General features: G+C 43.1%; 1 long non-coding RNA gene across 1 annotated transcript; it reads right to left on the bottom strand.

The window, feature by feature from the left end:
- Positions 1-23,178: 23,178 nt before the first annotated feature.
- LOC132534862 (uncharacterized) lies at positions 23,179-60,411 on the bottom strand. Its single transcript, XR_009546604.1, has 3 exons — positions 59,626-60,411; positions 48,744-48,822; positions 23,179-23,224 (listed from the first exon to the last, which is right to left on the bottom strand). It is a non-coding gene; the product is annotated as an uncharacterized LOC132534862 (long non-coding RNA).
- Between the last annotated feature and the right edge of the window lie 11,678 nt (positions 60,412-72,089).

The following is a 72,089-nucleotide window of genomic DNA, read 5'->3' as shown; positions in this document are numbered from 1 at the left end:
TTTTACTATTAGAATATGTCCCATAGTTTGTAAAAGTTCTGCCTCATATAAGTTCTGGCTGAAGAATGGAAATTAGAACGTGTTCACTGGTTGAGAGTCCAGTGGGCAAAAGAGTGATCCAGTCCCAGCTCTTCTACTGCCATGCTAACAAGAAGGGGATAAACCACTTATCCTTGCTGTGACTGGCTTTCCAGCTGAAGCCAGAGTTCTGCTGCCCAAACTCATGCATGGATCCACTAGAGTGGCTATTGGGGGGGGGGGGCGTGGGGGTGGAATAAGTACTATTTAGCTGTAAGGAGTGTTGGCAGTCATGGAGAAGTGAGTAGAGACAGAATAATCTGTTGGTTTCCACTTGTAATTTCTCTATAGCTCAGCTCAGTTGTTTGTAGATCAGGCATAGGCATATGAAAACTAGAGTAGTGATCAGCTTCTGAGTCCAAGAACTAGTGATTGAAACCCAGAAAAGGGAGAGAATGAGGAACAGTGACAGAAAGACAGGTTATAGTATGTTCTGAAATAAATATCCCATTCTTGGCCAGCCACCTACAGTGATGACTCAGCATGTCACAATCCAAGATGTCACAGAATTCATTCAATATCATACCTACACATTTATACAATACTACATACCATATGGCATCTAGTATATATTATATGTATATATAATATATGTGTGTGTGGTGTCAATATAGCATGTCACACATCACTTAAAGACAGGGATATACTAGGTGAATTCCTCCTTGTGTGAACATCCTAGCGTATCATATACAACTCTAGGTGCTACAACCTGCTATCTACCAGATTACATACGGAAACTATCATATATGGAGTCCATCACTGACTGACATATTTTTTTCTTTATTGGGGGGATTACTAGTTTACAGTCAACAGTAAAATGCAATAGTTTATACATGTGTAATATTTCTCAGTTTACAATTCAACCCCCTCTATCTAGGTCCTCTGCTATCATGTTCCAGGAACTGAACCCTCCCCCTGATGCACCCCAGTGTCTTTTACTTTGGTGCAATACACCAAACCCAGTATAAGTTTTGCTTTGTGTTTTCTTATTTTTCAGCTTCTCTTTTTTATTATTATTAGTGATTTAATAATGATAGATAAGATTGTGTGATAAGAGGGACACAATTCACACAACTCCCACCATCAGTGTGCCATATCCCATCCCCTTCACTGGAAGCTTCCCTATTGTTTATCCCTCTGCGAGTATGGACCAAAGATCTCTATGGGGCACAGAAGGTCGGAAGTCTGGCTTCTGTAATTGCTTCTCCACTGGACATGGGCATTGACAGGTCAATCTACACCCCCAGCCTGTCACTGTCTTTCCCTAGTGGGGTATGGCTCCAGGGTAGTGGGGTTCCTGGACACATTGGTGATGTCATCTGCCCAGGGAAGGCAGGCTGGCAACTAACATATCTTTATGTGGCACAAAATTGCGTGCTCTCATTCTCAGTGGCCACATTTCCTCTAGCACTGCGGATCCCAAACTGACAGCTCCTTCTCAGTTGCAAATCGGGGAGCTCAAGTAGAAGCATCTTGCTAGGGAGTGTTCCCAGAATATGCAGGAGGGATCTTGGTACGATTTCATATTATTTGGTGTGACTCCACCATCAAAGAGCACTGCTAGTGGGTTGGATGATGAGGCAGCCCATAAGCCATTTGCCACACTTTATGTAAACCTTCTGAGAAGCAATTTCTGTCCCCACAAGATTGCAAGCTGAATTTCTCTGTGCTCTGGAGATTTTTAACTTGAATGCTGATGTCTTAAGCATAGTCCACAACTGAAGACAGAGGGGCCATGTACAGGAGCACATTTGTCACCGTTGTACTGAGACCACATCCAGCTGGCATGTACACCTTGCTCCATTTAAACAAGGAAGCCCATGCCTATCACTGGCCTAGATCTTCCAGTCTTCTAAAAGGAGTGGAAAAAAACCTAGATTTTCAAATGTATTTACCTGATTCTAAATGGTCACTTAGTAGTGTTTTAGTAGTGTTTGTTTCTTTGTGTGTTTTGCTTTTATGACACATAGATTGAGGCTGGCAAGATAACTCGCCTAGGTAGTGCACCTGCCTTGTTATCCACACAACTTATCCGAGACTGTCCACACTTTACTAAAAGAAGTTTCAGTGTTGCGGTATTTTCCTCATTTAATTATTTCATATATGTGTGTGTATATATATGTATATCAGAACATCAGAAGAGAAAACACTAAGCAGAACTTAGAATGAAGTTGGTGTATTGCACCAAAGTAAAAGACTCTGGGGTGGGTCAGGGGGAGGGGTTCAGGTCCTGGAACATGATGGCAGAGGACCTAGCAGGGGTTGTACTGTTATGAGGAAAACTGGGAAATGTTAAACTATTGTATTTACTGTCGACTGTAAAACATTACCCCCCCAATAAATAATTTTAAAAAATAGAACTAAGTGATTTTTATTCCTATTACAAAAATTCATTAATAGGTGAAAATTCAAGTTAAAAGAGTCTGTGATTAGATCTTCTTATATTTTATTCCATATCCTCCAAGAAAGAGAGAACTTCGTTGAGGCTCACAAACAAAGAAAGGTGTGAAACTATACTCCTAAAAATGCTACCATGTTGGGGGGTCAGGCAATAGCGCAGCAGGTTAAGCACACATGGCGTGAAGTGTAAGGACTGGCATAAGAATTCTGGTTCAAGCCCCCAGCTCCTCACCTGCAGGGGGGTCGCTTCATAGGCAGTGAAGCAGGTCTGCAGGTGTCTGTCTTCCTCTCCCCATCTCTGTCTTCCCCTCCTCTCTCGATTTCTCTCTGTCCTATCCAACAACAACAATATCAATAATAACAACAATAATAACTACAACAATAAAACAAGGACAACGAAAGGAATATATAAATAAATATTTTTAAAAATTGTAAAAAGAAAGAAAGAAAGAAAGAAAGAAAGAAAGAAAGAAAGAAAGAAAACGAAAACCCAGAGAAGACAACAAACTAGTTCATCTATCTGGAAGGGCATCAAATTTACATACCTGAGGATCCATGTTCAATCCCTGGCACCATATGTACCACAGTAGTCCTCTAGTTTGCCTCATTCTTTCTCTCATATGTAATAAAATAGACCTTTTTAAAAGGAATAAAAATTGGAGAATGGAAGCCAGCTCACTAGTACCATACATGCACAAGGCCCTGTGTTCATTCCCTAACACTGCATTAGAAAAAAGAAAGTAAAAGAAAATACAAATTGAGATGCAAGAAATGAAAAGACATCACTACAGAGCCTATAGCAGACAGTTAAGGGATAAGTCAACACTCAAACACTGTTAAACTAACAAATACAACTTGAATGAAAAAAACAAATTCCTTGAAAAAAATTATTAATTTGGCATGGCCAAGGGTTGTAGAATCTGAAACGTTAACTACAAGCCAGCAGACAGAGGGAAAACAGGATAGTATACCTACCCATCCACGTGCTTAAATTTCCCCACTTTCTTAAACTCATTCTATCAAAACACTCAAAAGTGGAAAAGCATTGAACTCTCTAGCATGAGGTCCTGAGTTCAATCCCTGGTAGCACATGTACCAGAGTGATGTCTGGTTCTTTCTCTCTCTCCTCCTATCTTTCTCATCAATAAATAAACAAAATCTTAAAAAGAAAAAGAAGAAGGAGAAGGAGAAGGAGAAGGAGAAGGAGAAGGAGAAGAAGAAGCAGAAGCAGAAGGAGAAGGAGAAGGAGAAGGAGAAGGAGAAGGAGAAGAAGAAGAAGAAGAAGAAGAGAAGAAGAATGAGGAGGAGGAGGAGGACACTCAAAATACCTTTTAATTAAAAAACCATGCTTTTTTTTTTGCCTCCAGGGTTATTGCTGGGGTTCGGTGCCTGCATTACAAATCCACTGCTCCTGGAGACCATTTTTCCCATTTTGGTTGTCATTATTGTTATTGCTGTTGTTGTCATTATTAGGTAGGACAGAGAGAAATCGAGAGAGGAGGGGAAGACAGAGGGGGGAGAGAAAGACAGACACCTGCCGAACTACGTCACCACTTGTGAAGCGACCTCCTACAGGTGGGGAGCTGGAGGCTCAAACCGGGATCCTTGTGTGGGTCCTTGCACTTTGTGCCACATGAACTTAACCTGCTGTACTATGGCCCAGCTCCTCTTCTTTTTTTTTTTAAATCAACCAGGGATATGTCTGGGGCTTGGTGTCTGCACAACTCCACTATTCTCAGAAGCCTTTTTTTTTTTCTTAATAGAGGGTGACTGAGAGATAAAGAGAAATAAAGAAAGTTAGAGACAGAAATAAAAAATTCCTGCAGCACTATTCCACTGCTCATGACGCTTTTCCCCCTCTTACCACCCCCCACTCCTGGAGCTTAAACCTGGGTCTTCTTACATGGTAACATGTGTGCATTACCTGATGAACTGCCAACCTGCCCCTCAAGTATGTTCTTTAAGCCAGAATCTTAGCAAAGACATTCATATAGAAGTTTGTTTACCCAGCTGAAGATGAATGCTGTGCTCACCTGCAGAGGGAAAGCTTCACGAGCGCTGAAGCAGGTCTGCAGGTGTCTCTGTCTCTCCCCCTCTCAATTTCTCTCTGTCTCTGTCTAATAATAAATAAATAAAAATATATTTAGAAGAAAAAAATATGAATGCTGTGTTAACAAAACCAGCTGAGGATGTCAAGTCAATAGGACATAGAGGAGACTCTAAAAAAAAAAAAAAAACTAGAATTCCTCACTGCTCCAGAAAATTAATTCAAAAAAATACTGTGACAATTGTTTGTGGCCAGGTCTTTTTTTTAATATTTATTTATTTCCTTTTTGTTCCCTTGTTGTTTTATTGTTGTAGTTATTTATGTCATTGTTGGTAGATAAAACAGAGAGAAATGGAGAGAGAATGGGGAAGACAGAAAAGGGGAGAGAAAGATAGACACCTGCAGACCTGCTTCACTGCCTGTGAAGCGACCCCCCTGCAGGTGGGTAGCCAGGGGCTCGAACCAGGATCCTTGTGTCGGTCCTTGCACTTTGTGCCATGTGCACTTTTAACCCGCTGTGCTACCTCCCGACTCCCGGCCAGGTCTTTTATGCCTGAGATGGCAATGCCAGATGACTTGAGAGTCAGAGAGCAGCTAAGACAACAGACTGGTGAGAGCTGATGAGCCCATGCAACTTTGTGGCCCCACTGGCCTCTGCCACATCCAGTGTGGGCAGGGTCTCCAGTTTTTCTGTGTTGTTATTGAAGCCTCCTCCCCACTTGTGTTTAAATGTTGGCTCCAAAGAGAAAGAAAATATTGTTCAGGTCAAACACATCACATCAGAAACTTAGAGACAACCTGCCATGGGGCCTTTGTGTTTTGCTTTGGGCAGAGGTGGTGAGGTGAAGGTGAAAGATTTTTTTTCATTTCTTTCCCATGACCCCTTGGGTATAGTGACTTCAAAACAAAAGAAGACTGTCACCCAGTCACTATCAGACTCATGACACTTCCTCCATCCTGCCCTCAAGATACAGCAGATAGAGAGTTAAATCCTGAGACTAGTTTTCTTCAGGCTGCTGCCAACCTGTTACTGTCCCATCTTCACTTTCAAAACACAAAGGTGGCTTTGTTGGTTGCTGATTCCATATGACTGAACCACCTGAGTTAAGTAAGGGAAGGGGTGGAGGTGGAGTATATTGAGGTTTCATTTTCCTCTGATAAGATGTTATTCTGTGTCAGGAAATAAGATGAAAAGCAAATGTATCTGGAGATTCCTGGAAAGAAAACAGACTTGTAGCAGGCCCGGGGCCTACGTGCAGAGCTCAGATGCTCCCCTGAGCTAGACTGTCACGGCCACCTGTTTGAGCTTCAATGGGCCAATGCAAGGCAACTGGTGACTTTTCAAGGAGACACTTCAAACAGGCACAGGCATCGCCATGGAGAAGGCCTGGCACTAATGAGCCATCTCCCACCAGTGCAGGCCTCCCAGCAGCAAGAAAACTTTCTAGCATCCCCACCCCCTGTTGCCATGGAGCGGTGAGATGAAAGGGGCAGGGGAGGGCCCAGCAGCAGTAGCCAGTTTGCATCTACTACCCATCACAGAGGGGAGTGAATGCTCTGAAAGTCCAGGGGCTAAGAGCACTGGGGGGAGCCCATCAGTATGTAGAGAATGCTGTCCTCAAAGCCACTCTCCTGATGCACTCTGATGGCTCAGGATGGCTCAGCCTAGACCAGGCTCACTATCCAGCCCCCCTTTCCACAGAACTGCTCTGAGCTGGTCAGGCCAAAATTGTCCATCTCCTTTGTGCTGCTCCATCAGGACCACTCAAGCCACAATTTTCTGCAATAGTAATCAGGAAGCTGGCAGTCAAAGTGTCTCCTGCCACACCAGCTCAGATAGCACAGAGGTTTCTGAGGGGTCTTGCTGCTCTCCCAGCCCCCTACTCTGACTTCATCACCCCCAGGCCCGCGAAAGGCCAGAATAACTGTGACCTCTGTGGCCAGTCCCAGCTAGCTGCACCTGTGGGCAAGGCTTCCAGGAAAGCTCAAGAAGTCCAGGAGCTTCAGGGAACTCAGAACAACACAGAACTGTGAGGAGACAAGCTAGGGACGGAACAAGCCTTTCCCCTGTCCCCTGGAAGTCAACTGCCCCCAAATGAGGAAGCCTTTGGCCCTCGGAAGCAACACTCAGGGGGAAAAAGCCCCCTTAATGTTCCAGGAAAGAAGGACTGAACAGGGGGATAAGCAAAGAAGTATTCCTAAGGGTTCTCCAAATTCTGAAAAAAGTTTTGTCAAAATCATCAAGATGAGAATTTATAATGGGAAATGTACCAAACAGCCATACAGGATAGCACATAGCATTCTGCCACTGAGGTTTCCTGTGAAAATGAACACACAGGTGTATCCTCATCCTCTCACTGCTGTCAGGCACTTCACTTGGAGCACAAACATTTCACGCCTGCCTGAGTTCATCCTCACTGCAGACCATTCAGAAGCTCACCAGCCTCTGACTGGCACCAGTACTGTGGCTGGGACCCACTAAATGAACAGCCCATTCCCATACATGTCAGTGTGTCTGCAAGAAAAAGTAGGAGCAGGTGCATTTATCACTTTGACAGAGATTAGCCAGATCTGGCATCCCTGGGCTGCCCCTATGGGAGCACTAGCTTATGAAACACACCACTGGAGAAGCACATGCCCAGAGAATCACCCAAGGAGCTGCCAGCTATGGGGAGGTCTGTCCACCTCTGACCCTCAAGAATCCCATCTGAAAGTGGGCTGAGCATCATCTGGGGCCCTAGGCAGGGAATTCTGGGATTTCCACATAGATATGATGGGCCTAGACCTGTAACAGATCCCTCTCTCCACCGTCGCTGGTCATCTCCATCAGGAACAGCATCATGGACCATCTTGTGGGCCTTTGAAGGACCTTGCCCTCAATGTGGATAAATAATGGTAGAAAATGCCCCACTCTCCGAAGGGAGGCTGGGTCAACATACTCTGCCACTTGAGGAAGATGGGTCCTGATATTAGTGCAGCCTAGAATGTTCCTAGCTATGACCACAGAATGCAACCTCAGACCTACAGAGATGCAGAGATTACACAGGCTCCTGTGCTGAATATGGGACCCAGATCAGATCAATGGGGTTTACAGTTATCAATATTTGCATACTTTTCCCATATTTGGGAGCTACTCTCTTCCCTGATCCAGCTTTCTAGTCCTATTTCCAACTCTAGCAACCATCTTCTCAGACAATATCTTTAGCCCACCTGCATATTAGCGTCAGGCTCAGGCAAAAATCAGTAAAGTCATAGGCCCCTTGGAATATACCTAAAATAGACTTCCTAGCTTTTTCCAACATAGATACCCCAAATCTCATCTGCTATATTCTTACCTTTAGTTCCTGATTACTTAACAATTTGTTCTGCTTTATATCTTAATGCTTCTTCAGTCACCAAGAAGCAGATGCTACCATGACACTAACCTGACTTCCCTGGGCAGATGACCTCATCAATGTGTCCTGGAACCCCACTGCCCCAGAGCCTTACCTCCACTAGGAAAAGAGAGAGACAGACTAGGAGTATGGATTGACTTGCCAATGCCCATGTCCAGTGGAGAAGCAATTACAGAAACCAGACCTCCCACCTTCTGCACCCCATAATGATCCTGGATCCACACTCCCAGAGGCATGAAGAATAGGGAAGCTTCCAATGGAGGGGATGAGATGTGGAACTCTGGTGGTGGGAATTGTGTGGAATTATACCCTTCTTATCCTACAGTCTTGATAATCATTTTTAAATCAATAATAATAAAACTATCCCACATACAGCCCTTTGGAGGCAAGGTGAAGAACACCCAAGAAAGAACCTCCCAACAGGTAGCTCCACAGCTGAGGCTGGGACCCAATGCTCTGAACCAGGGGCACCAGCAGACACCTCCATTCAGAAACCTGCAGAGCAATCCAGCTCCACAATGGGGCAGGCACTCTGAAAATTGTCTGAGCCTGGACGAGCTGCCTTCTCCTCTGTTCTTAGCTCTCAAACAAGTCAGACAGGCATATATACAAAGTATCTAGCACACAGCAGAGGCTCAGATCAGAGTGATGGTCATAGGCAGACCAGGTCCCTGACCCCCTAAATTCTGGACATACCTGTCCCCCTCTCATGAGACAATCTCCCATCTTAGGCAGCCCCAAACCAATGCAGAATGGGATGGCAATAAAGAATCAGTGGGGGTTGGGCGGTGGCACACCGAGTTAAGCACACATAGTACAAAGCACAAGTACCTACACAAGGATCCCAGTGCAAGCCCCTGCTCCCCCCTGCAGGGGCATCGCTTCACAAGGAGTGAGGCAGATCTGCAGGTGTTTATCTTTCTCTTTCCCACTCTATCTTCCCCTCTCATCTCAATTTCTTTCTGTCCTATCCAACATAAAATGGAAAAATGATCTCCAGGAGCAGTGGACTCATAGTGCTAGCACCAAGCCCCAGCAATAACCCTGGAGGCAAAAAGAAAAAAGAATCAGTAGCTCCGCCCTGGGCAGAGAGGGACTAAGTTTCCCAGCAGCTTCTAACAATCATCCATCCTCCCCCACTCCAACATCGTCCCTGCACCCCTCTCTTGCCCAGCTCACCTCTCACTGCCCCACTAAACCTTCCTGGGTCTACCTCTCAGAAAAACCTGACTTACAGTTCCCAAAAGTCTGCACTTTTACTAAGTGAAGAAGTATCTCTTGCTATGTGAATGAGACGCCTTTTTGAACACCTAGGGATGGAAGGGGGTGGGTTGGTTGCATGCAGAAGGAGCCTAATGACTACAAGGCTGGAAATTCCAGTCTTACCCCCAAACCTCTGGGGAGGACTGCAGGGCTGGGGATTGGGCTCAGTCAGGGAGAGCCAATGAGTCAATTAAGGATGCCTAAGTAATGCAACCTGTATAAAAACCCAAGCAGACAGGAGCTAGATAATTAGACCGGTGAACATGTGAAGATATGGGGAGAAATCACACTACTTGGGGCACAGAAGTTCCACACTCTAGCAAATTAAACAAACCTGGGGAGGGGACCACAAGAACCTCTGATCTATGTCTGGCTAGCTAGAAATGCAGGTAATAGCCTAAGCTTGCAATTAGCATCAGTAGTGAAGGGTGGTCTTAGGAAAGAGCCCTTTACCTGTGAAACTTACCACCACCTCCAGCTAAAAAAGGGTTAGAATTGAATCAAATGCTCAGACACCCTACTGGTGCCCAAGAATTGCTTGTCAGTGCAGGAAGTACACAAACACACACACACACACACACACACACACACACACACTGGATTTGGGTTCAAAGACCTTATTGGAACCTGTTTTTTTTTTCTTGTTTGTTTATTTTTGCCATCTCTGGGGCTCAGCACCACATTACAAATTCATCACTTCCTGCAGTCATTTTTTTTTCTTTTCTTCTGTTTTATTTCATAGGACAGAGAGAAACCAAGAGCAGAAGGGGAGGTAGAGAGGGAAAGAGAAAAATAGATACCTGCAGACCTACTTTACTACTCATGAAGTTCCCCTTGTAGGTAGGGAGCAGAGACTCAAACTCAGGTCCTTATCCATGGTAATGTGTACACTTTACCGGGTTCACCACTGCCTGGCCCCTGGCACCTGTTCTGAGACAATCATTTTCATGGAGCAGAGAAGAGAACAAGTGATAAAAGAGCAGTAGCTGGACACTGACATGAGCAGATGAGGCAGCCAGACCAGATTCTGGTTCTTGGGTATAAGAGCAACATCTTTTTCTGCATTAGTCACTGGTGTTCTGGTGGGGACTGTGGTAGAGTCAGCTCAGAGAAAACTGTCAAGACACTCCTCTCATCTGAGCTGCCCACCCTGGAGGGGCTGGACCTACATATCTGGACACTACTGGAGCATGCCTGAGGTGGCCAACAAGCCTCAGTGTGTCCAGAAGGTTGTGAAACTAACCCAGGACACTGGAAGTCTAGAGAACAGCACAGTTGTTTGTCCTGACCTCCTCTTCCAGGGGTGTGAGGCTGTCGAGACCCTCCTGGTGTAGGGGAAACATCTAGAAGAACATACTTTAAAAAGAGTAGTGCCGGCATAAGGATCCTGGTTCGAGCCTCTGACTCCCCACCTACATGTGGGTCGCTTCACAAGTGGTGAAGCAGGTCTGCAGGTGTCTATCTTTCTCTCCCCCTCTCTGTCTTCCCCACCCCTCTCCATTTCTCTCTGTCCTGTCCAACAACAACGACATCAATAACAACAATAATAACTACAACAATAAAACAAGGGCAACAAAAGGGAATAAATAAGTATTTAAAAATATATTTTTAAAAAAAAAGAGTAGTGCAAGGGCCAGGTGGTGGTGCACCTGGTTGAGCACACATGCTACAGTGCACAAGGACCCAGGTTTGAGACCCTGGTCCCCACCTACAGGGGAAAGCTTTGCTAGTGGTGAAGCAGGTCTGCAGGTGTCTCTCTCTGTCTTTCTCCCTTTCTAGCTTCCTTCCTCCTCTCAATTTCTGGCTGTCTCTATCCAGTAAATAAATAAAGATAATAAAAAAAAATTTTTTAAATAGTAGTGCAATCTGCTTCAAGCTTACATCATGGTGGGCAGAATGTGTAAGATCCATAGCAATTCACTTTTATAGTCTAGCTCATTCCTGCAAGAAATTTACAGAAAACCAGCTGTCATGTCAGGGTATGGTGGCATCCCAGATAAAGAGAGAAAATTTACAGAATTAGAGCAGAATCTCAGTTTAGCTGTTGGGGGTTAGAAATGACAATTATGTGGTGGCTTTTCTCCATGCCCCACCCAGGCTCCATGGACTGACCACCAACTGCCTCATTTTTCCTCCTTTATTAGGGGGATTAATGGTTTACAGTCAACAGTAGAATACAGTAGTTTGTGCATGTGTAACATTACTCACTTTTCCACATAACAATCAACCCCCTCTAGGTTGTCCTCTGCCATCATGTTCTAGGACCTGAACCCTCCCCCCACTCCAGAGTTTTGTTGTTGTTGTTGTTTTAATTATTTTAATTTATTTATTGGATAGGGAAAACCAGAAATTGAGAGGGAAAGGGGGTAATAGAGAGGAAAAGAGACACCTGCAGCACTGCTTCACCACTCATGAAGTTGGAGACCGGGAACTTGAACCCAGAGTCTTTTACTTTGGTGGAATACACCAACTCCAGTCCAAGTTTTATATCCCCATTTGAGGGCTTTCTCTCTCTGTAGATCATCAGACATTCAAGGAATTAACATCTTCACAGGCTGAAGCACCCTCAAGTCCCTCACTCCTTGGTGGGATAATTCTCTAGGCTATTCCATGTCCATGAAAGATCAAACTCCAACTGCCTACAGCTGGCTTTAGGATACCCCATTAGTGGCTGTCTCCTTTGTCTCCTTCCCCAAAGTCCTTACAGTGTCTCAGGATTTACCTGTGGGAGGGTCTAACCAAATAACTGGGCACCTGCTGTGTGGCCAGCATAAGACAGGAGATACATATATACATACACATACATAGTACATATGACTCAGCTTCTACTAAGAAAGGAAAATAGATACCACTGTCTGTACACGAACAGAAAGGTCACACCTATGCTTTAAAACAAATGCCCATGATGACAAAGAAAAGAGTGACACAACTCTGAGGCCAACCCATGTAAAGGGAGAAAACAGATCTTCTTCAAGTCATGAATTCTCTGACAGAAGAACAAGGCCAGTGGAGGGAGAAGCTGGCTTCCAAAGCTTATTAACTGCATGCCAGTTAATAAGGAGGGTTGTGTGCCCTTACTGAGTACACATTCTTTGGAGAAACTGTTTCGTCCAAGTGGTTGGGGTTGCATCTGGCCAGCATCTGCAAACCCACCACTTCCCCCAGGCTTGACCTGAATTCACAAGCACAAGTTAGGAGAAGAAAAAGGAAAACAGAGGGAACCAGGCACTGGTGTACACGGTTAAGCACACATAGTACAAAGCACAAGGACCCACAAGGGTCTGGGTTCGAGCCCCCAGCCCCCCACCTACAGGGGGGACACTTCACAAACTGAGAAGCAGGTCTACAGGTGTCTCTCTTCCTCTCTGTCTTCTCCTCTCCTCTCAATTTCTCTCTGTCTGTACTATCCAATTAAAAAAAAAAAAAAAAAAGGAAAATAGAAGCCCCTCCTCTCTTCTAAGGCACAAGTGAACTCTAGTTCAGTTTGGGAGCTGGATCATTAGCATCTCATTAGAGACTCTGGTCTCTTCCTAAGCACAGAGAAGTCACTGAACATCATCACTTAAACCATGAGCTATAATTGCTGCTGCTCTTCTAGCAGGGGGAAACAGGCTGTGCTTTGTGGTTCCATGTGAACAAAAATCCCATTTGTTAATGAGGTTTCTTAATTTAGGACAAAAAAAAAACTTTTGGGTTATTATTAAGTTGCAAATGAAGGCATGTGTTTCATTTAACTGCCCCACATAATGAAACTTTGCTTTTGTATACTGAAGGCTTATTTTTAAGTGCAGGAGGTCACTGATTAACTTTAAGACTCAAAATGTCATCAGGTTTTGCTACCCAATCTATAAATGAGCCACTAGGGAGACCACAAAGTCTCCAAAAAACAGATTTTGCTCATCTTGCCCCAGACTCTGTGGACGTTCATTCAAAAATCCACATCTTGGACCCATAAGCAGCTCACCTGGCAGTGTACCTGCTTTGTCATGTGTGCAATCCTGAGCCACACCACATCAAGGAAAGCTTTGGTGCTGTGATGTCTCTCTCTCTCTCTCTCTCTCACACACACACACACACACACATACACACACACACACGACTTATATGGAAAAAAAAAAGGCCCAGATGAAGACAAAGAAAAAAAAATTACATCTTAATTGAATCTGTTCTTTCTGATGCTTGGGATTTGTGGATATTGTTGAGGACCTCAGCATCTCTATCTATCTATACACTGTTCATCCAGCTAAACTCCTGTATATCCTCAAGGCACAGTTCACATATCATCTCCTCTAGAGTGTCCTCCCTGGCCAATCTTTCCTGAGTCTCGAGTCTTGTGGACCTCAACTTGAACTAAGCTGACTTACTATTGGATTCTTTCTTTTTTTGCCTTCAGGGTTATCATTGGGACTCAGCACCTACACTATGAACTCATTGCTCCTGGAGGCTATTTTTTCCCCTTTTGTTGCCGTTGTTTATCATTGTTGTTATTATTATTATTGCTATCATTGTTGTTGGATAGGACAGAGAGAAATCAAGAGAGGACTAGAAGACAGAGGGGAGAGAAAGACAGACACCTGAGGACCTGCTTCACCACCTGTGAAGTGACACACACCCCTTCAGGTGGGGAACCAGAAGCTTGAACCAGGATCCTTGCTCCAGTCATTGCACTTCACGGCACATGCACTTAACCCGCTACGCTATCACCCAACCCCCCTCTTTCTTCCTTTCTTTCTTCCTTCCTTCATTCCTTCCTTCCTTTCTTTCTTCATTTTTTATTTGTGATTAGTAGGTTACATGATTGTCACATTACAGGGTATAGTGCCAGTCACACCTACCAGTAAAGTTCTATGTCCCTACCCTCCCACCTCCCAAGATCCCCATCTGAGTTCCAGAGAAATTCCATCTATAGGCCAAGAAGCTCAAAAGGGAATAGTAAAGTCTTCTCTCTACCATCCATGAAAAGAGATAACTCAGTCAGTTCCAGATGGGAGGTTGCTGTGCATGGTCCAGGTCTTCTCCTGACTAAGCACACAAACCACCCACCGTGGAGGATGTCCATGGGGATTGCAGAGGGCCAGCCCTGCATTATGAAGGCAAGAAAACCCACATTCACAAACTGACAGGAAAATTCACCTTTGAGGTTTACAGCCAAAATGATTCCTACTCTGTCTCTTTTTATGCTTTTAATGTTCTCCATGGGGTCTGAGCAGATGACTCTGGGGAAAGTGTGGGCCTGCATATCTTCTAGAATGAAAACAAAGTAGTCACTATGCCTGTCCAGCAGGGGTTCCTACCTAGGGTAGTAAACAGAACCCCAGGCTCTAAGAGTGACTCATTCTGGAAGCTTTCTCAAGAATCCTGGCTACACACAAAGTGAGACTGATTGCATCAAACTGAAAACAAAAGTAGTTGGATCAATTCCACTACCCAAATGTGGAGGGCTTTCTTCTGGGTGTTTGTCCTCGAAGGGTATATGAGTGACCCCATAATGATTGGCTATCTTCATGGTACTATATCTGAGGTCTCATGGAGACAACACAGGTTGTCCCTTGAGAGCTCTTGTGTAGCGTTTATTCTCTTGGATTCTAGCTCTTGACCCCAAAGCCACCACATGCTAACTCTAACTACCTCATGGGGTCTGGATCAGTCTCTGGGGAGAGTTCTGAGAAGCCACAGACATCCAGCTAGGTTCAAGGAACTGCAAGTCAGAAAGAGTCCCTCTCTGTTTTTAAGGGATTTGGGTCAAGACCCAAAGGACCCTAGCCTTGCTTTCCTCTGCTGGCCCAGCTTTCTCCCAGTCACTGACTGGCACTTGACTCTGGGCCCATATATCTTCATTCCAGTCTTCACAGAGTCCTCATCACAAAGATATCATATCATGCCCCCTACTTCACACCCTCCTAGGGACCCCATCATTATGAAGATAAACCTTGGAGGTCCAGGAGATGACTCAACATGTAGAGTGTACACCTTACCATGTACTTGGTGCTGGGTTCGATCCCTAGCATCACCAAGGACAGAAGAGACAGCTCCATGAATGATAGAGTGGTGACTTGGCCTGTCTATCTGTCTGTCTATCTATCTATCTATCTATCTATCTATCTATCTACCTATCTATCTATCTATCTATCTATCTCCCTAAGGATATAGAATTTAAAAATTGGGCCAAAATGGCTGCTCAGTGGTATCACATATGTATGAGATCTCTGGATCATTCTTTGTTGCCATCTTAAATAAAAATAAAATAAAATAAAAAAACCCTTAACTCTCTAACAAGGTTTAAAAGACATAAAAGTCCTAAGCTAGCCCCTACTTACTTAGTCAACTTCAACTTACAACTACACTACCATCACAGGAAACCTTATAATCTGACCATGTGAATTTTCAGGAGTTCACAGAACCTCCCTCACTTCATCTTTGCCTGTTTTTCCTCTCCTCAGACCTAGACTACCCAGCCTGCCTCTCCTCCCCCACCTCTTGCTTCACTGTTCATCCAGCTAAACTCCTGTATAATCCTCAAGGCACAGTTCACATATCATCTCCTCCAGGGTGTCCTTCCTGGCCAGTCTTTCCTGAGTCTCCCTGGACTCAACTTGAGTCTAAGCTGACTTACTCTTGGGCTCTTTCTTCCTTTCTTTCTTCCTTTCTTTCTTGCTTTTTCCATTTTTTTAATCTTTTTTATGTTTATTTATTTTCCCTTTTGTTGCTCTTGTTTTTTTTTTTGTTGTTGTTGTTGTTCTAAGTTACTATTGTTGTTATTGATGTCATCATTGTTGGATAGGACAGAGAGAAACGAAGAGAGGAGGGGAAGACAGAGAAGGGAAAAGAAAAAAAAAACATGCAGACCTGCTTCACCGCCTATGAAGCGACTCACCTGCAGGTGGGGAGCCGGGACTCGAACCGGGATCCTTGAGCCGGTCCTTGTGCTTCGCACCATGTGCGCTTAACCCACTGCGCTACCACCCAACTCCCTCTTTTTTCATTTTTTATTTGTAATTAATAGTGGGTTACATGAGAGTAACATTAGAGTATAAGTGTCATGCCTCACCTACCAGCAAAGTTCAGTGTCCCTACCCTCCCACAACTATTGGGGTATTTAAGAACCAAGACCAGGGCTGGTTCAATGTTCAAATGAATAGTTATTTCTACCCTCCCCCCGCTCTCCCTCCCCCCCAATTGGTGAAGGAACCTTTATTGCAACTCTCATCCCCCGGGAAGATTTCTGAATGTTCACTCCCCCTCCAACCCTGAGGAAGATCCCTCTGCAATGGAAGCACCTCAGGCAGCTCCTGTGCCATCTAAAATCACCAGGTCAGTCCTGGTCTCTGCCTTTCCTTCCAAGCCAGCCCTTCCCTTCCCCTCTCTGCTCCTGCCCCAGGTGCCCACCCCGCCCCAGGTCCCCAGCTCCAACCTCCTCTGAGAGCTGACCTGTTTCTGCTGCTCTCTAATTGCCCTGGGTAGATACTATCTTCTCTTTTAACAAAACCTCTGGGCAGAGATCCAAAAGCCAATCATCCTACAAAGTTATCACTGGCTCCTTGCAAGTGAGAGACCTAAGTCCTACCCCAGCCTCTCCCTCTCCTCCCAAGTTTCCTGACTTTTCTGTGAACCTGTTGCACTCTATTTCCTGCCTTGCTCAAATTGTAAAGGGCCAACACTTTGAATAAAGTCCACAATGGCCCATTTCCTCCAAGCACTACTCCCTGTTTTCAGTATGGATACTTCACTTCTTTCTGAAGCCCCTCTCCCTCCTCCTGTTTCTGGAGTCAGCAAACCCAGGTGTCCTAGTCAGTCTGCTTCCAAACCTGCAGTGTCATTATCTGGGAGAATGACTCTGGGACAAAGCCTCAAGTGGCTTCCATGGACCTAGGATGACATTGGTGCCACTCCTTGTTCCAACTGAAACTCAAGAATCTGCTTAGTGACCTTTGGTTACATTTCACGGCTCCAACACTGAGAACAGCTCTAGAAACCACTAGGTGAGGGGCACAAAGGGGAATCCTTTTGTTAAGGATGCCACGGGTGGGACAAGGTTTCAGTGACTTGGTTGAAAACTGGTCCTCAAGAATGTGGCTGGGAGGCTTCCTGTGTCTTTAACCCTCCAAGCACCTCTGTGTTGGGCACTTCCAGAAACACATTCAGCTGAACTCTGACAGCTGACAGCTGACAGTTTTTTTGCGCTGTATCATGTGAATTCTTTAACAGTACAACCTGTGGGGAAGCCCGCCTGACAGCTGAATCACTGGGGGCTCAGATGAGATAGTCCCTGAAGGAGCTGGAGCCTCCCTTGAGCTGTAACACATGGATGCCACATTCCTACCCCCTATGTTACACAAGCTACACAAGCTCCAAGAAAGGATAGATTAGAGGTGTATCATATTAATGAGTCCGATGGAGAAAGACAAAAATCATATGAGTACATTCATATGTGGTGGATAAAGAAACAAGTAAACTAACTACATAAAATCAGGATTTAGACTATAATACCATGTTAGTGGTGTCCAAAGAGGGGGAGGGAGACAATACAAGTAAGTAAATTGGGCAAAAAAAGTCAATGAAATGGTGAAGGATGGAAACTGAACTTTTTTTTTTTTCCTCTAGAGTTATTGCTGGGCTCGGTGCCTGCACCATGAATCCACCGCTCCTGGAGGCCATTTTTCCCCCTTTTGTTGCCCTTGTTGTTGTAGCCTCATTGTGGTTATTATTATTGCCATTGTTGATGTTGTTCATTGTTGGATAGGACAGAGAGAAATGGAGAGAGGAAGAGAAGGCAGAGATGGGGAGAGAAATACAGACACCTGCAGACCTGCTTCACTGCCTGTGAAGAGACTCCCCTGCAGGTGGGGAGCCGGGGGCTCAAACCGGGAATCTTACGCCAGTCCCTGCGCTTTGCGCCACATGCGCTTAACCCACTGCGCCACCACCCACCCCCTGGAAACTGAACTTTTATGGTGAACTTCATGTGCATATACAGATGCACATGTGCATATACAGATTCATAATGCTGCATACCTGAATGTATGCAGTGTTAGTTCAATTAAAGTTTTTATAGAAAAGGACTATAGCTTTTAAAAAGAAAGAAAATATCAGGTGTTGTGCGGTAGCGCAGCGTGTTAAGCACACATGATGCAAAGCAAGGACCAGTGTAAGGATCCCTGTTCAAGCCTCCAGCTCCCCATCTGCAGCGCAGTGAAGCAGGTCTTCAGGTGTCTAGCTTTCTCTCCCTGTCTTCCCCTCCTCTCTCCATTTCTCTCTATTCTATCCAACAACAACTACATCAATAACAACAATAACCACAACAATAAAACAAGGGCAACAAAAAAGGGGGGGAAATTAGCCTCCAGGAGCAGTGAATTCATAGTGCAGGCACCAAGTTCTAGCAATAACCCTAGAGGTAAAAAGAAAAAGAGAGAAAGAAAGAAAGAGAGAAAAATCTCATTTCTCCAGAAAATTTAAATGAAAACTATGATCAGAATTCACTTCATACCTGTTAGGCTATTTTCAATGAAAGAAAGAGCAACTGTTGTGAAGATGGGAAGAATATGGATCCCCAATGCACTGCTGGTATGAGGATTCTAAATGGTACAGTCACCTTGGAAAGTACGTTCCTCAAAAAAATTAAACATAGACTTAATATGGCAATTTCACTTCTGGTTATAGTTCCCAAAAGAAGTGAAATCAAAGGCTCAAAGGCATATTTGAAGACATACATCTATACAAAAAAGAGATATTTGTATTCACAATAACCAAAAGATGACAGCAACCCAAGTGCCCATAGATTGGAAAATGGATAAACAATATGTAGTTGACAGTGTTTATTCTTGCCTTTGTCTTCTCCTTTGCCATTGGAGTTTGAGTCTCCAAATGTATTCAAGGTAGAAATCCAGAAGTGTATCATCTTTGTTTCTTTTATGTATACTTACAATGGAATATTATTCAGCCTAAGCAGGAAGGAAGTCCTGACATGGGTTATAAAATTAATGAATCTTGAAGACATTAAGAGAAAGAAGTCAGATGTAAAAGGGTAAATGTTGCACTATATGGGGCATCTGGTATAGTTAACTTCAGACACAGAAAATAGAAAAGTAGGTACCAATGAGGGAGAAGAGGAAATGGGTAAAGAGGGAACAGAGGTTCTGTTTCACATGATGAGGAGTTCTACAGACTGATGGTGATGATGGCTGCACAGCAATGTGAATGTCCTTAGTGGTACTAAACTAGACACTTAGAATGGGTTATTATGGCGAGGTTTGTGTTGCATGATTTGAAAGATGTTTTTAGTGCCAGTGAGGGATGCATTGGATCGACCGTCTCGTGGTGCATCCCATGAGTACCCATTCATTGGGGAAACTGACGATCCTTCCTAGCCGACTGAATCCACATGGATCCCAGTCACTTTCAAAGCCAGCAACAAGCACCTCCTGACAGCTTTCAACCTGACACTGTTGACTGGCTACGGAAGAAGGGCAAACGCTAGAAGAAGAAGAAGTGCCAGTGAAATCAGCTAGACAGTGTGCAGTTTTGCCATGTGCATAAATCAGGTCTGAGCCCGGCCCCCAGCACACTGAAGGAAGCTTTGGTGCTGTTTGTTGTCTTGTTCATGCTTTCTGTCTGCCTCCCTGCCTCTGTCAGAGAGAAGTGTGAAAGGGAGAGAGAAAAAGGAAGAGAAAGAAGAAAGTGTTTTATAAAAATGTCTTTTTAAAAAATATTTCTGTTTATTAATGAGAGGGATAGGAAGAGAAAGGACCAGACATCACTCTGGTACATGTGCTGCTGGGGATGGAACTCAGGACCTCATGCTTGAGAATGCAACCCTTTATCCACTGTGCCACCTCCTGGACCACTATACAAAGTTTTTTAAAGAGCTAAAATGTTTCATGTAATGCATTATTTTATTTCAATAAAAACAGCTAAGATAAGTTTGTGATATGTATATATTTGCACAGTTTCTTAAAAACCAAGCTCTCCCTTCTTTCACTGAAAGACTTGGGTACAGTTCAGAGAAGCCACTTGCTGACAGAGAAGCCCCTCAGGAGCCCCTCAAGCTCTCCCCTCAGGCCTCTTCCTCGTTCTCTGATGTGAGGGCCTGTTCCTTCTCCCTCTCTGTGCCTGTGACCACTGTGAAATAAAATGCATTCCTGCCCACTGCTGAGAGGCACTGTGGCAGAGACTCTGTCCCTCTGCCTTTCCTCTCTGCCCTACTCCATCATGAGCAAATTGCCTCTCCCTCGAATTTCAGGGACTGAAGACAATATAACACCCCTAAGATTCCATCTCTCAGAAGCGCAATACCCTCACTCTCTCCTCCACCCCACCCCCAGTCCTTTTTCCAAGTCTTTCTCATCTCCAGAAGCAAACCTACACTTTGGCTCTTTGGCGCCATCTTGTGTTGTTTTTTAAGACACAGAAATCATTTTTATTTTTTAATTTTTTTATATTATTTATTTTCCCTTGTGTTGCCTTTGTTGTTTTATTGTTGTTATTGTTGTTGATGATGATGTCGTCGTTGTTGGATAGGACTGAGAGAAATGGAGGGAGGAGGGGAAGACAGAGGGGGGGAGAGAAAGATAGACACCTGCAGACCTGCTTCAGCGCCTGTGAAGCGACTTCCCTTGTAGGTGGGGAGCCGGGGGCTTGAACCGGGATTCTTACGCCGGTCGTTGCGTTTCGCACCGCCTGCACTTAACCCGCTGCGCTACTGCCCGACCCCAACATTTTTATTTTAATTTAAAGTATTTTAAAGAACAAAATAGTTTAAAAGTCTTATAATATGATTTTTATAATAATATTAATGTTATAATATTATATAAGAATATTGACTTTACCCATTGCTTTAGCAGTTAAGTAGTAAAGACCTTTCCCTTAACATATTCATAAATATTTCAAAAATAATCTAGATACAGAACTGGTTTTATTCATCTTGCTGTTTGCACTTTCACAACAGAGAGGCTACCTGTGAAATATTACAATTTTCTATGCCTTTCTTTCTTTCCTCTTTTCTTTTTCCCAGAGCACTGCTCAGCTCTGGCTTACGGTGGTATGGGGGATAGACGGTTAGGCTTTGGAGCCCCAGACAAGTGAGTCTCTTTGCATAACCATTATGCTATCTCCCCCACCCATTCTATGTTCCTCTATGCAAAAATACATCATCGCTTTTTTGACAGTCACCCAATAAAAATGGAAGAAATACATATTTTAATGTTCAAAGTTAAAATAAGAGCCATAAAAAGAACATTATACGTAAAAATACATCATAAACCTGTTGTTTCAACTCATCACATTGCAAGTGGAACTTCCTTAAATAGTTACAAGTAAAATTGTTTTGCTTAAAAAGGCAAATACAGGACCTGGATAGGTGGTTCAGCAGTGGAATACATACCCTGAATGCAGAAGGTCCCAATACCACAAAGAAACAAGAAAGGCAAAATAAATAAAGCATCAAACAGATGCAGTCCAAGACACCCATGTGATGCTAATGACTGAACCTTATACCTATAGATCTGCTATTCTGTGGGGTGAACTATGCTGCTGAAACCCAGATTGATATCTCAAAAGGAAGGAAGAAGAAGCAAATTACATGTAACTGTGGAGGGAAATCGATCCTTGGTTAATCTAGTAAAACTTGATAATGAGTTAATCAAGTGTGAGGGTTTTAAATCCAGCACCTGTGAAATGAAAGCTGGTCTCTCTTTCTTCTGGAATTGCAAATAAGCTTTCCCCTGCTCCATAAGGAAATAAAGAGATGGAAGTGCTTCTGGCAAGTTACACAGAGAAGAAAAGCCCCTTTGGTGTTTTAATCTCCCCTCAGGTTATCAGTGTCACTGAGAGGGCCTTAAAAACAGCAGCTCTCCTCTCAGATGGCGTGACGCTGAAGGGAGACTACATCCTCAGACAGTTTTGTTCTGGAGATCCAGGCCTTCCTACTGCGCAGATGCTCATCAGCCTGCCAAGTTCAGACAGAACACAGAGACAACAGCTCCCAGGAAGGAAAGAGACTCCTGCCACCCCACCCCCATACCTACAGCCATACTATCTGCCCTGACAGTAAGTGAGGAAAGCAAATCCCTACAACGTGAAGTAGACAGTCTCCAAAGAAAAACAACACTTCACTGGCAAGAAGGAAGACTGATGCAGGCTTCATTTTTTTCCCCTTCAAAGTGTGTCACATTTGCCCTAAAATGCATGTGGTGTCCTCCCTGCAGTGAAAGGCTTTGGGTCTTAAGGATGGAGAGCCCTGGGCTTAAACCCCACCTGTAGTACTGTGTGTGACTCTGAATAGCTTCCGCAGCAGCTCTGGACCCCCAAGTCCTCAACTCAACCCTAGATAACACCCACCTAGGGAAACTGAAACAAACCCCAGTGAAACCTCCCAAGGAGCCTGGCCTGGCAAGTGCTCAGTAAGCAGCAGGGGTCATCCTGGCCACGATGAAGATGATGACAATTCTGCTGCTACACGCCTCTGAGACCACTGTCCTCCTAGACGTAAGCATTCCCCTCTTCAACCTGGCAGTCATATCTATCTAATACAATAGCTACCCACCCGGTAGTAACAGTAACAACAATAATAATATTTTAGAATATCAGTGATACAGGAACTATACACTGTAATCTTATAATCTTGTAACCTACTATTAATGACAAATAAAAAAATGGGAAAAAATCTGTAATAATAAAAGCTAACATCTACTAATAAGAGTAATGACAATGTTTTGTAAAAACAATATATACTAAGTATATATTGCACTGAGCACTTACTATGTGCTAGGCACTATATGTTAAATTCACTTCACATGCAGGGTACCCCATTTAACAGGAATGGAAATCATCGTAGAGAGGGCTGGGGTTTATGTTAGGGTAAGTTAACTGCTATTCACAAACTATCCCCAAATCACAGTGACTCAGCGAGGACCTACATCTCCCCTGAGTCCAGACTGGCAGGGGCCAGGAGAGGAAGGACTCACCCTGGCAGAGCTTCAGGGTCCCAGGCCCCTTCCATCTTGTGGATCCACCACCTCCTGCATCATTCCTGGGTGTTCTATGCCTAGTGAGCAGGTGAGAAGAGAGTGAAGCATTCCCCCCAACTTCTGCTCACAGTCCCCTAACTAAAACTCATGTCCTGGCGCCACCTAGATGCAAGCAGTGTGGGAAAAGAGGTGTTCCTAAGGAGAAGAGACTAGCTAAAGATACTGTGAGTGCCAATACTTTGCAGCACAGTGAACTTACTAACACTCACTGCAGCACTAGGAATCAAGTGAGATGTCTGAGTCGTGATGCTGATCTTCTAGTTTCACAATACTTCCAGTCACTATGGCAATAGTGGGTGGACTGATACCTATAGCCAGACCCACGTGCTCCAAGGAGGCTCAGGAACCAACCACCCTCCACTATGGGTTCCAGGATCACCACACCTGAGGTTACTCCCTATGTTTAATAAGCATAGGTCAGGAATTAAGATTTCAAGGTCAGTGAATATTATCAAAACTCCACATCAGCAAAGGGAGAAGCAGACCAGAATCCAAATTCTGAACTAGGACAATCAGGCAGAAGGCCCTTGAAATGAAAGGACTGGCAGAGCCTAGGAAGAAACTGAACCCTTATCTGTAAAAGTTGGGAAAGGCTTGGCTCCCTAGACTCCATCATACTACCCCTTGATAGACACCTTTCAACTCATTTCCCAGTGCCCTATAAAATCAATCCACTTCTCATCCCATATCCTATTCAAGACTAGAGGCTTGGACCTGGGTGCTTGTAACGTGAATGGTATGCCACCACCTGGCTCTGTTGTCGTGACTTTTCCACAGCACCACTTAGCTTTTGATACTGGTTGAATCAGTGACTGAGCCTTTTGTAATCAAGTCCTGTGTGCTACTATACTATACTATCTCACCAGCCCTGCTGTAAAAATGAAAAAATTTAAACTTCACATTCAATTGTTCAATTCCACCATAGATTAAATAGATATTTGGGGGTAGTTCAAGGATTGATATGCTTTATATAAAAAAAAAATACTGCTCAAATGCTAAAACCCACTGATAGAATGAACATGTATGTGTAATCAGTTCCTGGGTTTCATGCTCTTCCACTGTAGGACTTTTTTTTTTATTCCCTTTTTTGTTGTCCTTGTTGTTTTATTATTGTAGTTATTATTGATGTTGTTGTTGTTGGATAGGACAGAGAGAAACTGAAAGAGGAAGGGGAAGACAGAGAGGGGGAGAGAAAGATAGACACTTGCAGACCTGCTTCACTGCCTGTGAAGCGACTCTCCTGCAGGTGGGGAGCCGGGGGCTCGAACTGGGTCCTCACTGTAGGACTTTTATAAGATTTTCTTTTTACAACATCAAGACAATAGGTAGAGCAAAGAGCATAATGGTTAGGCAAAAAGACTCAGCCTCAAGATAACTATTTTATCAATGTTTAGCAATGTCTCAAAATGAAGAAATGCAGCCTCTGTGACTGGCAGTGCTGAGACCCTGGAGTACCATGGGACAAAATGCACAGCTCAAAATTAATCTGCACTTTTAAAATGCAACACCAGAGGGCCACAGGCTGAACCTCAGCTAGGCGCTAGGTTCATTATTCCATTTGAGCCCAGGATGATAAAGATTTCTGCAGCAAACTATATTTAGAAGGAGTTCAACTTAGAACTCCTTTTGCATACTGCTCTGGAAAATCAAACAATTTAGTAACACCACCATTGAGTGAGATCAGAAGGCTACAACCCTCAAACCAGAATGTAGCCAAAAATACAATTTGATAGGTCAGTATACTTGGACTTGGGGGCCGGGTAGCTGCACAGCAGGTTAAGCACACATGGCACAAGTATAAGGATTCCATTTTGAGCCCCTGGCTCCCCACCTGCAGGGGAGTCGCTTCATAGGCAGTGAAGCAGGTCTGCAGGTGTCACAAGTTATGAAGCTGGTTTGCAGGTGTCTAATCTTTCTCTCCCCATCTGGGGAGATGATGTCATGGCTGGAAAAAGGAGCAGAAGGCTGGATCAGGGAAGAAAGTAGCTCCCAAATATGGAAAAGGTGTTGACTGTAGATCCCATCAATTTAATCTGATCCGGGGCCCATATTCAGCTTAGGAGCCTATGTGACTTCTGCATCCCTGTAGATCTGTTCTCACATTCTGTGGTCACGAGTAGGAACGTTCCAAGCTGCCCTAATTTAAGGACCCATCTTCCTCAGGTGGAACATAGAGTATGTTGTCCATCCTCCCTTCAGAGGATGGAACATTCTCTACCGTTGTTGATCCACATTGAGGGCAAGGTCCTATGGGGGCCCACAAAGGGGTCTGTTGTGTTGTTCCTGACAGAGATGACCAGTAACAGTGGAGAGAAGGATCTAATCGAGATCTAGGCTAATCATGTCTGTTTGGGAATCTCAGGACTCCCCTACTAGGGCCCCAGCTGATGGGGTGGCCTGATAGTGACTAAAGAGTCATCGTTAAAGTATGCCAGTCTCTTGCCCTCAGGGATATATCTTTCAGGCAAAAGCAGAGAAAAAAAATTTTTTGAGGAAATTTTAACATGGATCTACTAATAGAAGACATTAATAAAGTATTATTGTCTTAGGTTTCATGGTGGACAGAATAATGGTCCCCCTAAGATATTTACATCCTAAACCCAGGAGCCTGTATGTTACATGACAATAGGGAAATTAATAATATAAATAGAGTCAAGGTTGCTAGTCAACGGACTTTAAAATGGGGAGGTTATATTACCAGGGCAGATCCAATATGATCACAAAAGTACTTAAAAATAGGAGACTGTGGGAGTCTGTCTGTAGCGTTAAGGGTTAAGTCCACGTGGCGCAAAGCGCAAGGACCAGTTAGGATTCGGGTTCGAGCCCCTGGCTCTCCACCTGCAGAGGAGTTGCTTCACAGGCAGTGAAGCAGATCTGCAGGCGTCTGTCTCTCTTCCTCTCTCTCTCCTCCTTCTCTCTCAATTTATTTGTCTCTATCCAAAAACAAATAAATAAATAAAAATAGGAGACTGCACATGGTGCAAAGCTCAAGGACTGGCGTAAGGAACCCTATGTGAGGAACCCGGAGAAAGGAATGCAGCGAAAGGAACGTGGTTCAAGCCCCCAGCTCCCCACCTGCATGGGGGTCGCTTCACAAGCGGTGAAGCAAGTCTGCAGGTGTCTTTCTTTCTCTCCCCCTTCGTCTTCCCCTCCTCTCTCCATTTTCCTCTGTCTTATCCAACAACAACAACAGCAATAACAACAATAATAACCGCAACAATTATTTTAAAAAAATAAATAAAGGAGGGGCCAGGTGGTTGGTGACACACCTGGTTGAACACCCGTATTATAATGCGCAAGGTTCCAGGTTCAAGTTCCTGGTCCCCACCTGCAGGAGGAAAACTTTGAAAGTGGTGAAGCAGTGCAGCAGGTGTCTCTCTGTCTCTCTCCTTCTCTATCACCCCCTTTCCTCTTGATTTCTGGCTGTCTCTATCCAATAAATAAATTTAAAAAAAAAAAAAAAGGAATAACAAAAGGAGAAAAAATAGTCTCCAGGGGCAGTGGATTCGTAGTGCAGGCACTGAGCCCCCACAATAACCCTGGAAGCAAAAAAAAAAAGAAATAGGATACAGGAGAAAAAGACTCAATCCTTGTTTGTTTGTTTTTTTTTCTTTATTGGGAGATTAATGTTTTACATTCGACAGTAAATACAATAGTTTCTACATGCATAACATTTGCTAGTTTCCATATAACAATACAACCAATTCCTAGTTTTAAAAACAAGAAAAGGGAGTTGGGCAGCGGGTTAAGCGCAGGTGGTACAAAGCACAAGGACGCAGGCAAGGATGCTGCTTTCAGCCCCTGGCTCCCCACCTGCAGGGGAGTCGCTTCACAAGTGGTGAAGCAGGTCTGCAGGTGTCTATCTTTCTCTCTCCCTCTCTGTCTTCCCCTCCTCTCTCCATTTCTCTGTCCTACCCAACAACGATGACATCAATAACAACTACAATAATAACTACAACAATAAAACAACAAGGGCAACAAAAGGAATAAATAAGTAAATTTTTAAAAAAAGCAATAAAAGACCAGGAGCCTAGGAATTTGGGAGTTTGTCTAAAATTTGAGAAAGCCAAAGAGACAGATTCATCTCTAAAGCCTCCAGAAGTCCTGCTAATACATTGGTTTCAGTTGAGTAATAATTGGATGTGTTAAGTAAAGACTACAAAAGCTGGATAAGGGCAAGAGACTAGCACATCTTAGTGATGGACCTTTTTAGTCACTACTAATCCAGGGCCTAATACCCTTGGATTCCCACACAGATATGGGCCTAGCCCTTTTTCACCATCACTGGTCATCTCCATCAGAAACAACATCATACACCGTCTTGTGGGGCCTCTACAGGACCGTGCTCTCAATGTGCAACAAAGGCAGAAACTGCCCCCACTTTCTGAAGGGAGGCTGGGTCAACATACTCACCCTCAAGAAAGACTAGTCATGAAATGAGTGCAGCCTAGAATGTTCCTAGCTCCATGATCCAGCTTTCTAGCCCTTTTTCCAACTATGACACCATCTCCCCAGACATATCGGTCCACCTGCATATTAGACATCAGGCTTAGACAAAAACTAGTAAAATTGTGGATCCCTTGGAATGTACCTAATATAGACCTACTAGCTTTTTCCAAAACGGAGACCCCAAATCTTCATCTGCAATATTCTTGCCTTTAGGCTCATGATTAGTCAACAATTTGTTCTGCTTTATATCTTAACTCTTTTTCAGCCACCAGGTTCCATATGATAACATGATGCCAACCTGATTTCCCTGGGCAGACAGCCCCACCAATGTGTCTTGGAGCCTCATCTCCCCAGATCCCTGCCCCACTGAGGAAAGAGAGAGACAGGCTAGGCATATGGATCCACCTGCCAATGCCCATGTTCAGCGGAGAAACAGTTACAGAAGCCAGACCTTCCACCTTCTGTGCCCCACAATGATCCTAGGTCCATACTCCCAGAGGGATAAAGAATAGGAAAGAGGAATAAAGAATAGGAAAGCTATCAAGGAAGGGGATGGGATACAGAGTTCTGGTGGTGAGAACTATGTTGAAATGTACCCCTCTTGTCCTATGGGCTTGTCAATATTTCCATTTTATAAAAAAATTTTAAAAAGAATCTTCCTAGCTGTGACCATGTAATGTGAGCTCAGACCTACAGGGATGCAGAGGTTATACAGACTCCTGTGCTAAATATTAATAGGCATGGACCCTAGGTCAGATCAATGGAGTTTACAGTTAATAGTACTTATATATTTTTCCCATATTTGGGAGCTACTCTCTGCCCTGATGCAGCTTTCTAGTCTTAATCTCAACTCTGACACCATCTTCTCAGACTATTTTAACTATTTTAATTCCATGTTAGCTGTCAGGCTCAGGCAAAAATTAGTAAAGTTCTGAGCCCCATGGAATATACCTAAAATAGACTTCCTAGCTTTTTCCAACATGAAGACTCCAAATTTGTTATATTCTTACCTTTAGGTTCCTGATTATTAAACAATTTGGGGGGCCGGGTGGTGGCACACCAGGTTAAGTGCATATAGTACGTGAAGCACAAGAACCTGCCAAAGGATCCCAGTTTGAGCCCCCTGCTCCCCATCCACAGGGGTTCAATTCACAAGTTGTGAAGCAGGTCTGCAGGTATCTATCTTTCTCTGTCCCTCTCTATCTTCCCCTCCTCACTCAATTTCTCTCTGTCCTATCCAAAAAATGGCTACCAGGAGCAGTGAATTCTTAGTGTAGGCACAGAGCCCCAGCAATAACACTGGAGGCAAAAGAAAAAATAAGTAAATAAAATAAAATACTGAAACACATAAACCTGTTAAAGGGGGAGCAGGGCAGGGGTAGATAGCATAATGGTTATGCAAAGAGACTCTCATGCCTGAGGCTCTAAAGTCCCAGGTTCAATCCTCTGCACCACCATATGCCAGAGCTGAGCAGTGCTCTGGTAAAAAAAAAAAAAAAAAATTGGGAGTCGGGCTGTAGCGCAGCGGGTTAAGCGCAGGTGGCGCAAAGCACAAGGACCGGCATAAGGATCCCGGTTCGAGCCCCGGCTCCCCACCTGCAGGGGAGTCACTTCACAGGCGGTGAGGCAGGTCTGCAGGTGTCTGTCTTTCTCTCCTCCTCTCTGTCTTCCCCTCCTCTCTCCATTTCTCTCTGTCCTATCCAACAATGACGACAACAACAATAATAATAACTACAACAATAAAACAACAAGGGAATAAATAAAATTAAAAAAAAAATTTTTTTTTAAAAATTGGAAAAAAAAAAAAAAGAAAAAGAAAAGGGGGGTGCAGCCAAACTGGCAGTAAGACATTGTGAAAACTATGATGGTTATCTTAGTGTCTATCTCTCCCCCTTTCTGTCTTCCCTTCCTCTCTCAATTTCTCTCTGTCCTCTCCAACAACAATGACATCAATAACAACAATAAACAACAAGGGCAAAAAAAGGGGGGGAAAATAGCCTCCAGGAGCAGTGGATTCATAGTGCAGTCACTGAGCCCCAGCAATAACCCTGGAGGCAAAAAAAAAAAAAAAAAAGCCATAAATTGCTAGAAAAAAAGAAAAGAAAAGCTGAAGATGGTGGTGAGGTAAACATTGATAGCTGTTGTGTTTACATGTATTTCGTTAGAACATTGTCTCTATTTTTGTGAATGTCAGACAATTTCAAAATAAAAGTTTTACAAGTGCTCTGGGGTACTTTTCAAAACAAGGAGTACTTGCCTTCCAGAAGCGAGTGCTCACCCACAAGCAACACTTGTGCTTGCTTTTATACCCTGCCTTCTCCAACATGCTTTGAATTTGTTCATGATCAGGCCTCACACTTATGAGTTAAAACCCATGACAATAATTTGATTGTTTTTCTTATGTTATTGCTTTGTTGGCTATTCAGACTGATTATGAAATTCCTTCCCATTAGAATCTTCTTTGCTTGCTAGGCACTTGCCAACATTTATTGGGCAGTACCTTAGCACCAGGAGTTAGGAGCTTTACATGAATGAGCTCAGTTATCAATTATCTCCAGACTACAGATGGGAAGAGTAGGACATTAACTAGTTAAAAAACACTTGATTCTGTTCTTATGATTGGAGCACACTAGAAGGACTCAAACCCAGGTCCCTATCAAGTACACATATAACTTACATAAGTGAGTGATCGTTAGAAAAAAAAAAAAAAAGACACCATAAAGTACCTAATGAAATAGTTTCTACTCACTTAGATACCCTCCTCATCTACTACCTATTTTACTTCCCTCAATCACTCCAAGGCTAAGCTTGTCAGAAAAGTAAGGACTGCAAAAGCTGGATATGGACAAGAAACCGGCACACCTTAATGATGACTCTTTGGTCACTACCAGGCCACCCCATCACCTGGGGCCCTAGTCAGGGAGCTCTGGGATTCCCGCACAGACATAATGGACCTAAACCTCTAACAAGTCCCTCTCTCCACTGTAACTAGTCACCTCCATCAGGAACAACATAATGTACTCCTTTGTGGGCCCCTTTAGGACCTTGCCCTCAATATGGATCAACAATGGTAGAGAATGTTCCATTCTCCGAAGAGAGGCTAGGCAACATGCTCTGGCATTCGAGGAAGATGGGTCGTGAAATTAGCGCAGCCTAGAATGTTCCTAGCTATGACCACAGAATGCAAGCTCAGACCTACAGAGATGCAGAAGTTACAAAGGCTCCTGTGATGAAATATGGGCCCCAGATTAAATCAATGGGGTTTACAGTTAACTCTATATATATTCCCTTGTTTTGGAGCTACTCTCTGCCGTGATCGAGTTTTCTAGTCCTTTTTCCAACTCTGACACCATCTCCCCAGATAATACCTTTGTCCCACCTACAAGTTAGCTGTCAGGCTGAGGCAAAAACTAGTAAAGTCATGGGCCCCTTGGAATATACCTAAAACAGACCTACTAGCTTTCTCCAAAATCGAGACCCCGAATCTCATTGCTATATTCTTGCCTTTAGGTTTTTGATTATTTAACAATTTTTTCTGCTTTATATCTTAATGTTTTTTCAGTCACCAAGATGCAAATGCTACCATGATGCCAACCTAACTTCCCTGAGCAGACGACTTCATCAATGTGTCCTGGAGCCCCCCTCCCCAGAGGCCTGCCCTACTAGGAAAAGAAAGAGACAGGCTGGGAGTATGGATCAACCTGCCAATGCCCATGTTCAGTGAAAATACAATTACAGAAGCAAGACCTTCCACTTTCTGCACCCCATAATGATACTGGGACCATACTCCCAAAAGGATAAAGAATAGGAAAGCTTTCAAGGGAGTGGATGGGATACAGAGTTCTGGTGGTGGGAATTGTGTGGAATTGTACCCCTCTTATCCTATGGGCTTGTCAATATTTCCATTTTATAAATAAAATTTTTTAAAAGAAAAAGGGTAAACATCAGAAGCTCTACCTTATTCTCCCAGGAGCTTTTACTCCACCTCTTGGTGCTTATCTTATTTGATGCTGACAGTAAAGAACATTCTCATGCACTGTGTGTTGTGTAGCTAGGGACAGCCATGGATGGGTGAGGAAGAACTAACAGTGAGGGGAGTCAAGCTGTAGTGCAGCGGGCTAAGCACAGGTGGTGCAAAGCACAAGGACCGACCTAAGGATCCTGGTTTGAGCCCCCAGCTCCCCACCTGCAGGGGAGTCACTTCACAGGCGGTGAAGCAGGTCTGCAGGTCTCTCTCTCTCTCTCTCTCTCTCTCTCTCTCTCTCTCACCCACTCTGTCTTCCCGTCTCTCTCCATTTCTCTCTGTCCTATCCAGCAATGATGACAACAACAATAAAACAACAAGGGCAACAAAAGGGAATAAATAAATAAATAAATATTTAAAAAAAGAACTAACAGTGAAACACTGGAGAGGTTTTGAAGGCTATCCTATAGAGTATGCTTAACATCTCTCAAAGTTCAAATGAACAGTGTGGTACAGGTCCCCCATTTCTTTCACTCACTGACCCTCTACTCCTACACTTTTCCTGTATAAACACCATACCCTGGGCTGAGGTTAAGAGGGTTTTATGAGACATACAGCCATTTTCTCATGCTGTTGCTACCTGAAAATAAACTCACTTTCCTTGAACTAATCCTTGCCACTTGAATTAAATGGCTTTTTGAACTTCAATCACCAAATCCTGGCACTTAGTCACAAATCCTTTCTTATCAAACTATCAGCAATTGTCATTTTGCCATCAGAAAAATAAAACATTATTTTGGGGGAGAAAAAAAAAACTCGTATCCCATGTTCTTTAAAAACTGGTAGTGTTGCTTTAGCATTTGAATTTGGCTCTTCTAGTGGAATAATTCAGCCTAGTCGTAGAGGAAGAGTATTTTTCCAAGGACGGGGGCTTTCATGGTCCTCAGCTATGTAGGCAAATGGGTTCAACTCCAAAGTGCTGTCTGTAGTTTGCCTCATTCTGCTAAAAAGTTATAAATACATGCATCAAGTGCAAGTTACTCTATGACAGTCCTTATTAATATGAAAATCCCATTTGCAAAAGGTTTTTTTCTACCCAGTTGAATTGGCCTGGTGAAGAAATTTTTTTCTAGAGGAGCCCAGAAGGAGTTGCATGTTATTTACATATATATTTGCATATCAATTCATAGCTCATGAAATTCCTCAGTGGATTTTTCCAAATGGCTGAAATCCAAGGTGACAAATATTTTTAACTAATCTGTAGTAGATGAGGACTAACCTCTGCCTATCTGCTTCTCACTCCACTCCAAGCCCAGGCTTTACATCATGAACTCTGCCAAGTTACAGATTGGGTTTGTGAACTCCACAGAACAAGAGTTGGTTAGTTGTTTGGTATGAGTACTTTTTTTTTTCCTTATTGGGAGATTAATGTTTTATAACCGACAGTAAATACAATAGTTTGTACATGCATAACATTTCCCAGTTTTCCACATAACAATACAACACCCACTAGGTTCTCTGCCACCATGTTCTAGGACCTGACCCCATTACATTAGTGCAATACACCAACTTCATTCCAAGTTCTGCTTAGTGTTTTCTCTTCTGAAGTTGTTTTTCAACTTCTGCCTGTGAGTGAGATCATCCCATATTCATCCTTCTGTTTCTGATTTATCTCACTTAACATGATTTCTTCAAGCTCCATCCAAGATGGGCTGAAAACGGTGAAATCACCATTTTTAATAGCTAAGTAGTATTCCATTGTGTATATATACTATAACTTGCTCAGCCAAGTATGAGTACTTTTTGCCAAGGTGAGCAGCCAGTTTTTTTGAGAATGGAAATATGTACCCAACAGTGCAATCCCTTGTGTGAATAAATTGGTTTTCAGAAATTATCAGAACAAAATACAAAGTACTTAATGACTTATAATTGTATCTTCCTGGGCAAGAACCCTCTTGGGAAAGTGGTGACGGGCTAACACAGATGGCTTTAGTCTTCAGTCTTTAAGTCATATGCATCTTAGTACTCAACAGGGTCACAGTCTCCCATCCACCTACCTTAGTGGCCTGACTCCTCCTCAAACTCTGTATTTTGATCCCTCTCTCTGTTTCTTAATAAAGTTATTTTCTCCCATTATAAACAGAATACATATTTATCACTGGAAAGTTGGGAAACAAAAAGCAGTAAGGTTGTTAGGAAGATACCTTTATGGGTGAAGGGAAGGACTTACATTTATGAGGCCTTGTGTTGAATCTCCAGCACTACACAAGCCAGAGCTGAGTGGTACACAGATGTCTCTTTCAATCACTCATAAAGTAAACAAATATTAAGAAATAAAATAATATAATAGTAATAATGTGTATATGGAGAATGTGTATATGGAGGTAGATGGAGAAAGAGGGAGTTATATTATTTCCTAAGGCTGCCCTAACAAATAGCCACAGATGATGGATGGTGGTTGTTAATTAAGCTTGCTGTGGTCATTTTCCCACAATAGATAGAAGTCAAGTCTTATGCTGTACATCTTAAACTTATACAGTGCTGTTTAGCAGTTATTTAAAAAATAAAATGGTCTCAAACTGTATGGACTAAAACAAACATACTCTTCCAGTTCCAGATGCACAAAGTCAGAGATCAAGGTGTTGGCAGGCTTTGTTCCTCCTACAAGCTTAGTTTGGGGTTACCAAAAAAAAATGCATCTCAGGAGTCAGGCGGTAGCACAGCGGGTTAAGTGCATGTGGTGCAAAGCACAAGGACCGGTGTAAGAATCCTGGTTCAAGGCCCCAGCTCCCCACCTGCAGGGGAGTTGCTTCCCAGGCAGTGAAATCTTTCTCTCCCCCTCTCTGTCTTCCCCTCCTCTCTCCATTTCTCTCTGTCATATACAACAACAACAACATCAGTAACAACAACAACAATAAAAAAAAGGGCAACAAAAGGGAAAGTAAACAAATAAATATAAAAAATGCAACTCAATAATTTAGAGTCAAGCAATAAAGGAAATTATTGGTAGAAAAAGAATTGTCCTCCATGTAGAAAGAACACGTTCCTTGCTTCTCTCCTAGCTTCTGTGACTCTCAGAAACCTTGGGCTTTCTTTGGCTTGGAGCTTCAAAACTCCAATTTCTGACTCCCTGTTCTAAGGATTCTGTGTCATCCTCTCCTGTATTCAGAAGGACACCAATCACCAGATTTATGACCACCCTAAATCCAGGATGAGATCATCTTGAGATCATTAACTTAATTACACTGGCAAATACCCTATTTCGAAATAAGGTCACATCTCAAAGCTCCAGGTAGATATGAATTCTGGGTGACCACTGTTAATTCAATAGAAGGGAGGAAGAGAACTAAATCTCATCTGAGTGATCAGGAAGTCGACAGATACTGTCTGTTGATAAATCAAGAACAGGAAGCTAAGCATGTTATTTTGACTTCAAGAAGAAAAAAGAAAAAGAAAGAAAGGGAAAAACAAAGTTCCCAGAAGAGTATAGAGGATTTAAGTGAGAGATTTTTTTTTTTTTTTGCCTCTAGGGTTATTGCTGGGGCTGTGTGCCTGCACTACCAATTCACTGCTCCTGGAGTCCTTTTTTTCCTCTTTCTTTCTTTTTTTTAATTGGATAGGACAGAGATAAATTGTGAGAGGAGGGGAAGATAGAAAGAAAGATAGACACCTGCAGACCTGCTTCACCACTTGTGGGGTACTGGGTCCTCAAACCGGGATCCTTGAGTGGTTCCTTGCATTTGTACTAGGTACAGTGTGCCACTGCCTGACCCCCAGGGATATTTCTCTTTGTACTTATATTTTCTTTCTTTTTTTTTTTTAACTGCCTCCATGGTCATTGATGGAGCTTAGTGCCTGCACAAGAAATCTACTGCTCCCAGTAACCTTTTAGCTTTTTCACATAAAGAAATTGAGGAGATGGGAGATAAGAGAAGGAACAAGAAAGCCACCTGCAGTACTACTTTACCACTTGTGAAGCTCCTCTCCCGCACCCTGCCCCACCCCACTCCACCACTATAGGTAGGCATCAGTGGTTTGAAACAGGATCCTTGCACATCCTAACATGTGCACTCTATTGGGCGTTATCACTGTCCAACCACTCTACTTAAATTTTCTAATGCCTCTTTATTCTGATTATTGGACTGGACTTCTTTTAGTAAGCTTTCCTGCATTTATTCTCTTTTTTTTTTTTTTTTTACCTCCAGGGTTATTGCTGAGGCTCAGTGCTGGCACTACAAATCCACTGCTCCTGGAGGCCATTTTTTTTCTTTTTTTTTTTTATATGATAGGACAGGGAAACTGAGAGGGGAGGGGAAGATAGAGAGGGGGAGAGAAAGACAGACACCTACAGATCTGCTTCATCACTTATGAAACGATTCCCCCCACACACAGGTGGGGAGCTGGGGGCTTAAACCCAGATCCTTTGGTGGGTCCTTGTGCTTCTTACTATGTGTGCTTAACCTGGTGATCCAACCCCCTATCCAATAATTTTTCACTTTAAATATGTGAACATATCTACCACCCCATGATAATTATAGTGAGCATGCTGATGAATACCCTTTCTCCTTTTTTTGTTGATCCCATTATATGTTCAATTATGAAATCAATTTACTTCCACCTAGCTTCATTATATAAACAGATTGTCACATTATCACTGAATCATAATGAACACTATTTTTGACTACATAAAATTCATTCTAGTAAAAGGTTCATTATTTACTTTAAATTAGCTCCTATTTTTTAGATATCTCCTCAACTACCTGACTGCTTTTTGTTTTCCAACGTTCCAGTTATAAGTATGTATTCTGTTTATAATGGGAGAAAATAACTTTATTAGGAAACAAAGGGAGGGATGAAAATACAGGGTTTGAGGAGGAGTCGGACCACTAAGGTGGGTGGATGGGGGACTGTGACCCTGTTGAGTACTGAGATGCATATGACTTAAAGACCAAAGACTAAAACCACATAAAAACTAGCTCACATCATTAATCACACTGAAATAAGTAATATCTTTGAAAAGCTTTTTGTTTGTCATGTTCAGATTACTTCCATGTAAGACACACCAATTTCTAGAAGGTTCAGCATAGGCATGTGAATGTTGTGAAGATTTTGGACATATTTGCCAAATCCTGAGGGAGAGAGTAATAATCTGACCCACTGCCGACTCTTATAAAATGTATGTTAGTCTTGCAACTCAATTTTCCTTCTTCAGAGAAAGCCCATTTAAGGGCATATTGGATAGGACTTTTCTTAATGTTGCCTAACCTTACCCACAGTTCCAAAGCAGAAGACTTTAGGGTTACTTGCAAGGTTTACTAATAAGCAGACAAACTGGAACCAGCAAAATAGCTCATCTAGATAGTGTACCTGCTTTGTCATGTGTCTAAGCCAAGTTCTAACCTGGCCTCTACCATACTGGTGAAAACTTTGGTCTTGTGGTATCTACTTCTCTCTCCCCCCCATCCCCCTTTCTCTCTCCCTCCTCCCCTCTCCCTCTCCCTCTCCTTCTCCCTGTATTTCTGTCTCTATCTAAAAAAGTCAACCCAGAGCAGTGCCACCCAATTACGACCAAAAAAGAGAAAAAGCAGGCAAACTGACCTTTGATGTTACTTCCAGAAAACTGTATTATGGAAAGATGGATAAAATGAGGGCACTTGGCAGCCTGGCAAGTACTATTTCCCCTTCTTCAAGGTAAGAGAACTGCCTTGAATTGATGGAGCTGCCTTCAAGGAAGACTGACTTCCTTCTTCCAGGTATAACTGAGCCAAGGAGAAAGAGCACTTGCTTCACCGCTTTTGAAGGGTCCCCCTTCCAGGTGAAGGCAGGGGGCTTGAACCCTGGTGGTCGGGCAGTAGGGCAGTGGGTTAAGCGCACATGGCACAAAGCACAAGGACTAGTGTAAGGATCCCAGTTCGAACCCCTGGCTCCCCATGTGCAGGGGAGTCGTTTCACAAGTGGTGAAGCAGGTCTGCAGGTGTCTGTCTTTCTCTCTACTCTCTGTCTTCCCTTCCTCTCTCCATTTCTCTCTGTCCTATCCAACAACAGCAACAATAACAACAATAATAACCGCAACAATGATAAAACAAAAGGGGAAAAAATGGTCTCCAGGAGCAGTGGATTCATGATGCAGGCACCGAACCCCAGCAATAACCCTGGAGGTAAAAAATAAATAAATAAACAAATTGAAAAGGGTGATAGAGGACCTAGTGGGGGTTGTACTGTTATATGGAAAACTGGGAAATGTTATGCATGTACCAACTATTGTATTTACTGTTGAATGTAAAGCATTAATTCCCAATAAATAAATTTTTAAAAAGTAATAAAATAAAATAAAAACAATAATAAAATAACTCTAGTGATATGCCATTTCTTACCTATCAGATTGGCAAAAAGTCAAATGTTTTCAAGATATTCTATATGAGGCTATCAGGACCAGCCTTTCTATACTGCTGGTGTGTCTTGGGGGTAGGGTGGCGTTGGGGCTTGGGAGGGTTATGCAACAGAGTTCACAGCCTATGGAGGGAAATTTGAAAGACCACATCTCCACATACCCAACAATTGTCTGTCTAGGAATAACTCTACAAATAGTTCACATATGCAAAATGGCACTTATGGGAGATTGGGAGGCGGCACACCCAGTTACACACACATATTACCAAACTGAAGAAACCAGGTTCAAGCCCCTCTCCCCACCTACAGAGTCTCTGCTTCACAAATGGTGAAAAGCAGGTCTACATAAGTATATCTTTATCTCGCCCTATATCCTCCCTCTTCTCTCAGTTCTCTGTGTCCTTTCTAATAAAAATTAGAAAGAAGGGAGTTGGGCTGTAGCGCAGCGGGTTAAGCGCAGGTGGCGCAAAGCACAAGGACCGGCATAAGGATCCCGGTTCGAACCCCGGCTCCCCACCTGCAGGGGAGTCGCTTCACAGGCGGTGAAGCAGGTCTGCAGGTGTCTATCTTTCTCTCCTCCTCCCTGTCTTCCCCTCCTCTCTCCATTTCTCTCTGTCCTATCCAACAACGACGACAACAACAATAATAACTACAACAATAAAACAACAAGGGCAACAAAAGGGAATAAATAAATAAAATAAAATATTTTTTAAAAAAATAGAAAGAAGAAAAAAGGGGAAGGGGAATGACCACCTGCAGTGGTGAATTCGTGGTGTTGGCATCAAGCCCTGACAATAACCCCGGTAGCAATAAAAGCAAAAAACTAATAACAAAATGGCACTAATATAGACAAGTCCTTGAAACTTTCTTTCTCTCTCTCTCTTTTTAATTTTCATTTTCATTTATAAAAAGGCAACACTGACAAAAACCATAGGATAAGAGGGGTACAACTCCACACAATTCCCACCACCAGAACTCCGTATCCCATCCCCTTCCCTGATAGCTTGCCTATTCTTTGAGACAGTAAAGACCTAGGGAAAAAACTCTTAAAGTTCAAGACCAGGTGGTGGCACACCTGGTTGAGTGCACATGTTACAGTGCACAAGAACCCAGGTTTGAGCCCCCGGTTCCCACCTGCAGGGGGAAAGTTTTGCAAGTGGTGAAGCAGGGCTCCAGGTGTCTCTCTGTCTCTCTCTCTCTCTCTCTCTCTCTCTCTCTCTCCTCCTTCCCTCTTGATTTCTGGCTGTCTCTATCCAATAAATAAAGATAATAAAAAAAATTTTTAAAAGAGAAAAAAAGGTTAAAAAAAAACTCTTAAAAGTTCGTCAGTAGCAACTGGTGAATAAATCTGAATTGGTTAGAGGTTGTTTTACTTTTTGTTGTTTGTCGTCATCTGGGTTTCATTGCCCTGAGCCAGACAGACATGTAATGGAGTACTTTGCGTTATTTAAAAAAAAAAAAAAAATGACTGAAGATAGCACTTTCTAGATGATATGAAACAATTTCAAGTATACTAAGCAAAAAGGCAAAGTGCAGAACAGTAGGTATGATACCTTGTTCTTTTGTCTAAGATTTTTGTAACTTGAAAGAAAAGGAAAGGAATATATCTAATATTTACTTATACAGGTACAAAAAAATACCTTTAAGAAATGGGCAGGATAGTAAAAATGTGTCTATACTGTATACCTTTAACATTTCTTCAGGTTTAAACCACATGTCTGCATTATTTATTTCGACATTTTAACAGATTTCCTAAGAGAAGAGAGACAAGAATGGCCTTTTAGAAAAGGGGTAATTTTAACACTCTGGCTCCAATGACTCAATGATCCTATAATGAGACAGACTCTTCATGAACCCATCAGGGATAAGAAAAAAAGGGATAGAGGGATATCAGAAATGCCCCTGGGCACAGAAAAGTCTTTATTCAGACCCACTCATCCAGTTCCCAGTGCTATTTCCCATTATGCTCTGAGACCCATTCAAAGCTAAGACTCCAGTGCCTGTGACATCTGGTAACAGGGGTAACCGTGGGCAACCAGGCTTCCCTCAAGATTGCCATAGCAACAGCAAAAGCAGTAGGGTTTTCATTTCGGAAATAATTATTAGGCCTTGTAGTAGCTCCTCTGCATTTTCGGTTCTTTACATCAATGACAACTATGAATGAGTCTAAATTAGGTGCAATTTCAATTCAACTGCTAAGAGAGGCTGTGAATTGAGTCTGATTTACATATCCTTCCATCAAGACTGACAAATCTTCTCAGTGTATGCCTGTGTGATTCAGTGAAGGGCTGCCACTTGCACTCCAGTCATCAAAAGTCACTAGGTGACCAAAGACCTGACTACGAGCCAATGATCATGGGCTCTCCTCACACCCCCTCCTTCCACTCATAGTAGGAGCAGACCCAGCAGACTGTTCTCAGCACAATAGATAGAACAAAACTTCCTAATTTGTCAGAATTTTCTGAAGTCCACAGTCCTATACAATTAGCTTCATTTTACAGTGGGGGAAAAAAAAATCTCAAATTTCAGCTGTCTAAATTAACTCCAGTGAAAAGCATTAAAGCCAAAATTCACAACCACACCTCAGAGTTTCCAATCTTACAAATGCCCTCAATGGCCAAATATGAGCATTTTCTTTGGGTTATCTGAAAAGTGACATGGAGTTCTGGTTGTGTTGTTGCCGCTATTGTTCTTTGGGGTTCTTTTGTTGTTATTGTTTTTGCTTTCTTATTGTTGTTGTCACTGCTCTGAGCCAGACAATGAGACAGAAAAATACCATAGTACTGAAACTTCATCCTTTTGCCAGGCTTACAACATGTGAGATCCTTGTCTTTCTTTTCTCTCTCTCTCTCCCTCTCTCTCTCTCTCTCTCTCTCTCTCTCTCTCTCTCTCTTGTGCCTCCAGAGTTATCTCTGGGGCTTGGTTGGTGCCTGATATACAAATCCACTGCTCCTAGAGTCCATTATTTCCCAATTTTGTTGCCCCTGTTGTTACTGTCATTGTTGTTATTACTGTCGTTGTTCGTCAGACAGGACAGAGAGAAATCGAGAGAGGAGAGGAAGACAGAGAAGGGGAGAGAAAGACATCTACAGACCTGCTTCACTGCTTGCGAAGCAACCCCCCTGCAGGTGGGGAGGGCTGGAACTGGATCCTTACACCTCGTCTTTGCACTTTGCACCATGTGCACTTAACCTGGTGTCCTACTACCTGGCCCCAAGATCCTTGTGTCTTAATGAAAAGAATACATGGTTCTGCATCCATCAGCCTGTGGAACTTAATTTTGAGTCAAGTAAAATACATCCTGTTTCTATGCTACCATGTTGAGGCTTCTAAGGGATAACTAAACATCCATTTGTGAACATTATTTAGCAATTTGGTGAGTATGCCAAAAACAGAGATCATTTTATGGCTTTAGCAGAAGATCCCCGCACTACAGAGTTGTCTAAAGACTTTCTATCCACCAACCCTAGAAAAACTTAAGAGCCAGTCCAAAAGGTGTCACCATGAATAACCTAACCTCACACTCTCTCTTTGCCTGGTCCTTTAAAACTTCGTTATACCTTAACCTTAACAGCACGTACGTGGGACTGACTGGTCCTTGGTTGCACACCTGAATCATAATTCCTATTCTCAAATAAATATTTTCCTAATTCTTTTTTAATATGTATTTATTTATTTTCCTTTTTGTTGCCCTTATTTTTATTGTTTTTATAGTTATTGTTGTTATTGATGTCATCGTTGTTACATAGGACAGAGAGAAATGGAGAGAGGAAAGGAAGACAGAGAGGGGGAGAGAAAGACACCTGCAGACCTGCTTCACCAACTGTGAAGCAACTCTCCTGTAGGTGGGGAGCCGGGGGCTCAAACCGGGATCCCTAAGCCAGTCCTTGTACTTTGCACCACGTGCACTTAACCTGCTGCGCTACCACCCGACTCCCCTCCTAATTCTTTTAAAGTCTGATTATTTCAGGTCAAGAAGACATAAATCAGCAGAAAGGGGCTTTGTTCCCCAAGTCAAAGACCCAGCTAGTAGGTGACAAGCTTCCAATGAGTCATAAGGACATTTTTGCCCTAATTTGAATGATTACACCAACATTAACATGCATTATCTTTCACTGATCTTTGTCATCCATGGCTATGAAATATGTCTTCCTAAATGTGATTCCATTTAGATAGTTCGTCATTGGAATATGGTTGTAGGAAGGAAGCAGAAAAAAGGAACTCTTCATTGTTTGGAAGGAGCCTTGATGGTTCCCTAGCCTGTCTACACAAATACTCCATGAAGGAGTATTACAGCTTCTTTAGAGCCTCACACACATGAGAAGGGCTCCAATAGCAAGAAATAGGGAGAGAGAGAGGACAATGGGAACAAGGATTTGGTCATCAACTAATGTTAGGTGTGGCTCATTCCACATGTATGAGTTCCAGAAACCATTTCTTCTGGCTTCACAAGGAAGCGTGCTGTCAGAAAAACTCCACATATATTCCACCGCTTAGAATTTTATTTGGGACGAGCAAATGAAACCCTTCCCTGCAGGTAAAAATGTGCCCTGCAGAAATTACTCTCAAATCGGTTTTATTGTTGGGAGAAAGATTCATGTGTGAGTGTGTATACAGGTGTGAGTGTTCATACAGGTGTATGTGTACACTTGCACATCTGTGTGTCTGGTTGTATAATTTTATTTGACAGTGTTTAGATAGCATCCTCAGTGTGTAATTTAGAAAGTGGTAATAGGTACATGGGCAACCAATATATCAAACTTATTTGGTGAATCTTCATCTTTTTTTTTCTTTTGACTCCAAGGTTATTTCTGGGGCTTGGTGCCAACGCTATAAACCCATAGTGCCCAGTAGCCATTTTTGGGGGGTTGAGAGAAATTAAGAGGGGAGGATGAGACAGGCAAAGAGAAAGACACCTACAGATCTGCTTCGCTGTCTGTGAGGATCCAGGGGCTCAAACCCAGATCCTTTCTCAGGTCCTTGCACTTACTACTATGTGCACTTAACTGGGTGTGACATCACCCAGGCCCCCGAGAATCTTCATCTTTACTACATTTTCTGGACATGGTAGGGGGTATCTTTATACACACAAATAAATATAGGTAAGACTATACTCCTGAAATCTTATAATTTTGTAATCAAGGATCAAAGTTTACTGACTCACTGCAACAAGGGAGAATTGCAGTGACTTGCCCAGAGAACTGCAGAGAAGTTCAGTGTCAAGGTATCAGAAAGATATGACAGGATTTGAGTTTTCATCAGGTATTTTAAGGGAGAGTTCAAGGAAATATCTCTTTAGTCCGGATTGAACCCTACCTAGAAGATTACCTCTGTCTAAAGGGTAATAGAACTCCATGTTGGGTTAAACAAAACTTATCTAAAAGAGAGAATTAGCAAGTCTAAACCTTTAACTGAGAAAGAAGCAAACATTCAGATTTTAGAGAGCAGAATTATAATCATTCCCTATTGCCTCATACAAATTACTGTAATTATAGAAGCTTATATCAATTATCTCGATGTCTGTGGGTCAGAGTAAGGGCTGTGGCCATCTGTTCCGTCTCACAATACTAGAAATGTCAGTCTGCATATCTTCTCATCTGGGAGGTTTGACTGTATCTTCAAGTTCCTTTGATTTGCTGATTTGTTGGCAGAAATCCTTACTTTGCAGATGCAGAATTTGTAGCAGTGTGTTTCTTCAAATTCAACAAAAGAGACAGTGTTTCTGCTACTGAAACCTCTGCCACTAGAGGACTTCTTTTTTAAAATATTTATTTGTGAGGGGGAAAAAAGAGATGGAAAAAGATTCAGAGCATCACTCTAGTACTTGTGATGCAAGGGATTAAATTTGGGATTCTATACTTGCAAATTTAATGCTTTCTACAATTATGCCACCTCCCAGGCTGCAGGCTTCCTCCTCTTCCTCCCTTTCCTCCTCCTCCTCCTTTTCCTCCTCTAAAAGAGTTTCTTCTCCCTGAATAGGTAAGGTCCACTCAGAAAGTTTCCTGCTTGATTAATTCAAAATCAAGACTCAAAATTATAAGTACAACCTTATATAATGTAAAATAATCATGGGAATAATCATTTCATCATCTTGAGCATATTCTGATTGTTAGAGGGAAGAAATTATACAAAGGTATGGGTGGGAACTCCTCTGGGCTGACTTTTCCAGACAGAGACAGAGAGACAGAAGGAGAGGAAGAAAGATACTATCGTACCAAAGCTTCCTCCAGTGTGGTAAGGGCTGAACTTGAACCTGGGTCACATTCATGGCAAAGCAAATGCACTATGTAGTTGAGCTATATTGCCAGCCTCACCCATCAGGAATTCTGATGCATCTATTAGACAAGTTTGAGGTTAGTCAGTTGCTTACTGTCTTTAAGATACAAAGATGTAGACATGCTTTAGATTAGTTCCTTAAAGTTGGAACACTCATGTCTGTACATACACATTCTTCAAAGTACACGGACATTATTTTAAATGAGTCAGTTTCCAGGTTCTCATTTACAGTATGCACTCTTCTGAAATGGATCTTCCTGGGAACTTTCTTGAGTTAAAAGTGCAAGGTTTCCTTTCCTACTTGTTCTTTCATAATCCCCATTCTCTACCTTTTGCCTATCTTCAATCTAACTCTGGCACACTACTCCTGGCTACACAGACTTTTAAGCTACCAACAAAGGACTGTTTCAAAACCACTGGTGTCAGGTTTAAGATGGTGATGATTCTCATGCTTGGGTTACAAAAATGTTTGCAAGTCACTTGGTTTTCACTTGTTTAAATATTTTAATGTTTGATCACACTGCTGTGAGTTTGGTTAAACTATTACATAACATTGCTGCCTTGGCATCTTTTCTTTGTGGCCAGACTCTTGCTAGTTAACAGCCCAGTGACAAATAAATGTGAATTCCCAATATGATGCCCCCAGAGTCTTGCCACACTTTTCTTCCCCATTTCTCTGTGAATTCCCCTTGTACATACCTTTGAGAAATTTACTAAAACCCTGCTCTTTGGGGTTGCACTGACTGATCTGGCATTAACCAGGGAACCCCAAAGCACTCCACCCACAGATCCTAATAAAAGCAGGTGTCCCATAAGCTGTTGCAGTCTCTGTGTTCTGTCTGAACTCCCCAGGTGCTCCTTCAGGGTCATGGATCTTACCTCTTCTGAAAATGCTGAGTTTTAGTTATCTGGCAGTTTCTGTTAAGCCCCTGGTTTCCCTACCCAATACCCTGATACTTTACTTAACAAATATTAAATTACAGCAAGCATTAAGTCCATAGTTCAAGGAATTGAATGGCATTACTTTGATAAATATCCTTCCATTTCCAACTACTTATCTGTAAAAGTACTGAAGAGTCAATGACAAAAAACAAACAAACAAACAAAAAAAACACCAGAGGTAGAGAGAGAGTGAGTTGTACATCCAGGGGCAACCACTGGAAAAATAGACATACTTACTTAGACATAGAATGTTCGAAATATTGGGGTGGAGTGGGAACTAGAATTGGAGTAAGACAAAACCAACTATTATCCACAAAAAGAAAAAAAAATAGGTAGTAGGGAGGGAAGCAAACAGAATAAGCAGAATAAATATGGTAGAGTGTAATAAAATGGTAGAAATAAATTAGTAGGGGAGTTGGGCGGTAGCGCATTGTGTTAAGTGCATGTGGCACAAAGTGCAAGGATTGGCATAAGGATCCTGGTTCGAGCCCCCAGCTCCTCACCTACAAGGAAGTCACTTCACAGTCAGTGAAGCAGGTCTGCAGGTGTCTGTCTTTCTCTCCCCCTCTCTGCCTTCCCCTCCTCACTGTCCTATCCAACAACGACGACATCAACAACAATAACTACAACAATAAAAAACAACAAGGGCAACAAAAGGGAATAAATAAATATTAAAAAAGAAATAAATCAGTAACTATAATAAACTACGTTCCAGTTAAAATAGTACATTCATTTCCAGAGTTAAGCTCATTTTATGTATATATAAATCCATGACCAGAAAAGTGGTAGCAGGCAGAAAGACTCAAGACCCAGGGGCTGGGTGGTGTAGTACCTAGTTGAGTATACATGTTATATGTGCAAAGACTTGGATTCAAGCCCCCACTCCACACCTGCAGGGCAAAGCTTCACTGTGGAAGATACAGAGGGATGAAGAAATGAGAACACGAAGGTAAGGCAGAGATCAAGTCTGTAAATCCTCCAGTGTCTGCTGAGAAGTCTGTTTTGAGAGTTCTGCGGAGTGGCTAAGGGTAAGGAGCCATGATAGTGTCTCCTCCATCAGAATCCTCAAGCTCCAGTGTCTGCACCACTGAATTTCCAAGCAGATATCTTCAGGAGCCAGGGGAATTATGACTACCCCTAGTTAAGATTTATTTTATTTATTTCATATGATATGCTAGAGAAAGAGTTTTCACATGAGAGAAAGAGAAGGAAGTCAGAGCATCACTCTAGTGCATGTGGCACCGGGCATCAAGCCAGAAACCCCAGACATCCAAGTCCTATCCTCTACCAGTAGAGCTATTTCCCAGGCTGCTCTGATTACCTTTTCTTTAAATTGAAGTCATTGAAACTGAAGAATATGGTCTGTCCCTGAGAACAAATGACAGGCACATCTGTCCTAGCAATAAATGTGCCCATGTGATTTCACTGTCATCTGGGGGGGAGGGTAAATTGATAATCTCACAGCTTTTAATGGGGTGAAACCCCACTGAAAGATGAACAGATAAGCTTGCCTTGCTCACCAATGAGACCAGAATACAAATTATGGCAGTTAACTCAAACAGATACTATAGTGATCAACAAACATTCTAGGGTAAGAATTATCCATTATGCCAGAAATGGAGATGCCAGTGAAACCTAGACATAAGCATTTATTCAGACAAGGCTGCCTAACTGATCTAAAAGCAGGCTTCCTTGCTGCTTCATCTGCTTGGAAGGAGCAGTCACTCAAAAGCCTGTACTTGAAGAGCTGCTGAAAGGAAGGGTGTGTTAAGTCAAGGCTTTATAACAAATTCATCTGGAAGGAGCCTGAGTGCTGTACAGATCTGATCACTGTCCTGCTAAGATTGTATGATTGAATTCTTTAAAAGCCCTGATGTGGTCAAAGAATCTGATTCATGGTGACATTTTTCTAACAGCCAAGAGAATTAACCAAGCCAGCTTAATTTAAGTCTTTCTCACTGATTTAATTTAATAATTATAAGTACATAGCATCCCTCCGCTGTCAGTCAACAGGAAATTAACCATTTCTCCCCCTGGGAAGGTTATTCACATTCTTTTCAATGTTTTTTAATAGGAAGTGCATAATGCCGGTTACAAAAATGTGAGAGCTGTTCTGGCCACTTCCTTCCCCTAGAGGCCTCTGGCAACTACGGAGAGCATGGATAGCTACATGTACCCTGACCCTTTTTGTTATATGCCAGAAGTAAAATAATCTACACAGTTTACAACACTAAAACATGCTATTTTGGTTATATATATTGGATAGAGACAGATTAATCAAAAGGAGGAGGGGAGATAGAGGGAGGGGAGCAGGGAGAAAGAGAGAAATCTGCAGCACTGTATCGCCTCTTGTGAAGCTACCCTCTCTGAAAGTGGGGACCAGGGGCTTGAACCTGAGTTCTTATGCACATGCTATTTTAGAGTTTTGGGTTTTTGTTGTTTGTTTTTTAATATACTTTACTTACTTTTTTGTTTTATTATTTATTGGATAGAGAGAGAGAAATAGAGAGGGAAGGTAGAGATAGAAAGAAGGAGATACCTGCAGACCTGCTTGCCCCCTGCTTCCTTTCTGTTCATGAAGCTTCCCCTCACCACCATCCCATAAATTGAAGAGTAGAAAGAGACAAAGAGGAAGAAAGACAGAACAGAGAGACACCTGCAGCCCTGCTTTACCACTCACAACAAAAGAGAAAAAAGGGAGAAAATGGCTGCCAGGGAGCAGGGTGGTGGTATACCTGGTTAAGCACACATGTTCCAACATGCAAGGACCCAGGGTTCAAACCCCTGATCCCCTCTTGCAGAGGGAGAAGCTTTGCAATAACCCTGGTGGCAATACAAAGGAAGGAAGGAAGGAAGGAAGGAAGGAAGGAAGGAAGGAAGGAAGGAAGGAAGGAAGGTGTCGTATGCTTTACATTGGTTTGTTCTAGCCCTCCCCCGCCAAGAGAATTGGATCAGTCCAGTTAATTTCGCGGCCCGCTTGGCCCCGCCCCAAGGAACCCTGAGAGAGGGTTCCTGAGTTCGAGAGTTCCTGAGTTCCAGAGTTGAAGAGTTCCTGAGTTCGAGAGTTGCAGAGTTGCAGAGTTCCAGAGTAAGAGAGAGTGCTTGCGCCGCCGCAAAGAGACAGCAGAGTTCTGTTTGGTGATTAGTTTGGTTTAGTTTATGAATCGTTGTTCCTGAATAAAGAAATACAGCTTCCCTGCCCAGCCGTTGTCTCCACGTCTCTGTTACCCGCCTGTGAAGCTATCCCAGCCAACAAGAGCCTCCGAAAATTTTAACAACAGGAAGGAAGGAAGAAAGGAAAGGAGGGAGGGAGGGAGGGAGGAAGGCAAAAGAAAAAGGCAAAGAAGAAGCCAAAGAGTGGTGCACCTGGTAGAGCACACCTATCACAGTACACAAGTACTAGGGTTCAAGCCTCCAGTCCCTGCCTGCATGGGGGAAGCCCCACAAGTGGTAAAAACAGTGCCACAGTGAGAATAAATATCTCCCAAAGTGCATACAGTACCAGTACACCTTACCTGTGTGTCAGGAGGGTCTGGGTTCCTCATGGAGCCTGCAGTACAGGGAGCCAAACAGGAGGTAATAGCTGCCAACACCCTGTGGGAGAAATAGATATGAATGTTGACATTGTTGTTACCAGGGCTTCACTACTCTGAACCACCTTTTCTCTTTTAAGATGTATTTATTAGCATGAGAAAAAAGGCCAGCTAAATAGCTCATTTGGATAGCGTGTGACTTTGTCATGTGTTCAGTGCGGGTTCAAGTCTGGTTCCCACTGTACTGAAGGAAGCTTTGGTGCTATGGTCTTTCTCAGTCTCTCAGTGCCTCTCTATCTCTTCTAAAAGTAAATAAATAAAGAAATAAGGAAGGAAGGAAAGATGGATAAAAGAGATAAAACCAGATCATCACACAGGACACTAGGGATCAAACCCAGGATCTCGTGCCTTTAAATAGGACACTGTAGCTACTGTGCCACCTCCCAGGCCACCATATATAGGATATACCATGTAAGGCTGTATAACTGAAAGCTACATGATGTCATCAGCTAATGTGATATCAATCTAAAAACAAAAAGACAAGTCTCCTCTGACAGTCTAAGATACACACCAACAAAGGCCTGGCCCAGACACTTCCTGAAACTCCATATGAGCCAATACTGGAAGAGCACAGAGACCTACCTACGCCACCAACCTGACACCCCTCTCCTGGTCACAGTAGATACTGTGAAGTGACATTATCCACAGTGTAACATTCCCTGACACCTGCTCAGGGATATGACGCACTCCTGGGTCATGCTATCCCCCAAAGAGTGTTGGGAAAGCTGAGTGAATTCTGAGCCTTCCAGGAAAAGAGAAAACAGGAAACCACAGTAAACTAGGGTATGATTCACTGCTTTCCCAATTTTCGAGTGTAATCTCTGCACAGGCTACACCATCTGTAAGGTGGCGATGAATGCAGATTCTTGGGTACTACTTCAGAATGAGAAAGTCAGGGAGCTGGGGGGGGCTAGCAAATGATGCTTTAACAAATTAGCACAAGTGATCCTCAGGCATGTTCAATTTTCCCTTTACAATAAAACTCACCATTTACAGTTGTTTGTTTGCTTTATGTTTGTTTTGTTTTACAGTGGGGCCTCATGTATTTTAGTCCTACCTAGCCAATTTTTTAAAATTCAGATCAAAAGAGAGAAAATGAGGGAGAGACACCACATTACCAGACCTGCCATGGTGCCATGGTACTCCCATATGGAGTCAGGGCTTGAACCTAGGCCACACACATGGCAAGGCATGTACCTTGCTACAGTCCTACTCAGTGAGCTATCTCGTCAGCCCCAGTGGTCTTTTGGATAGCACATTTCTTTTTTTTCTTTTTTCCCTCCAGGGTTATTGCTGGGCTCGGTGCCTGCACCATGAATCCACCGCTCCTGGAGGCCATTTTTTCCCCCTTTTGTTGCCCTTGTGGTTGTAGCCTCGTTGTGGATATTATTATTGCCATTGTTGACGCTATTCGTTGTTGGATAGGACAGAGAGAAATGGAGAGAGGAGGGGAAGACAGAGAGGGGAGAGAAAGACAGACACCTGCAGACCTGCTTCACCGCCTGTGAAGCGACTCCCCTGCAGGTGGGGAGCCCTGGGCTCGAACCGGGATCCTTATGCCGGTCCCTGTGCTTTGCGCCACATGCGCTTAACCCACTGCACCACCGCCCTACCCCCAGCACATTTCTTAAACCTCTAACTTGACGATTCAAATGAACACCCTGGCTCCTTTGAATTTACTCAACATAGAAAGTTTTAATAAATTTACTCCCACACTTTAACTAAAAATATATATATATATATACACATATATATCAATTTGTCTCAAAAATGTAGCAAAGAACACCTATTTCATGTATTTGATATATGATCTATTCTTTAAAAAACATTTGAGATGGTTGGTGATAGGGAGAGACACTTCACTCTCCCTCTCTTTCTCTCCCTCTCCTCTCAATTTCTCTCTGTCCTGTCCAATAAAATAAAAAAATAAAGGGAAAATGGCCACCAGAAGCAGTGGATTCATAGTGCCCAGTGATAACCTTGGAGGCAAAACAATAAAATAAAATAATTTTTAAAGAACAATTTTTTGCATTCAGTAATGTAAGTTTAATGCATTTTCCAAGTGTGATTAAAGAGATAGCATAGTTGTTATGCAGAAAGACCAAAGGTTACAGGTTCAGTCCCAAGCACCAACAAAAACTAGAGTTTAACTGTGCTCTGGTAAAAAAAAAAGGAAGGAAGAAAGGAAGGGAAGAGAAAAAGAAAAAGAAAAGAGGGGGTCGGGCCAGCGGGTTAAACGCAAGTGGCGCAAAGCCCAAGGACCGTCCTAAGGACCCCAGTTCAAGCCCCAGGCTTCCCACCTGCAAGGGGAGTCGCTTCACAGGCGGTGAAGGAGGTCTGCAGGTGTCTGTATTTCTCTCCCCCTCTCTGTCTTCCCCTCCTCTCTACATTTCTCTCTGTCTTATCCAACAACAAACGACATCAACAATAACAATAATAACCACAAGGCTGCAATAACAAGGGCAACAAAAGGGGGGAAAATGGCCTCCAGGAGCAGTGGTGCAGGCACTGAACCCCAACAATAAACCTGGAGGCAAAAAAGAAAAAAAAGGAGTGAGAGAGAATTGTAACCAACCAAACCCCCCCCCCCAAATGTGCTGTCATAGGTGCACCCTGCAAAGTGAGTCTTGTTTGGCATTCTGCAACCATTAAGCCAAACTCAAAGTTCAGATTGGGTATATTTCACATAACAAAACTCTTTTTTTTTCTCCCTTCCTGTTTTTCCAAACAGAAATAGAAGGGAGAACATCAAAATCAAAAACACGGGTTCGTCCTTCTGGTGTGGAATGACAGATCTCTTAGCACAGAAGCCCCTGGGGAGGCAGATTCATTCTCTTTGCTCAGATACCAAATAGGCAGCGTTGTCATGTGTCCTGTACAAAATCTGAAGCAATACACCCAGTCGCCGTTCCTGTACAGGTTCCCTTTTGGGCAGCACCGGAACACATGGACAGATCCACCAGCTGCAAAGGGCCTTCCTTGACAGTGGGCCCTGTGTTGTAATCCCAATAGCCGCCACTAGATGGCAACCTCGGGGATGAGAAAGTAGCTCTCTGAATTGAACGCCACCTCCTAACGCAGGATTTAACTTCATTCATTCAACAAAAATTACTCAGCTCCTGCAATGTGCCCGGCAGCACAGTGAGGATGTAAGGACCAGCAGAGGAGAAGACCTGGAGACCTCGCTGTCTCAGAGAATCACCAGATTAAATATCAGTGCTCTGGGAATGCACAAGGAGAGGTCGCCATAGAGGGTTCCGCGACTTCGGGAGGTAGACAAAGCATCCTTGAGAAAGAAAGATGAAAGAAGGAATAGGAGTTGGGGAAGGGCAGGCCCCAGGCGTTGGGAAGGACTGTAATCGGGGGTGGGAGGCAGTGAGGTGAGGCGGGTCAGGAGTCAGGTGATCAGAGCTTCATAAGCCTTGAGTTTAGATACAAGAAGGAGGTGGCCATGGTAGGGCTCTAAACCTGGGGTGGGGAGATAGCTGGGTCCTCAAAGTGGATTTACACTTGACAAGGTCAGATCTGCATTTTAAGGTGGGTCACAGCAAGTGTGAGGGCTAGAGGATGTTGAGAAGTCTGTTAGAGAACCACAGATTCTGGAGTTTGGGGAGGAGGGGTGTGTTTGTGTCACTGGGCCAATGAAGATGAAGGAAAGGGGCTGTCAGATGGGGAAGGCCCTGAGGTAGCCTGGTAAGTAGCAAGCTAAACTTGGAATAGTGAAGTCCCAAGTGTGACCCCCTGCATCTCATGTCCCAAAGTGATGTTCTGGTTCTCTCTCCCTCTCTACCTTGAGTAAATGCAATTTCTAAAGGGAAAGAGAGATGGAGAGAAAGGCCAGGATTTAATGGCTGGAAGGAGTGGAAGCTGGGAAGGGGAGAGTCAGAATGTCTGGCTAGAAAGAACACAGAGGAGGGAAAGTGGAAGGATAAGTAGGGAGGAGGTAGGTAGCAGAGGAAGTTGTTCTACAACTACTTTTCATATAAACAGAAGAGAAAAGACAAATGAACAAAACTGGTAAATCTAAGCTGAGGCTAGGATGGTAATCATGTTACAGTATATCAATACATCAAATCAAACATTCCACAAGTTAAACTTACATGATGCTTTACTTACGTATTTATTTAGCCTCCAGGGTTATCACTGGGGCTTGGTGCCTGCAGTGTGAATTCACTACTTCTGTGGCCATTTTATCTTTTTTTTTTTTTCCTTTTTCGATAGGACAGAGAGAAATTGAGAGAGGAAGAGAAAAGAGCAAGGGGGAGAGGAGGACTGACACCTGCAGACCTGCTTTACTGTTTGTGAAGCGACCCCCCTGCAGGTGGGGAGCCAGGGGCTCGAACCAGGATCCCTGTGCAGGTCCTTGTGCTTAGTACTATGTGCATTTAATCTGGAGCACTACCACCCGGCCCCCAACTTACATGATGTTTTAGTCAATTATATCTCTACAAAACTAGAGAATCTGAGAGGGTGATAGTGAATATGGATGTTTATAATCTTAGTTTCTTTTTTTTAAGATTTGTTAGTGACAGAAAGAACCAGAGCATCACTCTGGCACAAGTGATGCTGGGCATTGAACTTGGTACATTATGCTAGAGAATCCAATACTTTATCTACCATACAACCTACAACCTACTGGGCTGCTGCCTAGTCCTTTTTTTTTTTTTTTTTGCTCAGGGTTATCGCTGGGGCTTGGTTCCAGCACTATGAATCCACCGCTCCTGGTGGTCATTTTTGCCACTGTTGTTGTTATTGTTGGATAAGACAGAGAGAAATTGAGAAAGGAGGAGAAAATATAGAGGAGGAGAGAAAGACACCTGCAGACCTGCCTCACTGCTTGTGAAAGGACCCCCTGCAGGTGGGGAGCCAGAGCTCGAACCAGCATCCTTGGGCAGGTCCTTGTGCTTCGCACCATGTGCATTTGCTTAACCCAGTGCGACACCACCTGGCCCTTTCCTTTTCTTTTTCTTTTTTTTTTTTTTTGACGGAGTCAGAGATAAATTAAAGGAAAAGGGAGATAGAGGAAACTGGATGCTCTCTGGGCTTCTGGGGTGCCTGGGAGGGATCACAGGTAGAGGTGTGCTGACAAATATTCAACACCCAGCTTTCCAGAGACAAGGCCTGGATGGATAGTGTTTCCCCATGCCTGGGCTGCCAATTCTCCCGCCCTGGTCCACTTCGGGCTGCCAGCATGCTGTCACTGTAAGTGCACCTGGAAAAACTCATTCTCCCTCCAACTCCTGCTCTATCTGCAGTTTCCACACAGGCCCACCAAACACTCAGTCCTCTCAGTGAGAATTCACAGACCCAAGAGCTTTACAGAGTCAACTGCCTCATTTCAGGGACCAAATTCTACTACGAACAAATGTTTAAAATATTCTTAGATCTTCTTAAATCCTTCTGGCAGTAAAGTTCAAGGGCAAAACAGTGACATGTTTCTTCTCTAAACTCACCCTCCCATCTCTCTCATATATAGATGTAATTTAATTTAATTTTTTTTTTTTACCAGAGCCCAACTCCATTTGGGCTTATGGTGGTGTCAGGGATTGAACCTGGGACATCAGACCCTCGGGCATAAAAGTTCTTTTGCATAACCAATCTCCCCCAGCCTTCAAAATTAATTTCTGGGAGTCAGGCGGTAGTGCAGCAGGTTAAGTGCAGGAGGCGCAAAGCACAAGGACCGGAGTAAGGATCCTGGTTCGAGCCCCCGGCTCCCCACCTGCAGGGGAGTCGCTCCACAGGCAGTGAAGCAGGTCTGCAGGTGTCTACCTTTCTCTCCCTCTCTGTCTTCCCCTCCTCTCTCCATTTCTCTCTGCCCTATCCAACAACGATGACAATAATAATAACTACAACAATAAAATAACAAGGGTAACAAAAGGGAATAAATAAATAAATAAAATTAATTTCTATACCGCTTTCTCTGTTTTAAGATTTGTTTTTCGTCTTACATGAGAAAGAGGAATTATACATGAAACAGAGAGAGAAGTCAGTCAGAGCACCACTCCAGCACATGCAGTGCCAGAGAACTGAGAACTTCAGACATGGAAGTACCAGTTGAGCCATTTCCCCAACTGCTACACCCCTTTAAAGATTTATCCAGGGGAGTCGGGCGGTAGTGCAGTGGGTTTAGCGCAGGTGGCGCAAAGCACAAGGACCAGCGTAAAGATCCCAGTTCAAGCCCCCTGCTTCCCATCTTCAGGGGAGTGACTTCACAGGTGGTGAAGCTCTGCAAGTGTCTATATTTCTCTCCCCCCCCATCTTCCCCTCCTCTTTCTGTCCTATCCAACAACAAAAACAATAATAACTACAACAATAAAAAATAACAAGGGCAACACAAGGGAATAAATAAATAAATATTTTTAAAATATATTTTTATCTGGTGGGGGGAGGCAGTGGTGCACATAGTACTGTGCACAAGGACCAGGGTTCGATCCCTCACTCCCCACCTGCAATGGGGACACTTCATGAGTGAGCGGTGAAGCAGGTCTGCAGGTGTCTCTTTCTCCCTACCTCCCTCTCCCCTCTACATGTCTCTCTATCTTATCGAATAAAATAGAGAAAAAGAGAAAAAGAAAAAAAAAGGACCGGCAGGAATGGTGGATTCAAAGCAGCACTGAGCCCCTGCACTAACCCTGAAGGCAAAAAAAAATTTTATCTAGAGCTGGAGAAATAGCAGAAAGGTTATGCAAACAGACTCTCATTCCTGAGGCTCTCAGTTCCCAGGGTCTACCTCCAACCCAGCATCACCGTAAGCCCCAGCTGAGCAGTGCTCTGGAAAATAAAATTAATTAATTAGTTAATTAATTATCTAGGGCTGAAGAGATAGCATAATGGCTATCCAAAAAGCCTCTCATACCTCAGCACTTAAAGTCCCAGATTCAACCCCCCCACACCACCTAAAGCCAGAGCTGAGCAGTGCTCTGGTAATCATCATCATCATCTATCTAGAGGGTAGGGTGTTAGTGTACATGCTACCATACGCAAAGACTAGGACTCAAACTCTCCGTGTCCACCTGCAGGAAGAAGCTTCACAAGTGGTGGAGCAGTGCTGCAGGTGATTCTCCCTCTTTCCCTCTCTCCCTCTTCTTTCTCCTTCCCTATTTCTCTCTATTCTACCATTAAAAAAAAAAAGCCACCAGAACACCAAAAGGGGTAGAGTCATAATAGCACAACAGCATAATAATAATAACTACAAGGGCAACAAAAATAGGAAAAATGGCCTCCAGGAGCAGTGGATTCATAGTGCAGGCACTGAGCCCCAGCAATAACCCTGGAGGCAAAATAAGAAAAAAGAAAAAGAAAAGAAAAAAAAGAAAGAAACACTTGCAGAGCTGAGATGGAAGACTGGTCATTTGTGCTTCCATGCCAGTTTATTTTTTTAAAGATATATATATATATATATATATATATATATATATATATATTATATGGACAGAGAAATTGAGAGGGTAGGGATAGACAGAGGAACACCTGCAGCCCTGCTTCACCACTCATGAAGCTTTTCCCCTACAGGTGGGAGCAAGGGGCTTGAACCCAGGTGCTTGTGCACTGAAATGTGAGCACTTAAGCAGGTGCACCACTGCCTGGCTCCCGTGCTGCCACTCTGTATGGGGAATTGCAAAGGCTGTATGACTTTGAGCATGTTATTAACCTCTTATTGCTTCAATCTGACTTTTGTGAAACAGATTGTATAGGTATGTTGTGAGGATGAACTGAAATGGTACCTGACACAGCATCAGGGCATTAGATAAATCTTTCTTCTTAAGACATTTATTTTATAGGAGAAAGTCTAGAGCTTAGTTCTGACATAAGCTGTGCTAGAGATCAAACCAGGGCCTTATACATACAAGTCTTATGCTCTGCCCACTGGACTACTTTTCTAGACTTTAGATATTTTTATTGTTATTATTTTTGAGTTTTTTACTTTTTTTTTGCCACCAGAGTTATCACTGGGGCTCAGTGCCTGCACTATGAATCCACTTCTCCTGGAGGCTGTTTTTCCCATTTTTGTTGCCCTTATTATTATTACTGCTGTTGTTGTTGTTGTTGGATAAGACAGAGCTATCGAGAGAGGAGGGGAAGATTGAGAGGCAGAGAGGAAGACCCCTGCAGACCTGCTTTACTGCTTGTGAAGCGACCCCCCTGCAGTGGGGTGCCAGGGGCTCCAACTGGGATTCCTGCGTTGGTCCTTGAGCTTTGCACCACGTGCACTTAACCTGCTGCGCTACCACCACACCCCCCATTTCATTTCATTTCATTTCATTTCATATCTTTGCCTCCAGTCGGAGCTTGGGGCTAGCATTACGAATCTGCTTCTGGTGGCTTTTTTTTTTTTAAATTCAATAGGATAGAGAAATTGAGAGGGGAGGAGCTGAAGAGAAGGAAGAGGGAAACACAACTGCAGACCTGCTTCACCGCTTGTGAAGCGACCCTCTACAGGGGAGGAGCAGGGACTTGGCGCGTACTCTTGCACAGTTGTATGTGCACTTAACCGGGTGTGCCGTATGTTTTATATGTAAGTTTTCATATGTTTTATATATAAGTTCACGTAGAAGTAAAAGGCAAGGGGGCCGGGCAGTAGCGCAGTGAGTGAAGCACGTAAGGCACAAAGCACAAGGACCATTGTAAGGATCCCGGTTCGAGCCGCCGGTTCCCCACCTGCAGGGGGAGTAAAGCAGGTCTGCAGGTGTCTTTCTCTCCCCCTTTCTGTCTTCCCCTCCTCTCTTGATTTCTCTCTGTCCTGTCCCTTTTGTTGCCCTTGTTGTTTTACTGTTGTAGTTATTATTGTTGTTATTGATGTCGTCGTTGTTGGATAGGACAGAGAGAAATGGAGAGAGGAAGGGAAGACAGAGAGGGGGAGAGAAAGATAAGACACCTGCAGACCTGCTTCACCGCCCGTGAAGCGACTCCCCTGCAGGTGGGGAGCGGGGGGCTTGAACCGGGATCCTTACGCGGGTGCTTGCGCTTTGCGCCACAGGCGCTCAACCCGGTGTGCTGCCGCCGGACTCCTTTTCGTGGCTTCTATCTCACACCTCTGTAATATAGAAGTTTAAATTTTGCACACCTGATCACGGAATCCCTTGTGATTCTTTCAAGTAGGTGCTACGACTGAACTCTCCCAGGAGTACGCTGGTCGCCCTGGAACTTTCCATGAACTTAACCAGTTTCCACCGCAACAGGCATGGAAATTTCAGATAATCACACAAAGTTTTTGTAAAATGCTATACATGGAATAAAGAAAAAGAAAGGGGGGGCATTATTCACACAAATTGGACCTGAAAGATAAATATCTGAATAAATTTCGTCAGAATAATTAGTCTTGGAAATAATGGCCTTGTCTGTATTCATCTCCACCAAAGGAGCGCCGATGTCTTTAAAATTATCAATAAATTTTAAAGAGGCTAGGCATTACATTTATGGTTCAGTTTATAGTCATTTTATAGCTGTCATTAGTAATGAAAATAAGAACAAGTTCACATAATGTGTCATAAAGAGATCAGGATTAGTCATGGTCATTGCTCAAAGGTTTAAAACAAAAACTATCAATAATCATAATAATCTAGAGGTTCGTTGTGAATAACAGTGTTTCAAATGTAGAGAGCATTTCATATTCCAAAGTTCTCATGTGCCGTCAATAAAGCACATGGGGCCTGCAGCCAATCAGAAATGAACATCAGCCCTAAAACCTATGTAAGTGGAATGAATGTCTCACTGTTTAACTTTATTTCATTTGGAGTCAGCAGATGAATAACAAGAGCCAAAATTCAAAACCTGCAAAGACAGGCCGGGGAGATGAATGGTAGTGCACCACACTTGCATGGCTGGAGCCCTTGGGGACTCGTGAAAAGGAGAAGCCAGGTAGTCGTGTGGCAAAGCAGACATGTTACCATGCTAAGCCCTGGGTCCCCACTGGCGGGGAGGATGCATCAGCCGTGGTGGGCCAGTGCTGTGGATGTCTCTTCTTTACACTGTCGATTTCTCCCTCTTATTTTATTTTTTGCCTCCAGGGTTATTGCTGGGGCTCGGTGCCTGCACTACGAATCTACTGCTCCTGGAGGCCTTTTTTTTTTTCCTTTTGTTTCCCTTGTTATTATTACTGCTGCCATTGCTGTTGTTGTTGCATAGGACAAAGAGAAATGGAAAAAGATGGGGAGAAAAAGACAGACATCTGCAGACCTGCTTCACCGCCTGCAGGTGGGGAGCCGGGGCTCGAACCGGGATCCCTGTGCTAGTCTCTGCACTTCGCGCCACCTGCACTTAACTCGCTGCGCTACTGCCAGACACCCTCCCCCTCACTTTCTTCCACAGAAAAGAGGAGGGTCCCAGCAGTGGCACTTCCAGAAAACGGTCACCACCTGCCCGCCTAGCGGGACGGGAAGCTGTGCTGGGCCCTCCCGGCATCTTGCAGAGACCTGCCGGCAACCGCGCCCGAGCGAGTGGCGGCCCCGCGCACCGGCCCTGCCGCAGGCGGAGCGCCCGGGAGCGCGGCAGCCCCGCACCCGCACTGCAGCTGCGGCGCCCGAGCCTCGAGGGCGGCGGAAACAGAGACCCCGCGTGCCACAGCAGGTCAGGCCAGGAGTTTGAAGCCTCCTCCCTGGGTCTCGCAGGGGGCAGCCCCTGGCCATTCTGCGGGGCCCTAGCCGCGCTGTGTGGCCGTGGCAGGTGACCTGGATGTGTTGGGGGCCGTGGAGGAGTTCAGGCCCAGGACAGAGGCGCTGGGAGCGAAGGGCGGGCCCCTGGGAAAATTCTGACCGAACTCGCGAGTCAAAAACGCCCGCGACGCACCTGCGCGGCGCCCGCTTACTGTGCTGAGGGCGCGGAGGCTACAGGCGACCCAGGTTGACCACGTGGCAAACGCCCGCACCGGGGTCACGCGGCTCCGGCAGCCCCGCCCACACACGCTGCTAACGTGCAGCTGACTGGGCAGGCAATGGCGGCGCGACAGGGCGCGGCCGGAAGCCTGCGGTGGCCACCAGGGGGCAACCGCACGTCTGAGGGCCGCGGCCGGCTGGAACCGGTTTGGCCGGAAGTGAGGGCGGGGCCTCCGCTGTCGCATCGGTGTGCCACGTGGCCGGGCGGCCGGACTGGGGAAAACAACATCATGGCGGCGGGGGCGGGCCTACTTGGAGCCGGAGAGGCCACCTAGTCCTTCCCTGGCGTGCTCGGCGCAGGGAGGATCTGGGAAGTGTGGCTTGCTAGACGCTTGTCCACCCTTGGAAGCCTTCCCAGCGCTCACCGCAGGCGTGGTGTGGAAGCCAGCAGTGTGCTGTTGAGACCACATTTTTTCCCTTTGTCCCTAGTTTGCAGGGATGGCAGAAACGCTTCCTCCGGGCGCTTTCTTGTTAAGGGAGAAATGACGCCGCCTTAATTGCATCGAAAATGTTTTGTGATCTCTGCGGCAATTTTGTTTTCTGCTTATTTGCCTTTGTTCCTGATGAAAAAAGGGACAGAAAGGGGAAAGAAAAAAAAAAATCCCCAAATAGCTAGGCTTTTAAATTCATCCTTAGCCCGGCTCAAATTCCTGGGGTTTTTGTCTAATCGGAGCACCAGCGCTTCTCTGGGGACTTGGAAATTCTGTTGTTCTGTCTCAGTTTACTTGAAGGTTTTTTTTTTTTTTAATTCCAAAAAAGAGTAAGGCAGTTGGAAGTCATTGTGTATTATGAAATACAAAAAGTGAGAAAGCAAATTGGTTGAGTCTTGGGCCCGCAGCAGTTTGATTCTGCATGAGGAACGAAACGACCCAGTGAGGGTAAAAAATAGTTAATACGGGCGGTTCTGCCTATGGTGGTATATTTATTTAGAATAAAGGAAGGTTTGTTTGTCCTTCCTTTTATTTCTTAATGTGTTGTCTTAAGAGTTGAGATTCTGCTTCCCCGTCTGGCTAATTGTAAGACATGGTGGCAAGACTTTGAACTGATAAAATATATATTTAACATATGTTATATATAGCATATCTATTTTTACGTAACTTAAATATGTAATATATTTATTGAACTGCTATATATAGATATATACACATACAGATTTGTAAATGGCTTAATACAAATTTCTGAATAAGGGCTTAGAAGGGGAGAGCACAGTACCATGACAAGGTTCTGGGGGAAAATACTACCTCAAGGTTACTAAATGGCACAGACTAGGAACAGTGTAATGTGGCCCGCGGTGGGGGGAGCTTAAGACTTTTATTTTCTTTTATAAGACTTTTAAGACTTCAAAGATTTCAGTTTCAAGCAAAGGTCGGAGAGAATGTTTCCTGTCGGTAACTCCTTTCTGTCCCTGTGCCTTCGCTTCATCACTTGGCAAAGAAGGTCTGGGCACAATTGCCAGTGGATTCTTCACCCTGAAGGGGCACTGGCCCTGCCTCGATGTGACTACCTTCCTAGCATTTCCTCAACAGGAGCCTGGCTCTTAGTGTGCTTACATTTTGCTGAGATTAAACCCTTTTTGTCTCCTTTTATACAAATGATTCAGATAAAATGGTAGGCAACTTTCTCTACACATGACGCTGGGATGAAGGAGCATAGGAATTAAGAAGGCATGTTTGTTCGAACCGTAACACAGGCCTTCCTTTTAAGATGACAAAGTTATAGTAGTAAATTTTACTTTAAAGAGAAAATGAAAACAGAGGGAAATTAACAGACTCCAGTTATTGAGGAATACTTGTTCTGGGTATAGACTTTTTGGGATATATATATTAAAGACTATTATTGAGAGAAGGCAGAGAAGAAAAGTAGAGAGAGAACCAGAGCATTGCTCTGACACGTAATAGCAAGGATCAAACTTGGGACCTTAAGTCTCACCTTCTGGGTATAGATTTAAATTTATTTTAAATGGATTATGCTGTGTGTTCCAGTTGGTAACCTTTAATTTTAAATATAACATTTAAAAAGACATAGTTTATGTTACTAGAGTATGTTATGCCCAGAAGAAAACATGAAAAATACAAAAGGAAAAAAAAAATTACCCAGAAAGCGAAGGAATAACCATTACTAAACAAAATGTGTACTTGTAGTTACATTAAACTGTTAAACCTAATTTTGGAACCTGCATTTTTCTTTTTTTCTTTCTTTTTGCCTACAGAGTCACCGTTGGGGCTCGGTGCCTGGACCACTAATCCACTGCTCCTGCGGCCATTTTTTTTTTCCGAATAGGACAGAGAAATTAAGAGAGATAGGGAAATAGAGAGGGTGAGAGAAAGACACCTGCAGACTTGCTTCACAGCCTGTGAAGCGACCCGCCTGCAGGTGGGGAGCCCGAGGCTTGAACTGGGACCCTTGCTTCAGACTTTGAGGTTTGTACTATATGAGCATAACCTGGTGCGCCATGGCCGGCCCTCTTGTGTGTACATTTTCTATAACAAATAGTCTTCATGACTTTTAGAGTCTGCCGAAGAAATACAATGTAACCTAGCTAATTATAATTTTTCTCTGAGTCTTGGACACTAGTTTGTTTCCCATAGTTTGCTCTAATTAATAGTGTTGGAGGGCTGAGGAGACAACAGTGGTAATGCAAAAAGACGTTCATGCCAGAGGATGTAAGGTCCCAGGTTCACTCCCCAGCACCACCATAAGGCAAGAGCTGATCAGTGTTCTAGTAAAAAAATAGCAATAACAACATAATTAATGTTGGCATGATTACTTGTGTACAAGAAAGTTTTTTAATATTCTTACTTTATTTGTTATTCTATAGAGACCAAGAAATTGAAAGGGTTGTGGGAGATAGCGAAAGAGATAGAGACAGACACCTGCAGCCCCGCTTCACCACTCCTGAAGCTTTCTCTGCAGGTGGGGACCAGGAGGCTTGAACCTGGATCCTTAGGCACTGCAATGTGTGCACTTAACCAGGTATGGCCCCCAAGAAACTTTTGTAAAAAATATTTATTTATTTAAAGAGAAGAGAGCGAGAATTACAGCATCTCTCTGGTGCATACAATGCCAGAGCTCAAGCTATACACCTTATGCTTGAGAGTCTGAGGCTTTTTTCACTGTACTACCTTGTGGGCCACTACAATAAGTTTTTTACATATTTTTGTAAAATAAGATTTCCAAGGGGGGCCAAGGTGTTGGTGCATGCTATTGAGAGTATATTCTACTTAAACAAGAACCTGGGGTTCAAACCCCTGATCTTGAACTGAAGGGGAGAATACTTCACAAGTGGTGTACTCCTATGTATTTTTTTGATTTATTTATTTTAATGAGATCACCACTCAATCATAAGTTGTGCTAGGAGTCAAACCCAGGGCTTCAAACATGCAAAGCATATACTTTACTTGATAAACCACCTCTCCTCCACAACCTAAACTTCTCTTTAAATGAAGATTTTCTAGTCACTATAGTTGGAATAAAATCCATTAAGAATGTCTAGTGAAATGATAGAGAAGTTGAAAAGCTACCACATAAAGCAACCACTGTTGTATAATATTCCTTTGAGTGAGGAAACCTTAGCACAGAGATTTATCTCTACTTACTATAGTATTTGAAACTACTTTTTAAATATTCTGGTTCTACAGATGTACAGCAGAAAAGTGAAATTGGTTAGATTTTTCATAGTGTGCATCAGAGATTCATTCCCAATAATCCTTCCCAAACAACTCTAGAATTTTTTTTTTAATTTATTTCATCAGTCAGTTTGTATAGCTGATATCCAAGACAGCAAGTGGAGTAGTAATATCTTATGGTTCTTTTAAGAGAAAATGACTGAACAACTTTTGGAAGCTATAGCTCTTAGAAGTCTTGCTCTTAGAAGCTTTTCTCCCTGAAGTTGAAGTTTAAATCTGCCACTCATATAAATAAAGAAAAAGTGGAGAAAAGAATTGTTTCCCCTTAACACTGAAATCAAAGGGAATCTGGGTTGCCTCATGTCCTAGACTTTAGACCCCACAATGGTTATCATTGGGGCTCAGTGCCTGCATGATGACTGCATTGATCTCAATGGCCTTTTTTTTCCCCTGATAACCCTGGAGGCAGTGTGTGTGTGTGTGTGTGTGTGTGTGTGTGTGTGTGTGTGTGTGTGTGTGTGTGTGTGTGTGTGTTTATATATTACTCTTCAGAGGCAGGGATTTCTATCAAAACCTTGTTTACCTTAGTCTTCCCAGAATTTATGCCTGACACATAGTGGGCCTATAATGATAATGGTTGCATGAATGGATGAATGAACATACTAACAGTAAGCACTAATGAGATTTTGATGGGCTCTTAGAGTAGCCATCTGTTACTGATTTGGGCAGCATTCTAGTAAGTCATGTTTGTCATGCTCACATGTTACCCAGGTACCTTGACCCAGAAGGTTTCATTGGTGTTTACTGCTTTAATATAGGTGAAAGAGCCTAGATTAAGGCACATGTATCTTGCCACATGACTGCCAGATTTAACAATAGCAACAAAACACGTTACTCAGTTAAACAAATTTCTAAGAAACAACAAAAAATAGCTCTATTTTAAACATCTAATACTATTTATACTAAAAGTACTGTTCATTATATATCAGATTATACATAGAAATTCAAATTTGGGGCCAGAGAGAGAGAGCTCTCCGGGTATGGTGCCTGCATTACTATCCTTGTGGACCAGTTTTGAGCTTCATAACAACATGGGAGTTGGTATTTCAAAGAAGGAAGCTTTCAGTGCTGTGGTGTCCCTGCTCTCTCTCTTTCTCTAAATGGAAAAAAAAAAAAAAGTGACCCAGAACAATAAAATCTGAGTGTGGGAAACTCCAGTTTCACAAAAGAAAAGAAAGGGAGAAAGAGAAAAGGAAGGAGGGAGGGAGGAACGGAAGAAAAAGAAATTCAAATTTGACTGAATGTACTGTGTTTTATCTGGCAGCCCCACTGTAAAGGCTGAATTCCCAAACTCTGACTCCTGGAGTCCAGATGAAGTTACTTTTGTTATTGGGTCTGCCAGTTTTAGTAACAATAAAAGTATATCCTCCCTCCCCTACCCCCCCTCTCTCTCTGTCTCTCTCTCTATTTGATAGAGGCAGAGAGAGAGACCACAGCACCAAAGCTTCCTTCAATGAGGTGGGGTAGGCATCAGGCACATGGCACAGCAGCATACTATCCAAGTGAGCTGTTTCACCAGCCCGCAGTTACGTGTCTTTTTTTTTTTCCCACCAGAGCACTTCTCAACTCTGGCTTATGGTGGTGCTAAGGGTTGAAACAGATCTTGAAGCCTCAGGGGATAGAAGTCTTTTTTCCAAACCATTATGATACATTTATATATTTATTAAATTTATTTATTTACTATTGTATAGAGACAGAGAAATTGAGAGGGAAGGGGGAGGACAGAGAGGGAGAGAGACAGAGAGACACCTGCAGCCCTGCTTCACCACTCATGAAGCTTTCCCCCTGCAGGTGGGCACCAGGGGCTTGAACTTGGGTTCTTGCACACTGTAATGTGTGTGCTTAACCAGATGTGCCACTGCCTACCCCCCCATTACACATACTTATTAAATAAATAAGCAGCCCCAATCAGCCAACTGTGTTTACAAATATTTCAAACACATATATTTTACTTTCTTCCAAACATATCTTTTAAAAAAAATTATGGACTACTTATGAGAGTTTCATGTGAAAGAGGCAGAATTAAATCTGAGGGAGAATCCAGGTGACGCTTGAATCTGAATTCTATATATATTTTCTTTCTATTCTGCAGGATGAAGGTAAAGAGACCGAGTAAGATTGGGCTAGTTTGGACACTAGAAATCCCACAAAGTATTTGAACTATAAAATGCCAGTTCCCCACCCACCCCCCCAAATAAAGGTGGCAACCGTACATACTACTCTGCTGTCATCTATGCAAGCATCATCCTCTTAGACTGGGAGCATTTTCAGACTCCAGTCTCTTCATAGTGACAAATGATCTCTAAGGCCAAAGCTGGCATCAACGGCCACACACTTTTCTTCCAAAGAGATAGTGCCCATTACATCATACCACATGCCCCTGCAGCTTCAAAGGAAATGAGAACATTTTACCACACACTTTCCATGACATGTAATTAGTTTCCTAGAACCTGTAGTTCTATAAAGTAAGATCATGTGTGTGCCACCCCTTATTTAGCATCCAAACTTAAAATTACAGGCTGAACACTGCCCAAGGGATCTAAACGCATGCACAACACCTGCTAAGTACTCAAAGATCACAACTTTGAAATATAAACGTTCTGGGGAAGAAAAAAAAAACAAGAAGCTTCTATCAGAAATTACCAAGTGGCTATTGGAAGATGAGAAATTTCATAAGGAGGGTGGGCAGGATAGGACATGATAAAAAGGTTCTGCAATAGAGATGTAATGTGGCTTAATATTGAATAAGGGTGCTGCCAGAGAGTGCCCTTCTGGCTTCAACACGTGTTTCGCTCGAAATAAACAGGCATGCGTGACAAATGTGCAGTTTCTAAATTCATCGTTTCTTAGATTCCAAAGCAGGATACATGCAAAAGTGAAGCTAAGAGTTAAAGCTCCGAGGACAGAGTCCCAAGCCCTGCATTGTCCTTCAACAATATCACAGAGATACAGCAGGGGAATCATCCAGTCCAGGCATAGAAAATCAATTTGCAAGCCATGAGAAAGCTGAAATATCACCTTCATATTTGTGAGAAGCCACCCTGATACCACATTAATGCCCACAGCCTGAAAATGGCTGGAGTAGCTAGACTTGCCTGATAGTCATTCACAGCAAGAAAGAACTTTGCCCTAGAAACCGTGAGAGCAGGCACAGAGCAGACGATGCTCTTTGACCCTGAAATGGACTGAAAGTCACACAAAAAGTGTGAAGGGCTTGACTTTGTAAAGACCCTGCTTTTTTTTTCATCCAGTTGTTTCAGGATGGTTCCTTCCATATATTGCTTTTTAAGGGGGACCATCTCAATGCCATGGAGACGGGTAGGGTAGAATGGATCCTAGATGTGATTTTTTCCAGACAAGTAAGAAAGCAATAGATTGCTGTTTAGCTTGTTCATCATAAAGTTATCTAATATGAAAACTTCTTAGACCACTAAGAAACAGGGCGTGGTGTGTGTGTGTGTGTGTGTGTGTGTGTGTGTGTGTCTCATTGATGATTAATTTCAAAATTACCTATAAAGAGAGGTAAGTATTCTGGGTCAGGGGTCTGGCGGTAGCGCAGCAGGTTAAAGTGCAAAGCACAAGGACTGGTGGAAGGATAAAGATTCCAGCCCCTGGTTCCCCACCTGCAGGGGAGTCGCTTCACAGGCAATGAAGCAGGTCTGCAGGTGTCTTTCTCTCCCCCTCTGTCTTCCACACACCTCTCTCCATTTCTCTCTGTCCTATCCAACAACATCAGTAACAACAACAATAATAACTACAACAATAAAAGAACAAGGGCAACAAAAGAGAAAATAAGTAAATGTAAAAAGAAAAAGTATCTGGTTCATGCTGAGCTCATCCTGGTGTTTCTCGAAACATTTGCTCTTTTCTTCCTTTTTTTTTTGTGTGTGACAAATCTATCACTAGAGAGAGAGCGCTTTCTTTCACAGTCCAAGCCAATCGTTTTAAATCTATTGTATACTCAATGTGACCTTATTAAGAAGTTGTCCCTTTTTCTCCTATTTTTGTGTGGAGAAGCTCAGTTTCAGGATGGCTGGCTTGTCTGTTTTCGCTTTTGGTTATGAGGCAGCCTGTTCATTCTGGCATAATTTGGCTATGTATAGACTAGTCCTTCTCTGGGAACTGACTTCAAACTGTGTTTTATTTCCTTTAGCAAGGTAAAATGGAGACCTCCCTTCAACCTCAACTGTCACAAGGGTTTCGGGAAGGAAATACGCGGCTCCTTTAAGAGGAATAGCAGTAAATTTCCAGGATCCCAACGGCCCCGCCCACGCAGTAGAAGGCATAGTGCGGCTGCGCGACACGCTGCGGCGCCTCTGGTTGCTCGGATACCGCTTCCTCCTCTCTGGGTGCCCGGAACCCTTTTGTTTCCAACTTGGCCTCTGAGTCCTGTTTTAGGCGGAAACAAAGCCAGTTGATATCCTTAAGCTGCGCAGAAAGCAAGAGGTCTACGACTGGCTTTAAGAATGCTCGGTGCCAATATTTTTCCTACGATAGTATCTTTTGGCTAGGTTGTATGGAAGGGAGAGATATCAAGGAGCGCCTCTGGGTGTGGAATCCATGAGCTCAGTCTTCACGAGACTCAGCTTTGGCTTCCGAGTTGCTATTCCGTTTGTTTTGATAAGAATGCTGTTGGTTTTTTTTTTTTTTTTCCTTCCTGTTAAACTAGCTTAGCAAAAAGTCTTGAGGTTTAAACTGGACCATGCCTCTTTAACTCGAGAGAGATCAAATAAGTATGCAAAACTCAAGGGAATAGTCAGTCACTGGCTGAGAGTGTCCCGCTCGCCCTCGATAAATACCTGTTGCCTTTCCAATTTTCCTTTCATTCTTTGCTTCTTTTTTAAAGGTCGTTCAGACCCAGATCTGGTTTTATGGTGTCATATTTATTGTAAGATTGTAAATTTCCCCAGGGGATAAAAAGTGTTTTTATTTGTCTTCGTATCACGGGAATGTTTCCACCTATAGAAGATACATATTATGCATATAAACAATAATGAATTCTTAAGGGTTTTCTTTTGCCAATAACTGTACTAAAAGGTAGATACCTCCACTTTCCTTTTCAGGGAAAGAGAAACTGGCACCCGGGAGTTAATCGCTTGCCTGAGGACCATAGCTCCTCAATGTGAAATTTTAAGAGCGTGTGCATCATACTAGACTGACTCTATAAATGCTGCGGCGAGTACCTGATGTCTTCTGATTGCAGCGCTTTCAGGGAGGGGTGTGAAAGCCGCCTTCCCGGAAATCTGTTCCTCTTTGTTGTGAATAGACTTTTCACATTTTTATCAGTCAGGGCATCTACATGTATGAATGGCTAGCCAACCTTGGTGGCAGGTGTTGGGAAAATATAACTAAAAATGAAACCTCTTACACACACACACACACACCCCCTCTCCACAAAACTAGAAGAAAAATAAAACTTTAGAATAAGCTTTGAGCTAAAATAGGATATGAGTCATAGGCAATACTTGTAGAGATTCCAGAGTCAGAAACTTCACCTTTTATGCAGCTAAGTAGCTACACCTTATTGCATGCTATTTTCTCAATAAACAGTAACCAGTCCTCAAATAAGAGAACTTTACAGCCATTAGTCACACCATTTATTCTAAATCCACCTTTGTAGTTAGTAATGTGTTGCATATTTAGCTTCATTTATGGGGGGGGGACCATATTTCACATTTATTTTGTTCGAGGCTTGCAACTTGAAACCAGACACCTACTGAAGTTAGACTACTATAGAAACTAGGGAAAGAAAGACATGCCTGAGCTGTAAAGCAGACAAGGGACCTTTGCTGTTACTGTTTTTTTTTTTTTAATATATTTATTTATTATTGAATAGAAACAGAGAGAAATTGAGAGGGGAGGGTGGATAGAGTGGGAGAGAGGAAGAGAGATGCCTGCAACCCTGCTTCACCATTTGTGTAGCTTTCCCCCTGCAGGTGTGGACCAGGGGCTTGAACCTGGGTCCTTGTGCACTATAATGTGTGCACTTAACCAGGTGCGCCACTGCCTGGCCCCTGTTGACTTTTTTTTATTTCTTTACTGGGGAATTAATGTTTCACATTCAACAGTAAGTACAATAGTTTGTACATGCATAACATTTCCCAGTTTTCCATATAACATACAACCCCCATGTCATTATTTTAAGGTTTGACTTGTGACTAAGGGGAACAGAAAGAATTTGCTGCAGCACAAATTTTCTGAAGTAGATGCCGAAAGGGAAGGTTATCTTTCTTTCTGTGTGAAGAAACTATCTATAACCTGCCTGTCAGCCTACCTAACTTCCGTCTCCCTATTTCTCTTTCTACCTAATTGACCACTTACCTATTTGTATTTACCATGACACAGGTTACATAGACAACTCCTTTTAGCTGTTCCAATCAAAGAATCTGTTTGCATTCAAATTTTCCACCGCATCAACTCATCCTTTCCACAAATCTAATCATGAGTCAAATAGTAGGAAAGAAGGAAAAGAGGTTTACTAAATGCTGAGGCTTATTCTATCTTTGATTCAAATTCTTACTTCTGGTCTCTTTGAAATAACACCTAATTTCTAGCAGATGCTGAGTGAATCTGTGTGCTATACTACACCATGAGAATGTCTTGGAGCTACCAAAAGAACAATAGACTTTGATGCTCTTTTGAGTTCAATCTTCAGTCCCTCCTCTTCATTGCTTTATAATTGGCAGAAAGGACCTCTTCCCTTCACTGACCTGAGTCTCAGTCATCTATCTATTGGATTTTTAGTAGAAAGTTCAGGCTTTTTGGAGTCTTAGTGACTTAGCAGGTGCTGATACCTCAACTCGAACCACCATCTCCCACCACTTCTGCTTACTTAGTTCAACTAGCAGATGGTTCAAAAATCACCTTCCTTCTGGAATCTTCTGCTGGCCCATCTTCCTGTTCACCTACCTTCATCTGCTTCTGTTTCCCCTGGGCTCCCAGACTACTTGATAATATCCGTTGTCACAGCATTCAACAACTGTGTAGTCATGTGTAATGTACTCTTCCATATACTTAAGAACAAAAACTTTTCTTTTAATCTTTCTATTAGTATGTTTAGGCACTTCATAGAAGGATACCTAGATGAGTTGATCCAAGTTCTCAACCTGGTGACCTACAAGTCTAATTCAGTTCACCAAAATATTTAGTGTTTTTTTTTTTTTACTTTATAAAATTTCAGATCATAGGTGTCAGGTGGCAGCACAGCGGGTTAAGCGCACGTGGCTCAAAGCCCAAGGACCTGCGGAAGGATCCCAGGTTTGAGCCCCCGGCTCCCCACCTGCAGTGGAGTCGCTTCAGCAGGTCTGCAGGTGTCCGTCTTTCTCTCCCCCTCTCTGTCATCCCCTCCTCTCTCCATTTCTCTCTGTCCTATCTAACAGTGACGACATCAATAACAACAACAATAAAAACTACAATAAAAAACAACAAGGGCAACAAAAGGGAAAATAAATATTTTTTAAAAATTAATATCATATTTAAAAATAATCTATATTGCCATACAAGTCAGGGGTCTGGACTTCTCTGAAAGAACAAGATATGGCCAACTTGGGCCTGTTTTCCACATGGCCTGGTGCAGAGCTGGATTAATTATGGTTTTATATTGCATCTCAGTGGGGGAAAGAGAAGGCTTCATAAAGTGGAGAGTTTGAATTTCAGAGTTTTGTTTTCAGGCAAAGAAGTGATACTATTTGCTTCCAAGTTCTTAGAGTTTAGAGTCACATTGTTTGCACAAGAATCTGATCTGGCTCAGTGAAAACAGAATTTTTTTACCATCTTGCGTTGTCCTTTGATGCCATTATCAAAATGGCATTATCAGTATGGGGTGATAATATAGAGTCAGGTAGATTAGAGTGTTCTGTTCTACTCCAGACGTACTTGACATCATGAAATATAAGTTTTCCTGCTTCTCCTCTCCTGGGAAAAATTTAAGGTATTAAATTATTATTTTACCTGGTCATAATCCTTTTCAAATATGTGTTGCTGTTAGGGCAGTGGTTGGGGTGTGGTCAGTTAGGAATAGCCTACTGACTCATCTGACATTCCTTGCCCTTAAGAGCCCCAGGTTTCCTTTTAAGGTCACTAAATGGCCACTGGAGGCACAACAGGGCTTTCAAGGGGATGAGTGTGCCAGAGATTTTTTATATTAAACCCTTGATAAAAGAATCCTATGCACTAGGAGCGAAAACACAATCAGCTATGCAAATTGTACTTATTCGGGACTTGAGATAAGTAGAATGAGCTCAAGGACCCAAGAAAAAAGACCTGAAGCAAAGTTTGATTTGAGACCTTTGCTTTGATGAAAAGATTCAGTAGTGATGAAGGAATGAATGGTGGCTGTGGTGATGAAAATATGGAAATATGTCACCTCTCTCAGTTTCAGATGCCGTCCAGAAATCTGTATTTGGGTCTGTAGTGAAAGAGCCAAACCACATTTCACATAGTAAGATTATATTTATTCTCTCCCAAGACCCAGACCTCCAAATGCTTCAAAAGCCATGTACTTGTGGTGCTGGTCCAAAGACCGCCCACCAAATCTTTAGTAGATATGAAGCTCACTGACAAATAGATGTATAATATATTGCGTAAATCAGGCCCATTCCTAGAACTACACATCTTTTAAGTATTTGTTGAAAAACTAGCTTATTCCTGGAACTACAAATTTACTTGTGGCTTTATATGAGAAAATGAAGTTTTGATTATTGCCATTTCTC

Source organism: Erinaceus europaeus, chromosome 20, assembly GCF_950295315.1.
Source record: "Erinaceus europaeus chromosome 20, mEriEur2.1, whole genome shotgun sequence".
Lineage (NCBI taxonomy): Eukaryota > Metazoa > Chordata > Mammalia > Eulipotyphla > Erinaceidae > Erinaceus > Erinaceus europaeus.
The sequence above is the reverse complement of the archived record's forward strand: the minus strand, read 5'-3'. Positions and strand labels throughout refer to the sequence as shown.